This window comes from Periplaneta americana, chromosome 4 (assembly GCF_040183065.1).
Source record: "Periplaneta americana isolate PAMFEO1 chromosome 4, P.americana_PAMFEO1_priV1, whole genome shotgun sequence".
In the NCBI taxonomy this organism is placed as follows: domain Eukaryota; kingdom Metazoa; phylum Arthropoda; class Insecta; order Blattodea; family Blattidae; genus Periplaneta; species Periplaneta americana.
Window position 1 is genome coordinate 179,346,209 of NC_091120.1, and position 72,089 is coordinate 179,418,297.

The window sequence follows — 72,089 nt, forward strand, 5'->3', positions numbered from 1 at the left end:
CAAATATAACTGACACTCGAGAGGAAATTAAAAAGCAGAATAAATATGGGAAATGCCTGTTATTATTCGGTTGAGAAGCTTTTATCATCCAGTCTGCTGACAAAGAATCTGAAAGTTAGAATTTATAAAACAGTTATATTGCCGGTTGTTCTCTATGGTTGTGAAACTTGGCCTCTCACTTTGAGAAAGGAACAGAGGTTAAGAGTGTTTCAGAATACAGTACTTGGGAAAATATCTGGAGCTAAGAGGGATGAAATTATAGGAAATGGAGAAAGTTACACAACGTAGAACTGCACGCATTTTATTCTTCACCTGACATAATTAAGAACATTAAACTCAGACGTTTGAGATGGACAGATCATGTAGCACGTATGGACGAATTAAGAAATCCATAAAAGTGTTAGTTGGGAGACCTGAGGCAAAAAGATCTTTGGGGAGGCCGAGACAAAACTGGATTTGAAGGAGATGAGATATAATGTCAGGGACTGGATTAATCTGGCACAAGATAGGGACCGATAGCGGGCTTATATGAGGGCGGCAATGAACCTCCGGTATTTATAAAAGTTATGGCAAGGTGTCTGTTTTTAACGACACCATTTAATTATTTTTACATTTTTGAAATCTTCAGGTCTCAAAACACACAAAATCATATTGGATAATTTATAAACTATTATTTTATAAAACTGCCTCTACTTCATGATTCAATGTAGGCCTATATGTATTTGCACAACAAAGAGTAATGCTTCAGATTATGAATTTATCGCTATGGAGAATGAAGGAGACCTGAATTTAACAATCTAAACAAAGCAAATAAAAATAAACTGAATAACAATGCTTCTTGAATGGTCCCAAGGTCCACGATTTCAAGCCATTAGATTTCTTCTTGTAATGCTATTTGAAGTGAAGGGTCCATCAGGACCGATCATGAGACCAGGAAAAATTAAAAGAAAATATAAATATTAGGGATGAGCTGCAACAGATCAACCGAATAGTGTTACTAAAAACCTTAATCAATTTTCAAAACAGACATGCAATGTTTGGCAATGAATAGGGACCATTTTCATCACTTTCTGTAAACTATATATGACAAAATTAGAACATTGTTCAATATTGTATTTAATAATTTTATTTATTTCCATTTTGTGCCTTGTATTAATATTGCAGTAAAATTTCAATGGTGCATATCCATTTTGTAAGTCATCAATGTTTGTTTTATTATGAATGAAATGTATTTTTATTATTATTTCGTACGTTTTGATTCCTGAAGAATCCAAAAATTGAAAAATATGTACATGATGTCATTTAAAAGACAGACTCTGTCTTTACAAATAAAAAAACAATGTTTTTAAAACATGTACAAAATATTCCTTTTACCCCTTATACCTTATTATGTAGAGTTTCTTTATGAAATAAAAAACAAGAAGCTACAAGCAATGTTCAAGTTTTATTCATATACAGTATATTCTTATTTGAGAATCTCTATTGAATAATGTGTATTCCATGACTATGTAGTCATCATGTAGAAAATTTCGTTCCGGCACTGTGAATCGAACCCAGAACCTCTCAGGTTGGCGCGCTGATTACTTTTAACCAAATTACCTGTGCAGGAACGAATGTTTCCCCATTAATAGTACATAGAGTTTGTTCTAACACTTCAGGTAACGAGGAGTCTGAATTTAAATTTTATGTTTAAAAGCTATTTCGACTGCCTCCGTGGCCTACTGGTCAGCATGCTGAATTCCAGATATGGAGGTCCCGGGTTCGATTCCCGAGCTCGGCTCTCGGTGAATTTTTCTTGAAGAAGAAAAATTGCTTGGGTGTCTAGAGTCTAGAAATTTGTATGATTGTGAGTGTGATTGTGAGTGTGCCCGGTTAATATTAATTAGCCTATCTTCAAAAATATATAATAGAGTATATCAGGACTGTCGCTGGGCAGTAACCTGAACACACGTTTCAGCGTCACATTGTTGACAAGTAACTCCATCAGTTAGCACAGCCATAAAGCACTAATAGATGCTATAGAGTTAACATTAACGAGGGAAAAAAAGAAAGAAAAAAACCATTTCTTTAGCTTCCAGAAAAACGTGAGAAACTCCAGTCCTTAAGTCGAACCAGATACCATAGAATTACAAGCCAGACACAAGTGAAACCCACACAAAATCCGCAAAAATACCTGCATATTTTCAGTTCAGTCTTTACGCAATCTTGTGACGTAAAAAGACTTATAGCAAAATTGTAATATGGCGGCGTGCCATCCGTACGGTTTACACCTGTCGCAATCTAATTAATTGATCGAACCTCGAGTGTTCGTCTGTTGTGAAGGTGACATACTGTACGTCATGAGGAGACACTACAAGAAGCAGAAGGTTTTACGTGAAGTTTCAGGATAAAGCAACATAAAATCACATAATGCTTTGCTTTGGTCAAGAGAGATTACTCAGTTTTAATGTTTTTGAAAACTTAACAGTTACAGCGTATTCCGAATCTCACCGGTCCGGTGGCATCAATGACGTCACGTTGCAGCGAAATAAGGAACAAAACTGCTGGAAGGATCGATGGCTGTCATGGCGACTGTACAAGTTGTTGTCTGTGCTACGCTAGCAAAATTTAGCGAAATTTTCGTACTGCCATCTCGTTCAAAGAAAAGATAGCATAAACAATTTATTTCTTGAACCGGTAGTAATAACTAGTCCGTTGACATGTTCGCTCATAAGCCATTAACATATAGTTTTTACGTTGTGCTCATTACAAACAATACAGCAGAACTAAAGCAGAACACACCGCCATGACACAACAGTGCACGATGTCATTCGTCTGCTAATTCCCGCCGTATACAAGAACCAATCAGATTCACTGATGGCGGCTGATGGAGACTGCCACCACCTCTGTAAGTTGATGGCACCGGTGCGACACCGGTGGAGCATCAATGACGTCATCGGTGGAATTCGGAACACCGTGATGCCATCGGATTGCTCACCGGTGAGATTCGGAATACGCTCTTATCTTACTTTTTAAGCATGAAAATTTGTGAAGTATTTTGTTTAACCGGACAGCGTTTACCTGATAATCCAAAATGTATTTAAAATATACAATTCACTTGACGATATGTGTCAGAGAAAGAATAATAGCTTGTATACATCTATGTATGCAATAGAGAGGAAAAGGAACTGGCCACCATACTCCATCATCTCCTGGCTTCGTTGCCTAATGAGTGATGCCTTAATGATGACATTAGGTTCAAACCTGTCTTCGGACAGTTAACTAAACAACAACAACAACAATGAAGTTTTGGATGCATGTATTTTTCTCTCATGTGAACAATATACTACTTTTTTAAAATATAATATTTATTTCCTACTAAATGTTTAAAAAAATATTAATATTATTTTTTTAAATAAACCATATTATATTTTACATTGAAGGTATCAGAGTATGTTGTTCATATGTGAAAGCTGTACGTGCAAGTAAAGTTTCTTTATAGTAAGACTTATATTGCGATACTAGGTTGGCAAATGCTCTATAACAGAGGCGAGGGAAAGTTCGAGACTCGAGACTGTTATGTATACTTAACGCCCGTGTATTGCATATTCTTTTTTGCACAATCATAATTTATGCCTTTATTTTATTTATTATGTATTTTAGTTATGTATTAATTCTGAACTGAACGTTTGTAATTGTATTAATGGCAATATATAATTTTCTAGGTGACCGTGTTTTTATATTCTTTTGTTTTATTTGTTGGATACGACTGTCTTTTATGTGTATGCATTGTTCAAATAAATAAAAAGCTATTGCAATATATGAAATTGAATGACAGTTTTATCCCATAACATTTAATAATTGTTCAAATTTCACGTTCAATTTTAATGTTAATAAATAAAGTTACAGCTTGTTCTTTCAGAGTTTTTGTTATTTTTTAATTTACAAGTGACTGTATGTTATGTTTGTGGAGAATTTACTTACAACATAGCTGTGTTTAAGTAATTTACTTACTGCACTGTTATTTCCAACGTTTCTGCAGTAACCATTGAACGTATTGTATCTTCAAGTTATACAGCGTGCAACAATGATGGTAAGTATGCAAAAAGAGCATGATTGTGCAAAAAAAATTTACTTTTTTTTTATTTTATCAGGTGAATCAATCCAGCTGAACAAAATACTCCACAAATTTTCATACTTACTTACTTACTTACTTACAGGCTTTTAAGGAACCCGGAGGTTCAGGGGAAGGAAACATTGATCACCAATTAGGAACAGGATTCTTTGTACATAAAAGAATAAAATCAGCAGTAAAAAAGGTCGAATTTATCAGTGACAGGTTATCGTATTTAGTAATAAAGGGTAGATGGTGCGATATCGTAGTTATAAATGCTCACGCCCCTACAGAAGAGAAAGACCACCATATAAAGGATAGCTTCTATGAGGAATTGGAACACACTTTTGATCAGTTACCTAGATATCACATGAAAGTTTTATTGGGGGATTTCAACGCTAAAGTAGGACAGGAGGATATTTTTAAACCAACAATTGGAAAAGAGAGCCTACACGTATGTAGTAGTGTCAATTGAGTTAGGTTAGTAAACTTCGCCACAAATTTTCATACTTATAAAAAATCTCTTAAGCTTTAAAAAAAACATTAAAATTACTTATATTTAGTGATGTATTAAAATTGAGTACCGGGTCTTTCTCGGGGGTAAAAGGCGGTCAGAGCGTGGTGCCGACCACACCACCTCATTCTAGTGCCGAGGTCATGGAAAGCATGGGGCTCTACCTCCATGCCCCCCAAGTGCCTTCATGGTATGTTACGGGGATACCTTTACCTTTTTTTACCTTATAGATAGTGTATATTACGCATACTATTTTTATTTTCAAACAACCTACAAGTTATGAAAAAAAATATTTAAATACAGTATAATATACTAGCGAAAGGTTAGACCTACTCCCTAAAAAATTTGGATTAGTTTCAAAATCTCTGTATAAATTTATCGAAACTGTAGAACTTTTCATATAGGTCAATTGGATTGAATCAAAATAGACTGAGCTAAGGAATACGTCTTTAAAGTACTAAACATTATGCTTTGATACATTCTGTGTAGTATATAGTGGCATTTGACCCATTTCGAATGCAAACCACCAGACGCCGAGCAAATCGATAACTGGTTACAGCGGTTTAAAAGTCATGCTTCTAATGCAATTAACGGTCCCCATTGTGAACTGAAAGAAACTCGACTCCGAACCCTCCTGTCTGCAATTGTGTTTTAATACGGCCAGAAAATTAAGATACTTTGCAAAGTCTCTCGCGGAATGAAGTGGGGAAGAACAATGGGACGCTAATTCCCGCAACCCGCTTCTTAGAAGAGAAAAAAAAAATACAACCATAGCAACAAATTCACAGAAATTGCGACACAGCGAGCCTTGCAGCTGCAGTCTATATTCTTCCACTCAATTAGAAACATTCGTTCCATTTAACGTTGAAAACATTGTTACAACGAAGATTGTAATTTCTGTAAATTTAACTTCTTAACCGTTTGTTAAGCGTACAAAACAGGCATACGTCATCCAAGAGTGAAATAATTATCTCTGTAGGTCAAAGAAGTTAAAAAATTAGCACGGGAAAGAAGTTCTGGTTTTCCCCGTGCTCATGAAATAAGTCAGACACGTCCAAACTTGTTTGTTACTCCAATTTTAGAGTAGATAAGATCTTATGCGATAGAATTGTAGAGGAGTACAAGCAGCTGCAACTAGATTTTCAATCACAATTATTATAGAGGAGTAGAAGTAATCGCAACTAGCTTTTCAATCATAATTATTATAGAGGAGTAGAAGTAGCCGCAACTAGCTTTTCAATCTTAATTATTGTAGAAAAGTAGAAGTAGCTGCAACTAGCTTTTCAATCATAATTATTGTAGAGGAGTACAAGCAGCTGCAACTAGCTTTTCAATCACAACTGCTGTAGAGAAGTATAAGTAGTCGCAACTAGCTTTGCAATCACAATTATTGTAGAGGAGTAGAAGTAATCGCAACTAGCTTTTCAATCATAATCATTGTAGAGGAGTAGAAGTAGCCGCAACTAGCTTTTCAATCTTAATTATTGTAGAGAAGTAGAAGTAGCTGCAACTAGCTTTTCAATCATAATTATTGTAGAGGAGTACAAGCAGCTGCAACTAGCTTTTCAATCACAACTGCTGTAGAGAAGTATAAGTAGTCGCAACTAGCTTTGCAATCACAATTATTGTAGAGGAGTAGAAGTAGTCGCAACTAGCTTTTCAATCCTAATTATTGTAGAAAAGTAGAAGTAGCTCCAACTAGCTTTTCAATCATAATTATTGTAGAGAAGTAGAAGTTGCAGAGGAGTATAAGTAACTGCAACTAGTTTTTCAATCAAAACTAATGTGGAGGAGTAGAAGTGGCTGCAACTAGCTTTTCAATCATAATTATTGTAGAGGAATAGAAGTAGCTGCAACTAGCTTTTCAATCACAACTGCTGTAGAGAAGTATAAGTAGTCGCAACTAGCTTTGCAATCACAATTATCGTAGAGGAGTAGAAGTAATCGCAACTAGCTTTTCAATAATAATTATTGTAGAGGAGTAGAAGTAGCCGCAACTAGCTTTTCAATCTTAATTATTGTAGAAAAGTAGAAGTAGCTGCAACTAGCTTTTCAATCATAATTGTTGTAGAGTAGTACAAGCAGCTGCAACTAGCTTTTCAATCACAACTGCTGTAGAGAAGTATAAGTAGTCGCAACTAGCTTTGCAATCACAATTATTGTAGAGAAGTATAAGTAGTCGCAACTAGCTTTGCAATCACAATTATTGTAGAGGAGTAGAAGTAGTCGCAACTAGCTTTTCAATCATAATTATTGTAGAAAAGTAGAAGTAGCTCCAACTAGCTTTTCAATCATAATTATTGTAGAGAAGTAGAAGTTGCAGAGGAGTATAGGTAACTGCAACTAGTTTTTCAATCAAAACTAATGTAGAGGAGTAGAAGTGGCTGCAACTAGCTTTTCAATCATAATTATTGTAGAGAAGTAGAAGTAGCTGCAACTAGCTTTTCAATCGCAACTGCTGTAGAGAAGTATAAGTAGTCGCAACTAGCTTTGCAATCACAATTATTGTAGAGGAGTAGAAGTAGTCGCAACTAGCTTTTCAATCATAATTATTGTAGAGGAGTAGAAGTAGCCGCAACTAGCTTTTCAATCATAATTATTGTAGAGGAATAGAAGTAGCTGCAACTAGCTTTTCAATCACAACTGCTGTAGAGAAGTATAAGTAGTCGCAACTAGCTTTGCAATCACAATTATTGTAGAGGAGTAGAAGTAATCGCAACTAGCTTTTCAATCATAATCATTGTAGAGGAGTAGAAGTAGCCGCAACTAGCTTTTCAATCTTAATTATTGTAGAGAAGTAGAAGTAGCTGCAACTAGCTTTTCAATCATAATTATTGTAGAGGAGTACAAGCAGCTGCAACTAGCTTTTCAATCACAACTGCTGTAGAGAAGTATAAGTAGTCGCAACTAGCTTTGCAATCACAATTATTGTAGAGGAGTAGAAGTAGTCGCAACTAGCTTTTCAATCTTAATTATTGTAGAAAAGTAGAAGTAGCTCCAACTAGCTTTTCAATCATAATTATTGTAGAGAAGTAGAAGTTGCAGAGGAGTATAAGTAACTGCAACTAGTTTTTCAATCAAAACTAATGTGGAGGAGTAGAAGTGGCTGCAACTAGCTTTTCAATCATAATTATTGTAGAGGAATAGAAGTAGCTGCAACTAGCTTTTCAATCACAACTGCTGTAGAGAAGTATAAGTAGTCGCAACTAGCTTTGCAATCACAATTATCGTAGAGGAGTAGAAGTAGTCGCAACTAGCTTTTCAATCATAATTACTGTAGAGGAGTAGAAGTAGCCGCAACTAGCTTTTCAATCTTAATTAGTGTAGAAAAGTAGAAGTAGCTGCAACTAGCTTTTCAATCATAATTATTGTAGAGAAGTAGAAGTAGCTGCAACTAGTTTTTCAATCAAAACTATTGCAGAGGAGTATAAGTAACTGCAACTAGTTTTCCAATCATAACTATTGTAGAGGAGTAGAAGCAGCTGCAACTTCCTTTTCAAGCACGACTATTGTAGAGGAGTTGAAGCAACTCCAACTAGCTTTTCAATCATAAGTATTGTAGAGGAGTTGAAGCAGCTCCAACTAACTTTTCAATCATAACTATTGTAGAGGAGTAGAAGCAGCTGCAACTAGCTTTTCAATCACAACTATTGTAGAGGAGTAGAAGCAGCTCCAACTAGCTTTTCAATCACAATTATTGTAGAGGAGTTGAAGTAACTCCAACTAACTCTTCAATCATAACTATTGTACAGGAGTAGAAGTATCTGCAACTAGTTTTTCAATCATAACTATTGTAGAGGACTAGAAGCAGCTCCAACTAACTTTTCAATCATAACTATTGTGGAGGAGTAGAAGCAGCTCGAACTAGCTTTTCAATCATAACTATTGTAGAAGTTTAGAAGTGGCTGCAACTAGCTTTTCGAGCATGAATTTTAAATTAATTGTTGTTCATCCACTAGTGTTTCAGTAGCCAGTGGGAAATGGTAGTATCTGTCCAGATTGGAGCCAGTAAAGCGTATCGGCACACGACAGTTAGAAGAACGAAAGCGCAATTGCAACACGTTACTGTTAAGAAGAGGCTAATTAGTACGCTTCGGTTACTAATTAAATTTTGTGTTGGGATTAGTTGAATATAAATCAGTTGTCATATGGCGGACGTCCTTGAAAGTCTCTCTCTCTCCAAATATACATAATAATGATGAAAATAACATTGTGTATTACGAACTATACGCAGTAAAATCATTAAAAAGTATACAAATATTTTAAGGAAGGAAGATAACAATGCCATAATCCTCTTGCTAAAGCAACAGCTGCGATAATGATGAGATTTCTTAAAGATATATTTCTGAACTCTTGAGTAAGAGATGGTATAAACGGCTGTGATTTCAGTTAACTATTCAATTTATTTACGCTATCTCCAAAACCCTCGGATTCTTACCGGCTGACAGAGTCCAGATTTCCTAGGAACTCAGCAGTTAGCGAACTATCCCTAGGATGTACTGGACAGACGTTCCATTCAATTTCCGGAGTAGGTATGTAAGTCTGTGGAAGGGGACTCAATTCAGATCGAGGGCTGTCCAGGGTTAGACATTGTTACGTTCGTTCATATGCAGACCTACACTTTTGCTCAACAGAGACCGAGCCTATAAAGGATTTATGAGAGAGAAAATTTCGACTTGGTCACCAGGATGATATGTAAGTTTTTATTCAACAGCCTTCCCCAACAAAATATGTTATTCATAAACAATAAGGCTAGGCCTATATGATATAAAAAATGAAACTCAAAACATTGTATTATTTAGGGCCAAATTAAAGAAGTATCTAATTTCTCTCGCCTTTTATTCTGTAGGTGAATTCAAGATATTCAACAGCGCTTCATGCATTATCACTAATTCAGACGCTAAATAACCTAAGGCAGGCATGTCAATTGATTATTAAATAAATATATAATAAATTTCAATCTTAAGACATATCAACTTGCAAATGTTTATTTGCTATGTAATAACAATATGAACGTTTTCGCCGTTTAGGGCATCTTCAGATATAACAAAAAACATATAATCTGAACCTATAACAGTAAATTATGCAAATGACAAAGAATAGAAAACAATATATGTAATACATAAGATTCATGAGCTATATGTAAATATGACATAATGCAGGATGAATATAGAGATAATCTTTGGATTTTAAAATTAGACTAGACGAATATTTTATACATATAGCTCATGTTACAATTAAATATACAATGGTTAAAATTTGTCAATGATGTTAAAATTTAAAATTTATAATGATGATAATAAAATATTTTAGAGTAATCATAGCTGAGAATTGTCGTGAGTTACAAGATAGTTTGCGTAGCTGATGTTCGTGTATTTTGTAATTGTTTCATTTAGAGAGATCGTTGGCTTTTGAAATGGATGTTGTTTGACGATTGGTGACTACTCTAATTTGACATCCTATTACGTGTCAATAAACGTGATGACTCGTAATAGGATGTCAAATTAGAGTAGTCACCAATCGTCAAACAACATCCATTTCAAAAGCCAACGATCTCTCTAAATGAAACAATTACAAAATACATGAACATCAGCTACGCAAACTATCTTGTAACTCACGACAATTCTCAGCTATGATTACTCTAAAATATTTTATTATCATCATTATAAATTTTAAATTTTAACATCATTGACAAATTTTAACCATTGTATATTTAATTGTAACATGAGCTATATGTATAAAATATTCGTCTAGTCTAATTTTAAAATCCAAAGATTATCTCTATATTCATCCTGCATTATGTCATATTTACATATAGCTCATGAATCTTATGCATTACATATATTGTTTTCTATTCTTTGTCATTTGCATAATTTACTGTTATAGGTTCAGATTATATGTTTTTTGTTATATCTGAAGATGCCCTAAACGGCGAAAACGTTCATATTGTTATTACATAGCAAATGAACATTTGCAGGTTGATATGTCTTAAGATTGAAATTTATTATATACTTATTTAATAATTTACCAGGCATATTGATATATAAAATGAACTGTAAAAAAAATGTCAATTGATGCCCACAGGAGCAAGCGCGCGCCTTAGAGCCCAGGAGAGCCTGAGCGCTTTACAGCGGAAAGGAAAGAGACAGACGAAAGAGGTGGCATATGCCGCTTGGACGAGCTATATTCAGGGATGGCCAGCACTGATTCAATAGACAAAGGGAAAATAACTTATTAAAACTGTATCCATGTTAATTTTTAGATTTGCCTGAGAAGTATAAATGCATTATAAGAATGTACTCCCTCTGTCCCATAATAATTGTCCTGTATGCTTTTATTTCTTGTCCCATAATAATTGTCCGATGTCCATAATTTTACACTGGCGTTTACATAGGAGCAAAATGAAACACATGAATGAGTAATACAACTGTATTACTCCAGAATCAGTACAAAATTGTCACTCAATTAGCAAAAGAAAAAAATTAGTAGTCAGGGATCTGTATAAATTGGCCAATCATTGAGCCAAAAAAAGAACATGAATACTACTTGTACAACTTTATGACTCCAGGATCAGTACAAATTGGCTAGTCATTGAGCCGAAAATAAATACTCCTAGGAATGCAACTTTATTAACTCCAGGAGTAATACAGATTGACCAAGAACTGAAACAAAGAAAAACATTCTCCTACGAGTAAAGACGAAAAGAAACTTCCTGTTATACCGGGAAGGTTGTCATTTCAACAGTTTGCCTAGAACCACAGACCTACTGCTGCAGTGCTACTGTAGCCTCGTCGTAAATGTTCCGAGGACACTCCAAGCCAGATGGCAGGATGTTGAGGTGGTCCAGGTGCTGTTGTTCCCGTCATTGACTGAATTGCCCGGAAGTACCCCAGATCTAAAACATTCATATCCAGATTGTTTGGCGGTTGGCACACGAGTTCCAAAGTGTTTCCACTGGCTGCTGCAGCGTCCATCCAGGTGCTGCTGAACTGATACCTGAATTCAACCTGTGCGCGGTCCAGGAGGAATTTTGCATTTACTGCTGGGATTAATTTGGTGATGGGAATGAATCCATTTTCCAAAGCTTGCCGCCCCCGTTGCCAAATGCAGCGTGCTGTTCTTTTACTGACATGAAATTTCTCGGCCGAACCTGTTATGGCACCTTTCTTCACTACGTCAGCCGTAGTGTTTTAAAAAAAAACCTTATACAGCCTGCCGTCCACTGTCTGTAAGGTTCTTGCTACCCCTGTCATTCACTACCGCCAGTTGTGTTCCCAGGATGTCCAAGTCTGTTCAAACTTACGTACTCACTGCAGGAGTATGCTCTACTAACGATTTCCAGTTTGCTTTGCTACACTGGTTTGTACATAGTGCCATACCGGTGAGTTAAAAACCAATACCCACTTTCGGTAATCTTCTGGGCGGTGTGTGTTGCTTGTCTCAATAAGATCACGTTATTGCCCTGCATAACCTTGTGCACTGATCTACTGGGCTTCTCCTCATGCGTGCACTTCTCGTTTGCCCCGTCGTCTGTAATTACTGCAATACCATTTCGGCGTACCGGACAATTATAATGGGATAGAGGGAGTAAGTTTTAATTGTAATGCTCATTTTTCACAAGTTTGATTTTTTTATTCAAAAGAAATATTTTCTCAACTTTTCGTATAGAAAAGTGAAATTTTCAGGTATAGGCCTATTTATTTAGTAGCTTTACAGAATGTTTTCGTAAATCTAATATACCGTATATACTTACGTATTACTGAAGATAGTGTATTGAAAATTTTGAAAATATTCGCATGGAAATTGTTTGTAAGGAAATGAATTAACAAAGCAACTACTGTTACATCATAAGCAAAAGATACGTGCCCATGTGTTGTAAAAATGTCAGCTATATAGCTTCAGCAGATTTCGAGAAAATAATTTAATATTCTGATGATAGGAAGTTGCTCACAAATATCACTTTAAAAGCATAATGCGATAAGAGTTTTGTTATGTAATATTAGTTACACTTAAAACAGATACAGTACCTAGGTCACTTTTCTTTGTACTGTAATATTGTTTTGATTAGTTTATTGATTACTTTTGTAAGGCTAAAGATACCATCAATATAAATTCCAACTTATCATGTCATACTCAGTCTCTTTCTTTGGAATATCACTTTCTTTATGAATGATGTGTTTCATCCACTTAATACAGTATAATATTATACTACTATGGAATTTAAGTGAATATTCCTTCTTAACTCTCTATTATGTTATTAAGATTTAAAACACAACTGCAATATTAAGAAATCAGTGTTAGTACTTTAGTTTTACAGACAATATAGATAATATTAAACAGAAAGAAGCCATATAAAAATAACGACATAAAATTTCACGTTCCGTTTGAAGTTTGTGCACCACTGCTTTCTTAATCCAACAGGTTGCTTACTCATATACACAATCCTTCCTCTTTCCACACTTAGCGCTTGATGCCCGCGCACGACGTCAAGGTCAGAAAAATGCGCTTGCTTTGACATCACTGACCTAAGTTGTTGATACAGCGTCGTAAAATAATCTACTTAAAAAACAATGTCCTCCTTTTTGAAGCTTTGATCCTCTTTTTTTATCGATGTGAATCCGGTCACTCTATGTCTTCTATTCATCTCAAATAAAAACCTTTGTCACAGCGAAAAAACGCTACGAGCTTCTCCATCAACTCAATATAAAATATTCTTTTCGGAATATGTATGATAAGTACGTTCTTGTGTTAAATTTTAACGTACCTTGTTAACATGTTTCGACCTACTTTCGGTCATCTTCGGAACTGGTCGTTTTTGATCTTGGCGCCTCTTGTTTCCTGTGTGGGTGCGTTCGTAGTGTAGAGTCAAAGAGTCAACCACCCCACACAACACAAACAAGCTGTATTCCGAACAATGGTACACAGACTACTCAACATACCAACGAACCAACAGGATTACAACCAAGAACTAAACACAATCAAATACATAGCACAAGAAAACGGATACAACCCCAACATAATAGACAACAATACATAAGACAAAACAAAACCACAAAAAACAGAAGAATACAACACAAACACAAGAACACAAAAAATACATCACACTAACATACGAAAACAAAAACACACATAAAATTGCAACCTCATTCAAGAAATTAAACTTCAACATCGCATACAGAACAAATAACACTCTACAAAAACATCTCAACACACAAACAAACAAATACAACCACACAGGAGTATACAAACTCAAATGTAACACCTGCAACAACTTCTACATAGGACAGACAGGCAGATCATTTCAAACACGTTACAAAGAACACATCACAGCCATAACAAAATTACAAAACACCTCCACATATGCAGAACACTTCACAAATCCCAACCACATCTACAGAGACATCAACACAGACATGGAAATACTGCACATCCAACCAAAAAACCAGAAACTCAACACACTAGAACAATATGAAATATAGAGACACACGAAAACACACCCCAACGATATTCTCAACACAACTCAATTTCAAAACACATACACTCTTTGACTCTACACTACGAACGCACCCACACAGGAAACAAGAGGCGCCAAGACCAACAACGACCAATTCCGAAGATGACCGAAAATAGGTCGAAACATGTTAACAAGGTACGTTAAAATTTAACACAAGAAAGTACTTATCATACATATCATAAAAGCTGTGTAATCAAGATGTATAAAATAGCCTTATTTCATTAAGTTACATTATTTGCATCCTGTTATACACAAGCATAGTGACCTAATCCCCACCACGAAAGGAAATGAGATGCTGCCACAACGTGCTGGAATCTGGAACGCATTGGGTTTGCGACTTACCACGCTTCTCAACTGAGCGCCGGCCGGGGCCGATGTAATCCTCTGTAGAGTCTGGACCGCAAGTCGGACTAACGAGTTGCGACCCGGTAGCCTTTGTTTAGCAGGTATTAACAATTGAGCTACGAACTCTGGACCACCGGCTATCGATCCTCTTTCCTACTCTCCAACTGCAACCGCACACAATCCGTGTCTCGCGTGTGCCTAATCCGGCGAAGACGTGGAATGCTAGCAGCAGCGGTCGTAATACAGTGGATGGACATCGCACTCCACCGCATACGAATCAAAGCTTTCGCAGGTTTCATGATCGAAGACCGTCCGCGGGAGGGTTTTAAAAAGAGAAAAAGATAACACAAAGAAAGGGGTTATACTGGTGACAGACTACAGTCGCTAATCGCGATTAGCTCCGATCGCGATTACCGAAAATGTGGTGACACACTAGGTCCCGTCTGGTCAACAGCTGAATTACCATAGAGCAGACGTCTCCAAAAGCGTACTCACAAGTAAGCCCCTGAACGGAACCGAAGGCAGTACGTAATGAGCCGCTCCGCCTCACCCATCCCCAACTGTACTGTACTCAATGTTTATGCACAAACGAAGAGCAGTGGCGGACTGCCATTATCATTGTGTTGGTCGGAGTGTTCGACCGTTTCACAATGTCTTCTAGTCATGGACGTAGTACATTCAAGGATGAATAGGAAGAGACTTTTTTTTTTTTAGTTAGTGGGGAGAATGTGAAATGCTTAATTTGTTCGAAAATTCTTAAGGGTGTGTTAAAATTCAACATGCGACGACAATACTCGACTCTTCACAAAGAATATCATACAATTACAGGCATGTTGGACATGTGAAAATAATTTATTTTGGGGCTATCTGTATAATTGTTGGTTATACATAATAATCAGTATATTACAAAACGTTTACACTCAGTTCCGCATGACAAACATATAGTTCTTCGTTTAATTTTAGGTGAAGTGCGTAGGCCTACAAATATTTTGATAAATATAAAACAAGAAAATACAAACACAAATTACACACGTGTCCTCAGTCTTAAGCAATAAAAGCTTCTTGCTAGCTATGTTCTAGCTTGGAATATTGAAAAGTCAATGAAGCCCTTTACAGAAGCATCATTTGTAAAATCGTGCATACAGGACGTTACTAAAATACGATGTCCAGAACAAAGTCAAAGTTTGAGAAAATTAAATTGTTTCCAATTACAGTTCAGAGAAGCAAATTCAAGATTGTAAATGTAATTGAATCTGAAGTCGAAACCACAATTAACCAGTTTGTAGCTTACTCACTTGCATTGGACGAAAGCACAGATAGAAATGACAAAGCTCACCTAGCCATTTTCATCCGAGGAGTTAATGAACATTTTACTGTGTCTGAATGTCTTCTAGATGGAATTACAAAATACAACTGGAGAAGATCTTTTCCAGGCACTGAAAGGCACCATAGAACAGAAGAGGTTTAATTTGCAATGGCTTGTGTCAATAGCAACAGACTTCATAGTATGTCAAAATAATACACAAACGTATGATATTTCTTATTCTTTTGATATTATTTGTAAACATAAGCACACCGTTGCCGCGATCCCCCACTGATCGCTCCCATCTGTTGAGGTACGAGTCTCTTTCCCTTACAGCACACTGTGTTCGGCGGGCTGCATCGAGAGCACGAAATACGATACGCTTTTTGGAGATCTCTGCCATAGAGGAAACAATTTTCTCTATGTACATACGTATATGTTTGTTTCCCTCCTGGACAACACCTAAAGCTCATACTTTCTTTTGATGTTTGTTCATTGTTTTTTTTTTTTTCCTTTTTTTGTTGTTTCTTGCAGCTTGATATGGGAATTTATTAGTTAAAATAATTATATGCTTTAGAACGTAAACTGATACAATTTATACGATGAAAGAGTAATGGAACGGAGAAAAATTCTCTCCGGCGCCGGGATTTGAACCCGGGTTTTCAGCTCTACGTGCTGACGCTTTATCCACTAAGCCACACCGGATTCCACCCCGGGATCCGACGGAATAAGACGGCGCTTATTCCGTCGGATCCCGGCCAACTAGTCACTCATTACACATTACATGTGTGGACTTCGGTCCTAGGTTCATAGATATCTATGACGTAGTGCAGAGGGCGGCCACTACAGGGAACCCAAGAGTTGGAACTTAAAACTGAGACGATTCTTCCGACGCCGGGGTGGAATCCGGTGTGGCTTAGTGGATAAAGCGTTAGCACGTAGAGCTGAAAACCCGGGTTCAAATCCCGGCGCCGGAGAGAATTTTTCTCCGTTCCATTACTCTTTCATCGTATGATGACGCAGAATATCTGCATGGAAATATCATATGTACTTCGGTACATTATAATAATATATATGATACAATTTATATAATTACTATTTATATTATTTTGAAAAGAGATTTCATAACCTATAAAATTTATATCATCATGCCAAAAATTTATATTATTTTGTAATAAAACATATTTTTAAAATCAACCCTAAACTCAACGATAGCTTCGTAATGGAGACTGGAATTGAAAATCTGAAAAAGAAACCAGTTCCAGTTTGTAATCCATTATTTACTGAAATGAAACATCTTTCAGCAGACTTCTATTGCTCTCTCTCTCTTTTTGTTCTGGAAACAGGATTTAGCTCCTGATCGCGATCGGGACGGTGACACACTACAAACCCAATCGCGATTAGGTCGATAATCACGATTAGTGACTGTAGTCTGTCACCAGTATTAAGTATTTTCTTATTTGGTTCTTCTTCTTCAGTAGGTGCTACAACTTCGTCGAAGTTTTGGCCTTCTCAATTAATTTACGCCATTCCTTTCTGTTATGAACAAGGTTTGGCCAATTCTTTACATTCAGTGTTTTCAAATCGTTGGTTATGTTTTCCTTCCATCCACTTTTTGGTCTTCCTTTTGCTCTTTTACTGCTGGGGTTCCATTTATATATTTTCTTAACTGTTTTACCTTCGTCCATACGATTGATATGGCCAAACCATGCCATCCCTTGCGCTTTGATATAGTTTACTATGTGTTGGTTTTTATTTGGTTATTTAACCTCTAATTAGGTATGTGGGGTGGCCATAACATCAGTGATTCTGAAAATAATGTTGTCTACACTGCTGGCGGACTTATCACCTTCTTAAAAAGTATCATTGTTGGTGCTGAAACCGTTAGGTCAATTTTATTGCCACTTGTTCACTTTCATTGCGGCATTTGAATGACTGGGATGCTGTTAACAATCACGTAGGCTTACTTACTTACTTACAAATGGCTTTTAAGGAACCCGAAGGTTCATTGCCGCCCTCACATAAGCCCGCCATCGGTCCCTATCCTGTGCAAGATTAATCCAGTCTCTATCATCATATCCCACCTCCCTCAAATCCATTTTAATATTATCCTCCCATCTACGTCTCGGCCTCCCCAAAGGTTTTTTTCCCTCCGGTCTCCCAACTAACACTCTATATGCATTTCTTGATTCGCCCATACGTGCTACATGCCCTGCCCATCTCAAACGTCTGGATTTAATGTTCCTAATTATGTCAGGTGAAGAATACAATGCGTGCAGTTCTGCGTTGTGTAACTTTCTCCATTCTCCTGTAACTTCATCCCGCTTAGCCCCAAATATTTTCCTAAGCACCTTATTCTCAAACACCCTTAACCTATGTTCCTCTCTCAGAGTGAGAGTCCAAATTTCACAACCATACAGAACAACCCGTAATATAACTGTTTTATAAATTGTAACTTTCAGATTTTTGGACAGCAGACTAGATGATAAAAGCTTCTCAACCGAATAATAACACGCATTTCCCATATTTATTCTGCGTTTAATTTCCTCCCGAGTGTCATTTATATTTGTTACTATTGCTCCAAGATATTTGAATTTTTCCACCCCTTCGAAGGATACATCTCCAATTTTTATATTTCCATTTCGTACAATATTCTGATCACGAGACATGATCATATACTTTGTCTTTTCGGGATTTACTTCCAAACCGATCACATCACGTAGGCTACCTTGTTTTATATTTGCTAAAGAGTTATTTTCACAAGCAGATGATCTTTTTCCCAAGATTTGTGATTTTATTCAGAACTTCATAATGTCCAATGAATAGCAAAGATCAGAACACTTCTGAATGAAGTAGGCCTATTAGCAGATGATGACGTAATTACTTGTGAAGAATCAGATCACAATGAAGCAGAGAACTGTGAATTTAGTGATCATATGACTGAAAGTGAACAATCTGACAGTGATGGTAGTGGTATAGGTAATGGTTAGACTACAAATAAAATATTATCAATAATTACAAAAGTTAGTTATTTGTGAGAAATCAGATCATGGTGAAACGGAGAATTGTGAATTTAGTGATCATGTGACTCAAAGTGAATAATCTGACGGTGGTGGTGGTGATGGTGGTGGTGGTGATGGTGGTGGTGGTGGTGGTGATGGTGGTGATTGTGAAATAACACATTGTTCTAGTTTAAAACAAATCTTGGTGAAAATACCTAAAAAGTTTCTAGGTTTTAAAAAGTGATTATTCTTTTTCATTGAATTTTCTTATCGAACCCAAGACCTTCCTCTAACGAAATTAATAGCATTTGCTCCTTAATGCACTAAGTAACGACAATGACTTTGTTCAAGATATTTGAAGCATCTTATGTCCCTAATAACTGTTTTGAAGTTGGGGTGCTCTGAACACCCCACATACCTATCTACATAATCTTTATCTACATACCTAATTAAAGATTAACGACGTTGTATCAACTACTAAGTTATTTAGCGTCTATGGGATTGGTGATAGAGAGATGAAGCCGGGGATTCGCCAAAGATTACCTGACATTCACCTTACGTTTGGGGAAAACTTCGAAAAAAAAAACAACCAAGTAATCAGCCCAAGCGGGGATCGAACCCGCGCCCGAGCGCAAGTCCGGATCTGCACGCAAGGGTCTCCGCCGAATCAGCTACGCCAGTGGCTCGTTAAGTATTAATATGGCAGTAGATGTATATAATGATAAATAATAAAGGGACGTGTAGACAAATAAATGTAAAGACTGAAACCCAGTTGTACGATCGCGAAATAAATTTTGGAATAGCTATTCGTGGAATAGCTTAATTATAGAATAAACGGAGCTCTGTGTTGTATGACGTTCGTTTATTCCAGAGTTATCTATTCCATAGCAGAGTTGGAACAGAGGTTGACAATACTTTAGATGGTGTTTTGTTCATAAAGTGCATTCACAATACCAATATCTATATATATAATTTGAACTGGTAATGGAAATTATACGAAAACGGCTGAACGGATTTTAATAAATGGCCGCTCATTTTGAAGCTTGGAACCCAACGTTTTTCGGAAAAGTAGTAGTTTTCAATGAAATGTCAATTTTCCTACATAATTTTCCTATTTTCCAAAATCCATCTGTTGTCAGTTTTGAGAACTAATTTTATACAATCACGGCCTACTTGATTGAATTTCAGAATAAAACACACACTACAATAAACAATAGGCTATTACACGAAGGCCATGACCTGCAGGATTGCCGACATATTTAGAGCTCAATTCAATTTATTATTAAAAACTGATTCTGCAGTGTATAATTTTCTGAGTACAGCTGTGTATTGGATATTCAAATCTACGAAACTTGAGGTGGTTTGATGACATTATTACCATTAAAAATTAAATATTATTATAGTTAATATTATGATGCGTCTATTTTTCATTAATTGTACATAATACTGATGCTATAGTGATGATATGAAAGTGGAAAGTTTTGAGGTTATGTAAGTAAATGTAGAGAATATCTTAATTTAGATCTTCATTTCTATAATTTACTGAGTGACTGCTATATATTGTTATTAAAAATCAATAATTTTTATACTTATTAACCCAGTGGGGTTGGGTCTTTTTCATATACTTAATGACGGTATAGTGTAGATATTGATATGTGTCATTGTCTTCAGTATTGGCTCGAGAGAGCGCAAGAATTACAGTTCGTAAGGAAAGATCAAAAGGTATTACTTACTGATAAAATAAGAGGCCTAGAAAATTTTGTAGTCTCCAGATCATTTCAGCAAGATCTCTTAGTAGGATAAAATGATTTTACGCTCTACATTTCAAGTTCTACATGCAGCAGCTATACGAAAATGCTATTGTTCGAAAGCTTAGCAAACCAGACATTTTTTTAACTTTTGCCTACAATCCACAATGGCCTGAAATAGCTACTGCTATCGTCCTGACATTGATACTTGCGTTTTCGCGTTGAAACTCAAAAACTGAAGTTGGATAGGTTCAAGAAAAAGTATTTGGCCTAAAAAAAATCCATGCAGAGGGAGTATGTTTCATTATCATGGAAGTAAATAACTATCAAAAAGACAAGTATTCTTCATTGAAAATAAATATGAAAAATTTTTATTTGAACATCTAACGAACTTAGTTTGCAGCAGCATTTGATGCACAAGCCACTAGTTTTTTTTATATTTCTGAACATATTATTACTATTCTGTCTACAGCGTTTATTATAAAGTAATGAATGACTCTGAAGAAATTATAAATCAAAACTATAAGATAGAAGATACATTCTAGTTGAAATAGCAAATGGCTATAACAAGGTGCTAAAAAACTGATGTCATGTCATAACGTCTGTCGAAAGGAAAGAACATGGGAGTCTGTAGCTAGGTTATTTAATGCTCAGAATAATATTTAAAGGCATGCAGAACGTAATACTGATATAATAATATTACAATATTGGCTTATGAATTTGTTTAAAATTTAATTTTAATTATTTACAAATTAGAATTTATTTACAATGATAATGTGAACTACTTTTACCAGTCTGTCATGTGTTGCAAATCATTGTTAATACTAGTACGCATAAAACAGTGTCCATTTTTAGTCAAAATTTTTCGTCATACTAATTTCATACATCAGGTTTATTATGCCTATTTCCGTTTGTTTCCCGCGTTCTCAAAAATGTATCATACAGTAATTCACAGCAATGTTTCAGATATTTTTCAACATAGCCACCATCAGAATTGAGACACTTGTATCGTGGGATCAACTTTTGTATTCCTCTGTCGTAAAACTCTGCCGCCTTTGAATGGAACCAGCGTATGACAGACGTCTTCAGCTCTTCGTCGTTGCCAAAACGCTCACCGGAGGACAGGAATTTCTTGAGGTGCAAGAAAACGTGAAAATCGCTGGGAGCAAGATCAGGACTGTAGGGTGGATGATCAAACAACTCCCAGCCAAATTCCGTCAAAACAGCTGCTGTGCGCCGAGCCGTATGTGGACGAGCATTGTCATGGAGGAGCACAACACCTGCAGTAAGCATTCCACGCCTCTTGTTCTGAATGGCACGTCGCAATTTTCGCAGTGTTTCACAGTAACGGTCAGCGTTCACTGTTTCACCTCTTGGAAGGAAGTCAATGAGCAGACTGCCCTTCCTGTCCCAGAGCACTGTGCACATCACTTTCCGTACCGACAGCGTCTGTTTGAATTTCGTCCCGACCAGAGATCCACTATGCCGCCAATGCATTGACTGCTGCTTGGTTTCCGGGGTGAAGAGCGAAATCCAAGTCTCATCGCCCGTGACGATCCTGTCGAGGAATTCGTCGCCGTCATCGTGATACCGTTGCAGAAATGTCAGTGCTGCTCCTAAACGTTGCATTTTGTGTTCGGGCCTGTCAGGTTTTTTGGCACCCACCTGGCACACACTTTTTTGAACAGCAGGTTGTTAGTGACAATCTCATGCAACAAGGATCGCGATATCTGCGGAAAATGGCTGCTCAGCTCCGTAATCGTGAAGCGACGGTTCTCCATGATGCACTGCCGCACCAGCTCAACACGATCATCACTGATGAGGGACGGTCGTCCACTGCGCTCTTCATCATGGACATTTCGACGACATTCGGAAAACTGCCTACACCAGCGACGCACCATCTGCTTACTCATGATGTTCTGCCCATAGACCTGTCAGAGCTGCCGATGAATTTCAATTGGCGCAATGCTTTGTGCATTAAAGAACCTTATCACCGACCGAACCTCGCAGGCGGCGGGAGAAGGAATAAGAGCTTCCATTTCGGACCACTGCTGCCACGCTACTGGCACCAGACGGGAGCTGTCCGGCTGGCAATGATTGATACGTCATAGATCTGTTACGCATGCGCAATTGACACGGCTAATTACTTTTACTTTCAAGGGGAAAAAATCGGGAAACTTACTTTCTGGATGCGCTTCGTATAATTTATTCTCTAGAAAACAAATTAACAGCGAGTGAAAGTATGGAATAGCTTATTCTAAAGATATCCTCCGGATAATAAACTATTCCGAGTTCGTACAACATATTTCTCGCGTAACCATGGAATTAACTTTAACTGGACTTCATTCCCTGTTCGTACAACTGGGCCTGAGTCAAATAAAGGATAGTTGTCGAATAGGTGAATGAACGAGAGGAAAAAAATCAATGAACACAAGGAGAAAGAAATGGAAAAATAAGTGAGTAAATAAGATAAACGTATGGAGAAGTTTATTAATAGAATGAATAGATGGACAAAAAAGGACTAATGGAAGAGAACGTGGATAGACCTAATACATGAAGCAGAAAATGGACAGAAAATGTATGGTTGGATGTAACGATGGATGGATGCATGGATGGGTGGATGGATGGATGGATGGATGCATGGGTGGATGGATGGATGGATGGATGCATGGATGGATGGATGCATGGATGGATGGATGCATGGATGGATGGATGGATGGATGGATGGATGCATGGATGGATGCATGCATGCATGGATGGATGGATGCATGGATGGATGGATGGATGGATGCATGGATGGATGGATGGATGCATGGATGGATGGATGGATGGATGCATGGATGGATGGATGCATGGATGGATGGATGCATGGATGGATGGATGGATGCATGGATGGATGGATGCATGGATGGATGGATGGATGGATGGATGCATGGATGGATGGATGGATGGATGCATGGATGGATGGATGCATGGATGGATGGATGCATGGATGGATGGATGGATGCATGGATGGATGGATGGATGCATGGATGGATGGATGGATGGATGCATGGATGGATGGATGGATGCATGGATGGATGCAGGGATGGATGGATGGATGCATGGATGGATGGATGGATGGATGGACAGATAGTTACATAAATAAATGGCTAGTTTTGTAAATCAGTGATGATCAACTCGTGCTCGTTGTGCAAGAGCACCCTTTGTGCACACGAGCAGTATGTGAGAGTGCACATGAGTGCACACAGTGCTTAGTAAGAGAGCAGAGTTGGTCACCACTGGTGCAAATCACTACGTGGATAAATATACGGAAAAAGTGAATTAACAGAATGATGCCAGGATATGAGAAATAGTTTATCTACAGTAATCTCACTAGAGATTTTGACGTATTAAGAGAAAATCAAAACTCGAGTGGGATTTAATTGACTATTACACGATTAGAAGAAAGTATAAAAAGACTGGAAGAAATAAACTAACTCTAATACAATAAAATATTAATTGACTTACTAAAATAGTAAACTGTCTTCAAAATGTATCTATTATTGTACCATTTCATCATAACAAGATCGGCTGTTCTCTTGTTACCAGTTGTGACAACTATACAATCTTCATTGAATTCTATGAACGATTACTAGTCAAGAAGGCTTTGTTGATTCAGTTTCTTTTTATTGAAATAGTTGCATTCCACTTCAATTATCAATATTTATTAAACAATCTCTGATGCGTTACTATTCATAACCTCATACAACAGAAGCTATAACAAAATATAAACAAGATAAAAGATAGAAAAGTTTTAATAATTGAGGACAATGAAATAAACATGAATCATTTCAAAAGCTACAATTATTGAAAGTACGATGTTGGCAAACAAACAAACAAATCTTAGGGAGGTGAAAAAATGCTCGGGATATGATAAAAATCGTAGGATAACCAGCCATGATTGGTTAAAACACGTTGTTCCGTACAGTTTTATTGGTCAAAAGTAATATGACGTAGTAAAAGTGTAATAGTTTAATTAAAAATGTAATACGCAAAAGTATAGACTGATACGGATAAACGAAAGCATGAAGTTGTGGATAGATAGGGCGTGAATGAATTAATTAATTAATCTATCAACAAATGCTTAATATACAGAGGTGAGACATGAGTGGATAGATGAAATGATTGGCGACGCACGGAGGGGGCTGGTCTAGGAGGGAGGGAATTGTCTGCTCGAAACCTGTGTATGCAGCGAACCTTAGTGTAGTCAGCCGTTTGGGAATGCGCCTAGCTTGAGGGTTAGTGCAATAGATCGTTACAAGTCACAGTGCTGGGCTATAATCCCTCCCTCCAGGAAATTCCATTCCATTCTAGACAAATTCATGCTGCAGGAGAGCGACCATTTTCCATGTCAAAGAGTAGCCTATACATATCAGCCGGAATCCAATCAGAGGTAAAAGTGAACCTTTCGAAATACCGATTAGCATGTCCATGAAGGTGATGCCAGGAACGTTTGAAACTTACAATACCAATATAGACTAGGTTTGATTTCTAAATCGAGCTCTAGACCACGACCATGGCTTTAAACCGCGTTTGGATTTATGAAACGAGGTCTTTTTCATTTTTCTGAGCCATGGCTCGAAACCATGGTCTGAAGCAGAGACCACGGCTGGGGCAGGTTTAAAACCACGGCTTATGTATACAAGATGGAGGTAGTAGATCAGCTGGATGATTATCAAAGGAAAATTTGTATCTACGGGTATTAAATCCCTGGATTAGAATGATGAGAGACAGGAATAATCCTTTGTAACTATATAATGACGATGATTTCATATAAATATTTCGATTTTAGAAGGAATCAACGCAAAATTTAGCAAGAATGCTAAATAATAATCTGCAACGAAATGCAAGAGGCGGCAGGTTGACAATTTTTTTTACACTTTGTTGCTTTGAGGGAAGTAACATAAAATATTTTATATTAATTTTATACATTTATGTCTATAAGATGATTAAACTTAATTCTTAGTCTTTACGGTAGTTTTTGACATTTCATTTAATACTCGAAAATGATGCGGAGTTACAAGAATATGAAGCAAACTTGATTTTGTCTTCTTATTTTAAGTTTTATGCTATTGGGGCTATGTGAAAATAGAACCATACCAAATTTTAGTTTCAATTGAAATTTTAATCCAGTTAATATTTAGGTTATTAATTCCATATAACAGAGTTTCCAGGCAATTAATGTTGGTAGTAGTTATGAACAATTGATAAACTACAACATAAACGCTCAACTTGTGCTATTTATTTGGTGAATATCATTCTGATACCTAAAACTCCGTTCCCTATTAAATACTAAGCATTGCTAGTATTAAACGCACATAGTCTATATTCTGTAAATTAGTAAATATAGCATAACAATAACTTAGCTGAGAACAAAAGAATGTGACTTAATGCAATTCAATAAAAATATTAATCCCGATATTAATTTTTTTTCTAAAATCGACTGTTTATCGGCAATAAAAATAGATTCTTAGCTGCGTTGCCATATATAAAACGCACGAATCTCGGTTTCTTCTCAATCCGCGTCTCGACTTCGTTTCAGAAATCGCATAAGGATTCAGACCTCGAATCGCGGTTTAAAAGCCGAGGTTTGGAACCAAGATTTCGTCCATGTTTTAGAAATCGACCCTCAAACACTCAAAACCTACTGCACGAAGTATATGACTCGATTTGTGACAAATCCTCAAACCTGGGAATTTCAATAAATACATTACTATCTAATCTACAAATACCGATATTCAATAGTGACGAAATTGTTATTAACTTTATAGCACTGGAGCTCGAAGGGTTACAACTGTGCGGTGGTGCAACATGCAAATAAATTTCGTTGCAGGACTCGCTAATGGAAGAATCTGCTGACCTTGCCCTTGTTAATGGCTGAATTCTTAATTGAATCCTCTCCCTCAGCCATCTTGCAACCGAAATCTGCGCGCCGACTTGAGAATAATGACAGCCTCAAGATCATAAAATGCAAGTGAAACTTTCCACTGCGATCTGATGTCATGTCGCTTAATCGGCGAAGACTTCCGTTTCATCACGAAAACTTTAATTATTTTTCTTAATTTTTTTCTATCGTTTGTTTTCACCGAAAGATGTGGTATAGAATTTGCATCAAGACAACTATTGTTTTATTTTCACTTACGTCCACTGAACTTAAAATGTCCTCAACCTTTCTGTAAAATTAAAAAAAAAAACGTATTTACTCGAATATAAAACGCCATCGATTATAGGACGCTCCTAATTTTTTAAAGTACGCGAATATTAGACCCATAAAAATACCGGCTAATAGAATTCTAGTGCCATATTCTAAGCTAGACAGAAATAGTTTATTGCAGATAAGAGATGGAACAGATTAGCCATGTCACTGTGAGAAAGACAACGGACTGTTTCCGTGATAGACTGAGACATTGTTTGTCTGTGAATGGTTCACATTTTGAGCATCTGTACTAAAGTTTGGTTAGTGATAGTGCTTTGTTTATTTTTATGGCTTTCTCAACATGATTTTACATACTTATTTGTCTCAAGTTTGAAGTCCACGAAACAAGTTTAATAAATGGTTAAAAGACTTGAAATGGATGAATGAGTAAAATTTCTACACATTCATATATAAAATTTAATGGAGAATCGGAATATGTAAATTTTAATATAGGTAGTATGCAATTCAGTACAACGGGGTCTTTTGTTCTGGCGAGAATCCAAGTCCCGCATGCCGGTAAGGCATCATGTCACAAACACTTTCAAGTCTGAGTATTTTTGACAGAGTAAATATTATTCAACGTCTTTAAAACGGTACAAATGTTAAGGATATTGCTGGAGATAGTTAGGTAATATTTATTTTTATTTTTTCTTTATTTATTTAACGCTTTATTTGCTGATTTATTTCTTTATTGATTTATTTTCTTATTTATTCCTTAATTCATTAATTCACTCATTCATTTCTTCCTTCATGACTTCACTCACTCACTCCTTCCTTCATTCATTCATTCATTCATTCATTAGCTTATATATATTTATTCATTCATTCACTCAATTTGTTTATTCGTATATTAATTCATTCATTTATTATTGTATTTTTCTTGAGATATATATATATTCTAGGAAATAAAATTAATTTCTATTAAAGTTGTATCAGATTCGTTTTTTATAACCAAGTAACAACTCTTAAATACCCATTCCCGTATGATCGATTTTTACTGTCCATAACATTCCTTGACTTGCATGCCCTACTTCAGTGGTACTCAATCTTTCTTGCTAGCGTACCTACAAAATATATTTGTACCCCCACACTGCGTTGCAATTATATAAGAATTAACAAAAGACTATGATCGATGCTGTACTAAAAATAAATTATTATTATTATTATTATTATTATTATTATTATTATTATTATTATTATTACTAGCCGTACCCGTGCGCTCCGCTGCATCCGTTAGAAATAAATATAAATTAATTACATAATTAAAATAGGACATTTGATCCAAGGAACATTCGTGTTTGATAGAAGGATAAATCGTTTATTATGTTACTTAATTTAAATTGTATTAAAAAATTAAAAATTTTTATCCAGAGACCACTCATTTGGTTATAAAAATTATTTTAGGAAATACAGGAAACGAATGTACAGAATAGCCTATCAAGTTTTCTGTGCATAAGAAGCTATTTTAATCTTACCTGTCCTCGATTCACTCAGAAGTTACTGTAATAACATTATAGCATTACGTCAATCTAGAAAAACTACACTTTCCAATGGTGAATTAATAATTAATTATACAAATCGGTTAATTTAGCTTCCGATATTACTCGTACTTCATACAAACACAGAAACATTCTCTGTAGGCTATGTTTCATAGCTTTTGATTGTTGTTGTCCAAAACCCCTTATAGACGAAGTCATTTGTTTTTTATTTCATTACACCGCCTTAGATGGCGTCGTTATTGTGATTTTCAAACTCATTTATCTCATTAAATATCAGTCCTATCAAAATTTTGCATAGAATAAAACTTATCGGAAATTATTTTTAAAGAAACTTTTGTTATGTAATATTGTTCATGAAAATTAATAATAAGGGAGATATTTCGATTTATTTAATTCAAGCCCCCTTATAACCCCCCTTTTAAATAAAATATTTTGAATGCCATATAGCCTAAATTCTAAATTACAACGAACTTAATTTATATTCCAGTTTTCATATAACTCGGTCAGCCATTATCGCGTGAAAGGGTAACAAACATCCAGACAGACAGACAGACAGACAAACAAAAATTTCAAAAAAGCGATTTTCGGTTTCAGGGCGGTTAATTATATATGTTAGGACCAATTATTTTTGGAAAATCGAAAATTACCAGAAAAATTTCGGCTACAGATTTATTATTAGTATAGATTATTATTATTATTATCATTATTATTATTATTATTATTATTATTATTATTATTATTATTATTATACAGTAGTTATTGATACAATAATAATGGTAATGATTTCCGTAAAATGTTATTCAAGCAAGGGAAAACAAGAGTTGATATTCCAAAAGAAACTATAATATAATGCAGTAATTATCAACAAGTATAATAAAATAAATATGTCATTATTTTTGCATAAGTAATAAGTGGGATGCGTAACCCTGGAGACAACCGCGTACCCCCCGGCGGTATGCGTACCATAGATTGAATACCACTGCTCTATCTTGAGATGATGCCTACGGATTGCAGGGGAGTTGTTACGCGTGTTATCTGTAAGTAGGTGAACATTGATTTTCTACTAAATCGACGGAGCAGTGTACTAAACATTATCGAAATCGGTACTCCCGAAAACGTGCCCCTTCTTGTTGCTAGTTCATATTAACTACCTTAACCCAATAGAACACACATGGAAAAGAAAAACATACCAATATGCAAAAACATATGGTTCAAAAGACACAGATTCCGCATGCGCAAGGTTTCGATATTCTTCGATTGTCGTCCATTTGCATCATTCTCCACAGCCATTGGGATTGCAACCAGTCACCTCACGAGTTTTGTTCTATGGTTCAGATCAGAACTCGCAAATCATCAAATTTTTCAGTACCTACTACCCAAGCCAAGACAATATTTAGGTATCATAAAACCGAAGACCTATTTTTATACTTGTTTGAAACTTTACTCCCGGCCGTTACGTTCACCCTGGCCATGTAAATCTTACTCCAATAAAGCTAGACCATAAAGCTGGACGTCGTCACAGCTCAATTCAAAGAGCAGATCGCGAGATACGAAAGGAACGATATCTGAGAGGAATCTAGACGCCTGCACTTCAATTCTTCCTTTTCCTACTATCAAACATGTCGTCCAAACTTACTGCATCTGAGTTTTCTTTTTATACATAGGTACTCCAACGACGTAGAGAAACTCCAGAGTCTTGGAGAGCTATAAAAATTTAAATACCGGATGTTCCACAAAACTCGCGTTATGCCCGGATCATAAAATGTACCGGATGTGCCACAAATCTAACCTTGTCATTTCCCTTTGTTACTGGGTCGTGTTTGGATAGAAGAATACTACTAAAATTGGTAATCAAATCAAATAATATCGAACAAGGTAGACTCACAACCTCTGCTTTCTGTTTTACTTCTGTATTGATTTATTTTAAGCATCGTCCTGTTCTTAATGTCTGATCAAAGAGATCTTTCAAATAGCCATTTTATAACAGTATTTATTTATTTATTTATTTATTTATTTATTTATTTATTTATTTATTTATTTATTTATTTGTGCTGGATAACACCCATAGGCCAAGAAAAGTCCAGCATAGTGATACAATTAATGCAATAAAATTAACAACTATGGTACAAATTAAATAATTGAGATAACAACAAAATGAAGAACATAGATTACAATGATTAATTTAACATTCTTACTGCATGGTTATAAATATAATCAGTGTGATAGTTATATACAATAGAAGCGATTTAATACAGTTATATGAACACTTTTTAATGATTGAATAAAATTAATAAAATCGGTTAAAAACCATACATGTTTCGGAGGAATGCTCCTCCATCTTCAGTGGTAGTACCACGATGCTGGTACAGATGTTCGACAGCGTAACGTAGCTTAAGGAAGACTGACTACGCTACGTTACGCGGTCGAACATCTGTACCAGCGTCGTGGTACTACCACTGAAGATGGAGGAGCATTCCTCCGAAACATGTATGGTTTTTAACCGATTTTATTAATTTTATTCAATCATTAAAAAGTGTTCATATAACTGTATTAAATCACTTCTATTGTATATAACTATCACACTCATGAACACTGTTGTATCGGACCTAACTTATGTAATTTAATAATCAGTGTGGTTGTGAAAATATAATTTATTGTCAATTAATACACCGAGGTCTCTAATACAATCTTTCTGTTAATTAATACATTTTTATATTATAGTTAGATTTTAGTGTAGAGGTAAGTTTTGGATTCATTAATCATCATCCCGTTTTCAACTGACCAATTGGTAATTGAATTAATGTCATCCTGAAGAAATTGACAGTCAGCATTACTTTTGATTTTAAGAAAAATTTTAAGATCGTCAGCGAATAATAGATAGTCAGAACTTATTCTTTTGCAAATATCGTCAATGAAGATTAAAAATAGAAGAGGTCCTAAAGTTAAGCCCTGAGGCACCCCACAAATTATATTAAATGAATCAGAGAAAGCAGTCTAAATTCGTACACTTGATTGTCTATCGTGTAAATAATTTTCAAACCAGTTTACGTAGCTTACCGATAGTCCTAGATTATTTAATTTAGACAGTAAAATAGAGTGCGTAACTACATCAAACACCGCACTTAAAACAAAATATATTGCATCTGTTTGGGATTCAACAACTGGTACTACCTGATTCAAATAAGAGATTAGGTTAGGTATAGTAAATTTGGATTTAGTAAATCCGTGTTGTGCAGAATTTAATTCGTTTTTTACAAAAAAAAAAAAAAAGTAATATGCTTGTGAATTATAGTTTCAAAATTTTTTTGAGAAATTATTTAAAATAGAGTTACGTCTTCAGTTACTAACTACATTCCTTTCGCCATTTTTAAAGACAGGAATATCTGCTGCGTGTTTCCAGTATGATGGAAATACCCCAGTTTTCAAGCTTAAGTTAATAATAATGATAATAATAATAATAATAATAATAATAATAATAATAATAAATAATGATGGGATATTATTACAAATAATTGCCACTTAGCTACATTGTATCTCGAAAATTTGAATAAGCACTTAAGTCTTTCATCAAATTACTGCTATTATTTTCTCTTTCCGGATATTGTCTTCACTTCTTTTCTGCTTCATTTGTTTTCTTTGTTTATTTATTTCATGTCAGTTTTCATGTCTTCATTTCTTTCTTGCCAAGATACTCAAAACTGATTTTTCTTTCTCCCTTGATTTCTTTCCTATTCTGAATTTGTTCATTTATTTCTCATCTCAGTCTTCTACTTTCTTCCTGAATAACAATTTTATTTCTTGAATAATTTCGGATACCCGGCTCCGGAACAATTTTTCCCTCGAAATTATTCAAATGAACTTTACAGGGAGTTATACCTGAAATCTTGATTTGCATTTTATTTCTTTGTACCTTCACTCACTACATTCCTCTCTTCGGCTGATAACACAGCACCTTACTCCATATCAAATACCTTTACACTCAACATAACTCTAATAGGAAACGTTTACCCATACAGCGCACTTCGCTTTGGTTTTCTAGGAAGTGTAACAATAAATTAGTAACGTGTGCACTAGCAAACGAGTAATTGATTGCCGGTTCGAGTTGGCCTTGATAATATCACGCTTACCACGCGACAACATGATTCCTCGATTATTCCATCGATTCTTGCACAACAGACGAAGGTTCACCAATTTACTACACTTTGACACGAACGCAACTGTCCAGATGCACAGCATTTTATAATTAGTAATGATAGTCAATGAAAAACGAAATTGCCAGGAACTATAAATTGTAGAGAAAACAAAAGTCATTTCCACTGCCAGGTTTTTTTTTTATTGACAATAAACATAAAATGTAACAAAGATATGCACCAAGAAGTAGCTAATGCAGGTTTATCATAAATGAAGGCATTGATTTGTAACGCTGAACATAGACATACTGAGAAAACAGTGCACTCACTGATTCACTCACTTATTCACTCATTTATTTATTTATTTATTCATTCATTTATTCAAATATATATATATTTATTTATTTATTTATTTATTTACGTGTTTATGTACAGGGACATCATTTTATTTTACTAACAGTTTTAATATTAACCTGGCTATACCTTTCGATTAACGGTTGAGAACCTGAAACACCGTTTGCTACCCCCCCCTTCCACGACTGGTTCGATGATACTGGCCTAAAATACAAATAAATCACTTTACTAGGTATAGGAGGGAAGAAAAGTAGTTCATCCATTTACGTAAACTAGGAAATATCCCAATTATGAGTTTGTTAATTTTCATTAGGTTTTTGTTTAATCAAAATACAGTACTGTATTAACAATAAGTGTTTTTATACAAATCTGGCTTTCAGGTAGTAGCTCCCTGTAAAGCAGGTTTGAATAATTTCAAGGGAAAATTGTTCCGGGGCCGGGTATCGATCCCGGGACCCTTCGCTTAGCGCGCGAACGGTCTACCGACGGAGCTACCCCAAGAAATTATTCAAACCTGCTTTACAGGGAGCTACTACCTGAAAGCCAGATTTGTATAATACATTCGTTACTGGAGGTACATTAACAGAAAGCCACAATTTAAAGTCACACAGTATAGTGTGCACTCACAGTTGAGTTCTGGCGTCTTGTCAGCTCATGTGAGTTGTATGGATATAAAAGGAAAAATTGTGACTGTGCTGTGTATAGTTCCTGGGGTAGCTCAGTCGGTAGAGCGTTCGCGCGCTAAGCGAAGGGTCCCGGGATCGATACCCGGCCCCGGAACAATTTTTCCTTGAAATTATTCAATAAGTGTTTTTACTCACGAACTGAATTATCCATGCGAACGTATTCATTATGCAATGTATATTATACTGTCTACAGCACATTAGCGTGCAATATAGAGAATGAAATTAAATTGAAAAATAATCGTAATATGGATATTTAAACACATTTTTGAAAATGTGTGGCTTCATTTCGATACAGGCTTCAGTTTTAATTTGCATATTATCGCACTATAGGCTATTGCATCTAATTCCAATTACCAGTTTCGTTCTTCATGTAGTAGTAACTCATGTAGAAATAATTCTGTGAAAACATTGTCTTTGAAGACTATCTTAATATTCAGATTTTGGATATTGATGGCTTTTTATTAAAGAACATGAAAAGAAAACAGGCTTCGTTATGAAAACAAAAACAGTTCACCCAATACAAGGAGCCAAAAAGTTTGGAAGAAAGATCTGCAAGTTCTTCATTTATTAAAATCGCAATTTTCTGATTCCTTGTAATCTGTGGGATTGGATTCTCTGGTACCATATTCATAACAAAAGCAGTTTACCTTTAATGTTATTCAATCACGTACCATCAAGTTCCGAAATATCGAACAATAGTCTCTAAAAGCAGACATTTCAATTTTATAATTAAATCTTGCGCAATTATAAAACCACAAAAATAACTTTTCCACGTGATTTGTCTGAATATAATCACGGTTTTTAAATGAACACGTTATAAAGTCAGTTACCATAGTAACAGATTGATTTCAAAGCTGGTATCTGTGAAAGGAATCTGTTGAATACAACGTACAATGTTGCAACTTGTGTACAATAGCACCAGTGGGACGAAGGAATGGCTGTTTTACTTTGTGTAATCAAATCTAACACAAAGATCCATTGAAAACCAAGCGCCTGGCTACAGGTTGTTTATAAAATTGCTGTACACTCTCTACAATAGTAAGAACTCCACAAATTCGATGGACTACCACAACATCCGTGTTTTAAATATGAAGAAAGAAAATAAAGTCGAATTATCCCTTGAAACAGGGACAGATAATAGAGATGAGTCAAGTAATCTTGGTTTACCCACTCCACATTACACTCCTGTTTATACTCGTATAAAAGACGGCAAAAGGACACTGCGAAACGCAGTAGAAAATAATACAGGGACATCATTTTATTTTTACTAACATTTCTAATATTAACTTGGCTATACCTTTGGATTAACGGTTGAGAACCGGAAACACCGTTTGCTACCCCCTTCCACGACTGGAGTTCGATGATACTGGCGTAAAATAAAAACAAATCACTTTACTAGGTATAGGAAGGGAGAAGAAAAGTAGTTCATCCATTTACGTAAAGTAGGAAATATAGCGATTTTGAGTTCGATAATTTTCATTAGATTTTTCTTTAATCAAAATACAGTACTTTATTAACAATAACTGTTTTTATTCACGAACTGTATTCAGTATGCTGTGTATATTATACTGTCTACAGCACATTAGCGTACAATATAGAGAATGAAATTAAATTGAAAAATAATCGTAATATGGATATTTAAACACATTTTTGAAAATGGTGGTCGTTCTTTTCGATACAGGCTTCAGTTCCTTTTTGAATATTATCACACTATAGACTATTGTACCTAATTCCAATTACCAGTTTCTTCCTTCGTACTAGTAACTCATGTTGAAATAATTCTGTACCTACTCTATAAAAGAGTACCTTACGTACTGCAAATTCAGTCTTCACTTCTGCCCGATCCGAAAAAATAAAATTACTCAGACATGCTATCTACTGTCCGTTCAAGTGGTTTTGTCGCAGGGTGGTAGAAAGGAGGGAAATTACATGACAATTAATTAACTAGGCCATTTTATTTAAGTTATTTTAAACAGCTGTATAATATTACGCAGACGTCCAATTCCTAACACAAATTAATGTTTTCAGAAAAGAGCTAAGACAGCCAAGCCTCTAGCCTTTACAGAGGGGATGGGGGAAACCAGGATGCGACATAGACAAACGGACGACAGTACCTGTGCGAGAATATGATTCAATATTGAAAGCTCTTTCGTCACTGGAAAACGCGAACATATTTCTGGAACGTACTATACTCACTAACTCAGTACTATTTGTGTTTACTATGAGCGTAAGGTGACTTTGACTGTATATGCTTGTTTCTGTGTGGAGAACAGTTGGAAGTTTACTAGTAGAGGGGGTGGGAGTGAAGTACAATAAAAATTGAAGTAAAAATAAAATGATGTCCCTGTACAATTTATTTAGATATAGTATTATATTAGTAAACTAATAAATTGTATCAATTGAAATATAATGGTGACCAACTTAACACCATTTACAATAATTCCAGTCATTAAGTTCATTGATTTATTGACCAATGACAAACTACATGATAGTTTTATGCTCAAAACTAACAAGTGATACCTTTTTACCAATAAGTTCAATTTGTTCTATTCCAACATAGTGGTAAGTTTAACCCTCCTACTACCAAGAAGGGAAATAGAATTAGACCACCCCATGTATTTGTCCGTTTTATAGTATATGTACTATTAATTTGAATTAACAATAACATAAATAATTAATTTTATTTAAGGTGTAATTCATATTATTCTTGTGGAGCGATCTTGTTATCCCACTTGATAGTCTGTCATAAAAATTCTGAAATATTAAATGTAATCTGTAGCTAATTTTCTTAATTTCTGAGTTTGTCTGCTTCGAAACTATTTTACTTTGTGTTATTTGTAACAATTTTTATATTATTATATTATCATGACCTTATGTTCCTAATTTTTTATTTCTGTGTGTTGTGGTTTTCTAAGAGTGATTTTCTTAGAAATGATTATTACTGGAGCTTTTTTTCGAGATGCTCGTTGTAGTATACTGTAGGTGGTGTTCGAATATTGAAATTTCGACGAACTAAAATTTATTTTATTAGGTTTATATTTTTATTTATTTTACAACTTTTTTGTCTTATTTTATCATAAACGAATGTTTTTAAGATGCTCATGATTGTATACAGAGTGATTCACGAGGAAAGGTAAAAAATTTAGGATACGATAGCTTAGGCCATTTTGAGTGAAAAGGTTCATATGAACATAGGTCCGTTTTCGAACGATGGCGGAGCTAGATGCATTTTTTTGGTAAAACGTCTCGCCCCAATGTGAATCAGACGTTACTATATGCTGCTGACGTGAGACAAGATCACCGATGAATGACGTAAGATTGGAATCTGCATTGTGAGCGATGTAGATAAGAGAAGAGAAACAAACCGGGTGGTGGGGCATTACAAATGTCACAACAAATACGCTATCACTTATCGGTTCACAGCAGTTCACTCAGCTGCCTAAAGTACAGTAGTTATACAGGTACAGTTATCGGAAGTGTTAAGTTGTTTTTTTCAAGATGCCTTAGAAATTTTCGACTGCAGAATACGTTTGTGTATGTTTATGGTTTGAGCGATGGAAGTACATTGCATGCCGTAGCTGAATATGAACGACGCTTTCCGAACAGAAGGGTACCATATCGAAGAGTATTTACTGTCTATGGGGTTGGATGAAAGACTTGGTATAGCAAAGGAAGGGGGAAACAAGAGAAGCGCTAATCGGCCGTATTTTGGATGCGGCATAAAGACAGCCACGTGTAACTCTCCCGAGCGATGAGCGCGATTCACGCCCGAGCGCAACAGCGCTTTGAAGCAGAAGGAGGTACCTTTGAAAATGTGCGAAAACATCGACCCCGACTTGTACAATATTAGATATGTATGCATACGTGAATATAAACTTTAAATTTGTCCGTTATCAGTCTCTAAATGCGTGTTAGTACAATGTAATCTCAGATGTTTTTGTGAAATTAAAGAGCCATATCTCCGTAACCGTTCGAAAACGGACCTATATTCATATGAACTTTTTCACTCAGAATTCACATCCTAAATTTTTTACCTTTCCTCGTGAATCACCCTGTATATGATATTCGAATATTTCAGTCTCAAAAATTAACTGAAATAATTTCCAATGTATGTTACAATATTGCGATTTTCATTGGCTGTAAATGTTTTATACCATATAAAAACTATAGAATTGAGAAGTTTGTCTTGACATCGAAAGAGGGCAAATTTAAATTTACTGTATATGTTACCTCATAGTGCCATCAGTAACATATCTAAGTCCATTAATTTTGGTAGGCTATACATGTTCAACAAAATGCAACAGGACTTTTGAATCCTTCTGTATTTTAAAAAATAGGATGATTAATTTATATTTTACATTTTTATAATTCTGTAGTCAATAATACAAAAATTGTTTCATTCCAAACGCTTAACAAAGATCAGTATATGATTTTGATAGGGGAAAAAATTGTTGGCGCTCTCGGAACTTTTACAGTCGATGCACAATGATGGGCAATCTATTCTAAGCATCGAAACTCATTTTCGATCAAAGAGGCGCTTAGATACTTTGCCTTGCAGAGGACGATATGTGTTAACAATAAAAGGACAAATATTTTATAGTCAAGACAAAGCAAGTACAGAAGTATAGAAGACTTTCTCCCTTTAAAATCCAGCAAAATATCGCGACCAAAAAATTATTAAAAAGTGTATTTGTAAATCTCCATCCTTTAAATTTGCTCCAAAAAAGAATTATCAAAATTTGTCTATATAAACCTTTTGATTACCCAATAAAATTAATTTTTCAGGAATTTGGTGTATCAAATCTAGAACAAATTTATAAACAAACATTGCTGATTTACTTCCATAAAAATCACAATAAATTTAAATTTGATCCTCATGAATACATAGGAGACAAAACTACAGTTTCTTTCTAAATACTCCCAAATGCCACACAACTGCTGGATTAAAACATAGCATGAATTTTGGACTCAAAATATATAATGCATTAATTAGAGCTTACCCTGAGCTAAGTAACTTAACACACATAGATTTAAGAAACAAATCAGATTAATTATTTAATTGTTTAAGCTAATTGAGTTAAAAATTGATACTCTAATGTTCATGTACTTTTGTACTTTATATTGTATATAGACCCTATTATAACATGCTGTATGTATTTTAACATTTATTAATGTTATTGTGCTCAATAAACTCTCTTAATTTTGTGATATATTGTGTATAACTGATCTGAACTGCTCCCGAGCACGAGCTTCTGCTCTTTCGGGCTGCAATGCCTAATGTAGCTCAAGTCAAAAGTATTCAATAAATAAATAAATAAAATAAAATGAATAAAATTCCGTTTTCCGAAAATCCTTACATTCCTGATTAAGAAGTATTAGGCAAGATAAAACTATCAAAACAAATTCAAAAATAACATCTTTCCGAAACAGAAAGCAATTATGCAAGTAATAATCGGGAAACAGGTAGTTCCATTATGGATAATGGCTTACCAAAAGCACGAGAGCGAATAGATGTCTGACGTCACTTACCTGAAACAAAAGAGAAACGGTATTAGAGTCTGCAGCAGACGTCACTAATAAATCGATGTTTGTGGGGGTAGGAATTAAATCGTTGCTAGGATGTTCTCTAGCTCGTTATGGGAGTTGGGGCAGGTAATTTGCGGGATGCAGTTCATTATGTTATGATAAAGTTGTAATATTAGCCTATCTGTGCCGTGATGAGTTTTAACCCTTTATAGAACGAGGATTACTACTGGGTGTTCAGTTCAAAATGTGTCTTGGCTCGCTGTATGCCGTCATGTGGCTAGCTGATGAGCCTAGAGAATTCAATCTTCCTACACTTCCGCAGCTCAGGTGTATAATCTAAGAGGCAGAGAAGTTGGCTAGCAAGTACGGTGTTCATTCTGAAGAGTACGTGCCGATACGTACGGTAACGCCGGTAGTGGCAGAAATGTGAACTGTTTGGAAATACGTACTGTCGGGATATGGGGAGATGGTTAAGACGATTACTTACGTATTTGTTGGCATTAGCTTCGACGGTCAACATGGACACGGAGCATTTGATTTGTGTTGTGGAATGTTACCGTACGCAACCGATGATAACAAATACCCTGCGTACGACTTGCCGGCGCAAAACACAGTTCGAAAGAGGTTATGGTAGCACACAGACCGTACAGACCGCCATCTGTTGCTACGACGTTCAAGTTATACCGTACACGTTCTCAAGTTCAGATTGAAGAACGCCTTAAATAATAGGCAACTTCTCTAACATATAAACTGAAACTCGCTTCAAATCGGTGACCCAACAACAGTGACGTCATGACACACTTTGAAATGAACACCCAGTATATGTTACCAGTCGACATGGGTGGCTTCTGAAAACAAAGCAATATTATACAACCAGTGACGAATATTCACAGCATGCACTGCGCACTGTCTATAATTCAAATTATTATTGTTATTACTATTTTATTTATATAGGGTGTTTAAAAAATGATTCCATATTTTTAGAGGAGGTAGTATGCACCAAAACAAGAAAAAGGTGTAACAAACATGGGTCCTAAAACGCATACCTTAAGGGACACCAAAGACTGAATTTTTGGCCAAAATGGTAAAAATAAATATTTTTGGTTTTTTTACATAAATAATTGAGGGGTTTGCCGGAAAAAGGGCGTATACGTCAATATGACGAATTGAGATATATGCAATCTAAGATTTAAAACGCACCTGAATAAAATGTTATACAGATAGTGAACAAAATTATACATTAAATTAAAAATCTTAGCGAGGATAAATGTTTTGTAGCATTTAGGCAATTTATATTATTAAATTTCCTTATATTTGTACCATATAAAACTTCGGTCCATACGCCCTTTATCCATATAATGATTTGCTTAGGAGATTTAATGTAGATTTCAGATTTAAATTTCACACGGAATTGAAACAAAGATACATTTTATGACATTTATTATCTACTTCTAAAGTAATTTACATTATTTCAGATATACTGAGTAGACATTAAGTACGCAAAGCAAAATCTCTGAATATAACAGAAAAAGAAAATCTCCATTTTGTGTGAACATAAATAAAATTTATTCTTTGTATAATCCTGATAACAATAATCGCAAAAATCTGAATATTGTAACAAAATCTCTTTATGAAACATAAAATATTTCCGTCTGAATCTCTGAGTTTCATAAGTTTGTTTATTCTTAAAGCAAGGACAATAATGAACATAAAAAGCAGTCAAAGGAAACAACTGGACTGACTAAACTGAATATTTGCTTAGTTTCTACCAAGAGAAAGCACACACAGGACAGTATGCGGTAATGCGCGGCACTAGCTCTGCTTGTAGACTGACAGACTAAATCACGCACGCACGCAGCCCTGTCCTGCAGATATGTACAGTACAATCAAAACAAAATTTCGCTACTATAATTATTCACTACATTTTAAACTGTTTTCCCGAAGAAGGGCGTAGAGGTCTATCCGCCTTTCTTCCCGCAAAGCCCTCAATTACCTGATACCTGTGTTTAACATTCTGTCCCGTATTTAACCCCCGCCTATTATTTTTAAAGAACTGGTCACAATTTTTAAAATGATACGCGCAGCTCGTTTAAACCTACTACAGCCACTAAAAATAAAGTTTTCTCAGAACTACGTTTCTGATCAATCATAGAGTTCCTAGTGGTTTCCATTTGCTCCGATTTAAATGAAACTTTTCACAAATACTCAGCATACTCCAATGTACAAAGCTGTGCATGGAATCAAGGCTTCACTGAAAACTTTTTATGTTACGAAAATGGAAGTATAAGGGTACAGTACATCAGTTATTCATAGATTTCAAAAAGGCATATGATTCGGTTAAGGGAGAAGTTTTATATAACATTTTTATTGAATTTGGTATTCCCAAGAAACTAATTCGATTAATTAAAATGTGTCTCAATGAAACTTACAGAAGGGTCCGTATAGGCCAGCTTCTGTCTGATGTTTCTCCAATTCACTGTGGGCTAAAGCAGGGAGATGCACTATCACCTTTACTTTTTAACTTCGCTCTAGAATATGCCATTAGGAAAGTTCAGGATAACAGACAGGATTTGGAATTGAACGGGTTACATCAGCTTCTTGTCTATGCGGATGACGTGAATATGTTAGGAGAAAATCCACAAACGATTTAGGAAAACACAGAAATTTTACTTGCAGCAAGTAGAGAGATAGGTTTGGAAGTAAACCCCGAAAAGACGAAGTATGTGATTATGTCTCGTGACCAGAATATTGTACGAAATGGAAATATAAAAATTGAAGATTTATCCTTTGAAGAGGTAGAAAAATTCAAATATCTTGGAGCAACCGTAACAAATATAAATGACACTCAGGAGGAAATTAAACGCGGAATCCCTAAATATGGGAAATGCTTGTTATTATTCAGTTAAGAAACTTCTGTCATCTAGTAAGCTGTCAAAAAAAATCTGAAAGTTAGAATGTATAAAACAGTTATATTACCGGTTATTCTGTGTGGTTGTGAAAATTGGACTTTCTCTTTGAGAGAGGAACATAGATTAAGGGTGTTTGAGAATAAGGTTCTTAGGAAAATATTTGGGGCTGATTTATAACCAAGATTCCGCTGATACTCAACGAGCTATTTACTAGTAATTTCATCCTCAATAATAAAGTTAACCTATGGAATTATTTATTATTCTTAACCCTAGAACATATAGGTGGGGTCATATTGACCAGAGCTATTTTAATTTTTGCAACAAATCACGTGATGATATTTTGTTGTTTTTTACTGTCATACAAATTCATGACATTTTGTGTTGCAAAGACGGTAATGTGAAAAATGACAAAATAGCTATTATTTTATCGGATATTAATATCTAGGGGCCAATTTAGCTCCACGTATATGTTATAAGGTGATGGTATTAGATACCATTTTACACAGAACACATAATAATAGTTATTTATTTTATTTTAGTTGGTTATTTAACGACGCTGTATCAACTACTAGGTTATTTAGCGTCGATGAGATTGGTGATAGCGAGATGAGATTTGACGAGATGAGGCCGAGGATTCGCCATAGATTACCTTGTATTCGCATTACGGTTGGGGAAAACCTCGGAAAAACCCAACCAGGTAATCAGCCCAAGCGGGGATCGAACCCGCGCCCGAACGCAGCTTCAGACAGGCAGGCAAGCGCCTTGACCGACTGAGCCACCTCGATGGCTAATCATAGTTATAATTTGAAAAAAATTTACACAATTTTACATCATGGTTTATGTTATGTTGATTAATTTTTGTTATGTTGCCAGTCTGAATACTGTATGAACAGTGGTGCCAGTGACTTAAATTTTTGATGCCGTAATTTAAGTATTTTTGCGACCGGGCTTTAAATCCCCAGAGTCCTCATTTCAGGACATTTCTACTGTAATTAAAACATACACTCTTACTTCTTAATATAAATTAACGATAATTGGATAACTGATAATCTGCCTTGTATTATTAACTCAAGCGAGTATGTTTTCCCGCGCTAATCCCAAGTATATATACAAGAATTTGACTTCAGACTTTCAGGTCCGAGATGAGCTGGTCTCTGCACTAAGGCGACCTCTGTTCCACGGCCAGGAACATGTCTGTGGAGATTAGTAAGACCCGCTGCGGTGCACTATCTCGCCTATGGATTTGGATAGGGAGGGCCCAGATTAAATAAATGGTGTTACGTCATGTCTGGAAGTTGATGGGGCAGGAAGATCCACCGCAATGTGCTACCTGTTTTGCTATTTTGGAAACATTACTGTAAAAGCAGCAGCAGTAGTAGTAGTAGTAGTAGTAGTAGTAGTAGTAGTAATAGTAGTAGTAGCAGCAGCAGCAGCAGCAGCAGTAGTAGTAGTAGTAGTAGTAGTAGTAGTTGTTGTTGTTGTAGTTGTAGTAGTAGTAGTAGTTTGCCTGACAGAGTTAAGACCATGAGGCCTTCTCTTCCACTCAACCAGGTTTCAATATATGAAATACGAAATTAGATTACAAAACAACACAAAAGAAAATACCTTAGAAATTACATAAAATATAGCAGAAAATTACAATAGTCAAGATCAGTTACATAATATAAAATTACAAATAGTCGAGATCGGTTACATAATATATAAAATAAAGTAGAAAATTACACATAATCAAAATCAGTTACATAACATAAGGGGAATATACACAGTCACTCACACACACACACACACACACACACACACACACACAAACACACAATTTATAAGACCTAAAATGCTCGAGATAAATTCGACGATTAATTCACTTGAGATATATTATACAGTTAATATAGGCCTACTAATAGGAGAATACATGTTGGTTACAAGACACAAAATGTTGATTAGCAAAGTCTTACTAAATGGCATACAAATACAAATGATTAAGTAATATATCAAGATAATAAAAAAAAAGAAAAGAAAAAAAAAGAAGAAGAGAGAGAGGAGAAAAAAAGTAACAACTTGGTCATTTAAGACTATTTAGAAACTTCCGCAAGAGTCTAGTTCTGTTCATTAAAAACATTTCTAAGTAGAGTGTGCTTAAAAGATTTTAGACTCCGACTGCTCCTGATTTCCTGTGACAAGGAATTCCAGGAACGAGTTGTGTGTATTGTGAATGAAGCAGAGTAGAGAGATGTTTGATGGAATGGAATTGATAGAACAAGGTTATGCTGTGAACGTGTATCACGGTTGTGGTGGTATGCTAAAAGTGTGAAGCGAGGAACTAGGTAAATAGGATACTATACTACTTTTTTTATATTTTTTTTGATAGACTTCAAAATGAACTGACAAAACATTGAGAAAGAATAATCGTAAATTCTTTAGTACATGGCGAATGGTGGCGTAACTGTGTAATTGCATGTCACAAAGTATCACCATAAAGTTTCGCTTATCTATTCAAGAACAAAAAAAAATAAAATAAATAAATAAAATAAAATATAACGAACTCTATATTTGGGTGGACTTAATTGAAAGGTTTTTTTTAAGAACCAGTCGAAAAAATGCAAATTTGACATATTAAGCATATATAAATGTATTTATTTTTGATAATAATTGTAACATAGGTTCAGTTGCAGAAAGGTTCAATTTAAATAATAATGATGATAAAATATATTTATTTAACATATATTTTGTATTTTCTGTCGTTTTAAAGCATGGGGTCAAGGTGACCACACCTACATGTTCAAGGAAGAAGAAAACATCGATATATTGTAGGGTTACTTCTCATCTCCTATTGCGTTGTATTGTCAGATTTGCGTAGGCAGTGAATTAAGTCCAGTCGATTACCCATCAATCCGAGATGACAGGATTGAAAGTCACGCTGTTCGTATCTGGGATCTACAGCTATAACAACGCCCCTTTAATTTCCAGTCGCGCTGCGAGATGGCATCGCGGCAGTCGTCAATGGCTTGATCGCAGGAAATGGGGGTTTGACGTGTTATCACGTGAGCGGTGTGCGCGCGCACGCGACGGAACCGGAAATTGCCAGCGCCATGGTTAATGTCCATTACGGGTTTCCTGAACCCACAATGCATCTCAATACAGCTTTCAAGTGACAACATAAATAATATGACAACATGATCTGCCGCCAAGAGTGCCGCAGCTGCCCGCTGATTACGTCATGGCCTTCACCGTAGGAATGTGTGTGTAGCGCATAACGCAATGCCGATCTGATTTATATCGTTGGACCACTGCCTATGCTGCAACAGAATGCTAAGAAATAAACTCTAGTTTAGGGGTTATGTGTAGTACAACTTCACGTCACCAGTATCGTGCTTTAGCTTTTACAGACTTATGTAATAATAAATTATTTTATTCCTTGCTACATTTCACAGTTTTCTTCTCCTTCTAATATGTTCCTTGTTTCTTTCTCTCTTGCCTATTTTCCTCCTCACTTTTTTCCAAATTATTTCCTCCCCTTAACTTTCTATAGGGGGGTCGGGGTAATTTAGGTACAGTGAGATAATTTGGGTATATGTTTCATTATCATTATTATCATTAGGGTAGATGAGGGTAAACAAATGCTGTGAGAAATACAAAACTGTCAATATAAAAATTTTAATTCGGGGGAATATTTAAACTAACATGTTGGCTAACTTACAAAGCAGTTTGGCGCCAAATAGGAGTAACTACTTAGTTGTGAACGAATGTTTTGTAAGAGCCTACAAAAAAAGTTGATAAAGAATTCTGCTTCACCTTCATTTTTGGAATTGTAAGTAAACGTACAGTGCTATTTTTTAAGAATATGTTGTTTTTATGAGTAATGTATAGTAGTTAACATTTATTACAATGGTTTTGAGATCTCCCATAACCTCAGTACATTAAATTATAACGTGTTTACATTTGCCCCATAGTTTTAATGTTTGGGGGGTAATTGTAAACATGTTTTACTATGGTTACATTTCGTACTTTTCAGTAATCAAAGAGACCCCCACCCAACTACACCGTGGAGAATTTAGAGAGGGTTGTCAGAGATGTGAAAAATAGTAACTACAGTTATCGTGAAGCTCAGGAGAGGTACTGAGTTCCTATATTGTCATATATCATAGGTTAAAGACACGAAATGTACCAGTGACCAAAATTGGAGTTGGAAGGAGTACAACTCTTTCTTCTGAAACAGAACAAAAAATGTTCAGTGTCTGATAGCCCGTGCGAAAATTGGTGTTTACAATTACCCTCCTCTCAAAGGGTAAATGAAAACAGGTGGGGTAAATGTAAACTAGCAATTAAAAGAAGAAAAAAAGTCAACCTTATTATTTTAAACCCATTTTCAGGGAAAAGAAAGATCTAAAAATAACAGATTGTTTCTTTGTCATGCCTACCGTTACTGAGGGTTGTGTAATGTTGAAATATATATTTTAAATCAGTGAAAAGTGTTTACAATTACCCTGGTCCACGCTATTATTATTATTATTATTATTATTATTATTATTATTATTATTATATGTCGTTTTCAATTTATATACGGTTTTTTTCGATAGTGAAACATTGGAATCATGACATTTCATATTAGACTAAACGTACAATATCAAATTCTTTTCGATTTTTGAACCACAAAATTGTGAACACATATAATATTTTACCACGAGCCGCCACTGCCTCTTAGCCCCAAATATTTTCCTAAAAACCTTATTCTCAAACACCCTTAACCTCTGTTACCCTCTCAAAGTGAGAGTCCAAGTTTCACAACCATACAGAACAAGCGGTAATATAACTATTTTACAAATTCTAACTTTCAACTTTTTTGAGAGCAGACTGGATGACAGAAGCTTCTCAGCCGAATAATAACAGGCATTTCCCATATTTATTCTGAGTTTAATTTCCTCCCGAGTATCGTTTATATTTGTTACTGTTGCTCCAAGGTATTTGAATTTTTCCACCTTTTTCAAAAGATAAATTTCCAATTTTTATATTTCCATTTCGTACAATATTCTGGTCACAAGACATAATCATATATTTTACCTTTTCGAGATTTACTTCCAAACCTATCTCTTGTATATTGATTATTTATTTATATATTGTTAAATTAAGGACATCACTCGTTGTGTTCGTTTTGTATTGAAATGAATAGTGTCATTTATATTAATTTTAAAGGTTCACTACTTAAATGCTACAAATTTATGTTTCGGTAGGTGATGATGGGAGGAAAGTTTTGGAAAATCTAAAGCAGGCTAGGTGCAAAGAAATCTCAAAGAAACTTCCGACAGAAAATCTAGCATAATCATATACCTTGAAACGACATAACGCATTATAAATACAATGAATTTATTACAATCTTCTTTTAAAATTACAGTGCCGCCACTGATAGACTTTCCCACAAGCAAAGAATGTCAACAACTCTACGCAGAAGTCAATCATCCCCAATAGAATTGGAGTGAGGCTGATGTCATATTTCCCCTACTTACGGGTTCTGGAGGCCTGATCTAGACTGTGCAAAATCCCAAAATTCTCGCACCACGAAAACTCCCATGCTGTTCCTGAATCGAATGCTTAACCCAGAAGCAGTTACCTTGGCCCCTGTATCGTACAGAGGTAATAAATAAGAACCAGTATGAACACGAAGCTATAATTCTTGCATATCCGACGCAGGCGCGGACGGCTATAGAAACGGAAAGTAGCAATATTCTGGAAACAGGCCGGCAGCGCGGTTTGGCAGGCAGACTTGGCAGCAGGGGCTCCATTCACAGGCCGTCGCGGCGTCGTCAGGGCAACGCGTGATGCTGGGCGTCTTCCAATTGCAGGGGGGGGGAGGTGTTCATAGCAACATCTGTGATGCACCGAGCCTCAGTCAACCCGTTACGACTTCGCATTGCCAAAGTATTGACTACAACATCGGGTTCCTGCGTGTGGTGAGCGGGATGGCGCGAGAGGAAAATATTATTTTATTACGTACGTAAGCCAAGAGCTGATCCTGTACCATTTTAGTCTTGGATCTTGAAAACTAATACAGGAAGATAATCAAGAATGAAATGTAAGGAGTAATTAAAAGAAGCCGGAAGATAAAGGAAAACGCAGAATGGGAGAGACAGAATGAAAGAAGAAATTAACAAAGAAGACGAGGAATTGGTTAGATCACTGGCTGAGAAAAAACTGCCTACTGAAAGATGCACTGGAAGGAACGGTGAACGGGAGAAGAGTTCGGGACAGAAGAAGATATCAAATGATAGACGACAATAAGATAAATGGATCATACGCTGAGACTAAGATGAAGGCAAAAAACAGAAAGATTGGAGAATGCTGGGTTTGCAGTGAAAAACCTGCCCTTGAGCAGAAAAGAGCGAAAGATTGGCAGAGAGGAAGAAAGTAAATCACGAAGAACGAAGGAAAGAAAGAAGAAAAGAGAAGAAGCACGCAGGACGGAAAGAGCGAAAGAAAACAGGGAGAAAGAAAGAATGCTGGGAAGAAAGAGGCGAGAGAAGGAAAGAAACGCAGAAATGAAAGAGAAAGAAAGCAGGAAGAAAGAAGGAAGGAAATAAATAACGCGAAAAGAAAAGAGCAAATGAAAGCAGAAGGAAAGAAAAAAAGAAGAAAAAGAAGAAAAGAGCGAAAGAAAGAAAGAACATACGAAGGAAAGAGCGAAAGAAAGAAATAAAAAAGGAAAAAAAGAACATACGAAGGAAAGAGCGAAAGAAAGAAAGGAGAACATACGAACGAAAGAAAGAAAGAAAGAACATACGAAGGAAAGAGCGAAAGAAAGAAAGAAGAAAGAAAGAAATAAAGAAGGAAAGAAAGAACATACGAAGAAAAGAACGAAAGGAAGAAAGAAAGAAGGAAGAAAAGAAAGAACATACGAAGAAAAGAAGAAAGAAAGAAAGAAAGAAAGAAAGATGGAAGGAAAGAAAGAACATACGAAGGAAAGAGCGAAAGAAAGTAAGAAGGAAAAAAGAACATACGAAGGAAAGAGCGAAAGGAAGAAAGAAAGAAAGAAAGAAAAAGGAAAGAAAGAACACACGAAGGAAAGAACATACGAAGGGAAGGGCGAAAGAAAGAAAGAAAGAATGAAATAGCGAAAGAAAGAAGGAAAGAAAGAGCGAAAGAAAGCAGGAAGAAATAAACGAGGAAACGAATTCAGAAAGGGAAGAGCGAAAGAAAAGAGAAAGAAAGAAAACAAGCAGGAAGAAAAGAGCTAAAGAAAGCAAAAACAAAGAAAGAAGGAAAGAGAGAACGAAGAAGGAAACAACAAAAGAAAGCAGAAAGGAAGGAAAAAAGCGGGAAGAAAGAAAAGAATAAAGAGAGAAAGAAACAAAAAAGGAAAGAACGAAATAAAGCAGGAAGATATACTGTAATGAACGCAGGAATGAAAGAGAGAAAGCTACCCGGCCGATTGCATGTACGAAGTTACTTTTCTCAAATAAATTGAGTACCGTGCTTAAACAAGCTTCTCAATAAATAGGAAGATACAAAACTCTACAAGACATTGCCTAGTACCCTATTTGAAAATAATATTGTAAATTTATTTCAACTCAACAATGTAACTTTATTATCTCAACAATAACTATTCACTCTCTACAATTTAACTTCACCCCCGTCAACAATGGGATTTGCTCTCCGCACAGCAACACAGCGTTCGTTATTGCACTCCACAAACGACAATGACAATTTAGTTGGACTATTACGAACAACAAGGAACTGTTAATCTTAACTAATATTCACAAAGCACTATTTACAAATCAGAACTGTCAGTTCTCAGTTCACAGTTCTTCTAGCTCAGTCACTCGAGTTCATAGTATCTCGAACCACAGACCTTCAGAGACAGTCCACTGTACTCGAACTCAGGTCCCTCCAACTGCGGTCCACTGCACTCGAACCCAGGCCTTCGGATGCTGACACAGATGCGGATGCACACTCGAGTCGAACTCCGGTACTGGCTTGCTTGCTCTGGCTTACTCACTGAATGGCTGAATAAACTGAAAACTGCTCAAGTTCGCTCGCGTTTCTTCTTTTATAGCAAAATCATAGTTACGAGAAATTTCTACGGGTGTCCTCTCGAATTATCTGGATATCTCCACTTCGGACGGACTTCTCTCGACGATTCGGGAGGGTCCGTCCCCCCTTCACTCCGCAAGTAGCAGCTGCGCGCGCTCTCTCCCCTCGCCGCGTTGACGTAATACACCCCCTCTGCCCTTCAGCATGCAGATGCTCCCCGTACCAGCGTTTCGTCTGCCGCGCGCCCTGTCGGACGCGTGTTCGAACCCCGTTGCAGCTGTCACAATATAATTGGCCAAAACTTGTGGCGTACCCTTCAAACAAACACCAGATGCATATGCTTACGAGCGTAACAGTGGTCACGTTAAGATCTAGTCTGAGCAAAGATAACAAAAATTGCATACTAGACTGTGTCTATCAGAGTGCTGCGGTGGAGTTAAATCGCTCGCTTGAACTCGGTCGAATGTCGCACGCTCGAGTGAGATAAGATCGGTCGTGATACGCTCGTAATAAATAGAAGCACAGTACAAGGTCATCTCACCGACATGTCTCATCTTGTATGGAGGGCGACAGATAAGATACACATGTGTTTTGCTCACACGGTAAAAATAAGGCTTTATTTTCTGAGTTTATGACAAACGTTGGAACGTACCAAAACAGTAACATGAAGTTATAAATAAAATAGCATGAAAAACTTCGATATACAGTTATTATTCCTAATTAATAATTATTCAATATTTGATTTACCACATATATAATATGATATGTCCATACATAGTGTTCCGCCTATATAGGCCTACTGTGACAATGTAGAAAAGTTTTACAAAATATTATTGATATAGCAGTAGATTAATAACAATATTAGTACAGAGATAATGTCACAGAAAATATAATAAAACGAATAATCATGCTGCACAACTATTACAGACGCAAAGATTGATACACCAATTATTAGAGATTATTATTATTATTATTTTTATTATTATTATTACTAGAAAACTTGATACATTTCTTGCATTATCGTGATTGTGTTCTCCGTTTATAATAATTACATTTACATCCAATAACATCTATCGGATGTGGCAAAAACAAAATAACTCCTGTGTGGGAGAAAAAAAAATTTACCTACAACATTTATATTACATTTTAAAGCAAGTTTTGTAGTTGCACTATGGAGAGGTTAGTTTAACACTGCAAAGTTTTGAAATGATAATCATCTATGATGTTACTACACAGTTCATCACTGTAACAAGAATGAATGTCTAACGCTCGGCTTATACCGTTCGAGGATTTATTGCTCGCGACAATTTTACCCATCATGCATGTGCGCTACCTATCGGATTATGCTATGAACTACTTGGCGCTCGAGCGAAAACGTCCGATGCAGACCTCTGGTGTCTATAGAATATCAAAGTACTATAAAAAGTAGTCATTTTCGTTTCGCGATTTTTTTTTTTTTTTTTTTCATTTATATCAAAATGAGTCACTCTTAACAAGTGAAGGCGAATTTCAAATACGATTTTAAATTACCAGGAAATATCTGTCATTTCGGCTTGAGTTCTACCAATGGGAAATACAGTAACTCAGGCACTAATGAATTTAGGTTCTCAAGTAACTATATTTTGGATAGCCAAGTTGCTAAGAAAGCTTAAAAATAATTATTTTAGACAACAGAATCCTCTTTGTGAATGTAGCTGCTATACCCTCCCGCACCTTACAATAAGACACAACCAGGGTCGATGTGTGATAGTCTTTTATTTTGAAACACGCCGGAGGTATTGTCTAAATAAAACATGAGCCCGCACATGCGCAGAAAGAGCTTCTTCCTACTTGCTGTCATATCCCATAAAAGCTCCAGCATGACTTCATAATACACTTTCGACCCGATCTCGTCACGACGCTGTTCCCGCACTGATTATTTGTGACAGCTTTCATTTTCCAGTATTGCCCTTCACACACAAACAATAAAAAACATACTTTTTAGCAAAGTAAAGCTAAATTAAAAGTGCCAAATGCAGGGACGGCTCAATCGATATATGCGGTGGCTTCTGCGTCACGAGGTACGGCAAGCCCATTTACCGAATTAATGCTAGCAGGGTCCACTGTTTACAGCCGTAAAATTAACTCCCTGCTTTTGCAGTGGTCACAACTTCCTCTAGCGTCAAGCTATAAATAAAGAAAACAAACTGACCCGGAGTCCTTCACTGCGGTTCTAGAGACACCATTTTCAGCTATCTAGGATGCTACATGACGCCTACGAACGCCAGAGGACATAGCTACGATCAAATTGAAGAAGGGAAGTGTCATCCTAATAGAGAGCCATCAAGTAAGAGGTCCAGGAATTCATAATATAACAACTGTCAATGTAACGAGCACAGTAAATGATTTTTCGAGTTCGTCTTACAGATAATCGTGAGATAAGTGTATGTATTTATTCACAATGCAAATGGGTAAATACCCGTTGGCAGTGGTAACTAATTACACTCAAGAATCACAACCAGTCTTTACGTCAAGGACGCGACGTAATACATTATCGTGCGGGTTTTTGGTTTTGCGGGCGCTGTTAGTCTCGTTTTCTCGATCGTTGTTCATCTCTAGTATGTAGTCAAGGGATATATTGTAAGCCTACTATTCTTGCAATAGTAATTTCAAAGTCTTTGTTTTATACATCACATTCATCACATTGAGCATTTCCTATGATGCTGATGAACAGATAGTCGTATCTCGGAAGATATTAATTTTAGAAATTATTATTATTATTATTATTATTATTATTATTATTATTATTATTATTATTATTATTCTCCCTTCAAGGATTAGGTGATATCACCTGTTCCGGTCTCTATCGTCCAGCCACCTCTTGCGAGGTCTACCCAGATCCCTTTTCCCGATCGGGCGATAATTCATTATCTTCTTTGGTAGCCTATTCTCTGCCATTCTGTCAACATGATCTTTCCATTTTGTTTTATTTTCTTCTACCATGTCGTGTACTGAGAAAATATTGAGATCTGATCTTATTGTTTCATTTTTTATTTTATCGGCTTTAGTGCATCTTCTTACGTATCTCATAAATTTCATCTCTGCTGATTGTATACGTGATTCTTCTTTTTTTGTTATTGTCCATGATTCAGAGCCATATATAAGAGTAGGTACAGCCATAACTTTATAAAATTTCATTTGAGTTTCTTTTCTCGCTTTTCTTCCTAAAGTTCTTCCAATTGTTCCACATATCATCTGAAATCTATTAACTTTCTTCTCAATATCTTTCTCATAATTAAAACTAATATCACATCCTAGATAATTGAAGTGGGATACTTGTTCTAAAATGTTTCCATTTACTATTATCTTAGATCTAACAGGATTTTTCCCTTTAAAAGCCATTATCTTTATTATTATTATTATTATTATTATTATTATTATTATTATTATTATTAGGCCTACTATCATCGTTATTATAAGAATCATAATTGCAGTTATATCATCATCATATCCGTCACGTATTAGACCCTACAGGATCTGTTACGGTCTCATGCCAGCGCTTTCATGGTCTTCCCAATTTCCTCTTTCCTCTTGGTACATAAGTAAGGATCTGTTTAGGCCATCTAGTGCGATCCATCCTTTCGACATGTTTTTTCCACTGAAGTCGATATTGTTGAACAAAATTAAGTATAGGATCCATTTTTAGTTCCTGCAATATGTCCACATTTTTACGGTGTTCCAGCAAAGAGCATCCCGCTGTTCGTCTCATGAACCTCATTTCCGCTGTCGTCATCCTTTGCTCATCAGCTTTTCTGATTGTCCATGCCTCGCTACCGTAAGTGAGGCCCGGTCGAGCTAGTGTTTTATATACCTTTAGCCTTGTATGTTTCTGAACATGGGAGGATTTGAAGACGGTATTAATTACGCCAGTGATTTTTATAAATTTAGATATTTTGTTCGACATATCTTCATCAGTGATGTAAGAGAGGTTATAACGTAAATAGTTAAAGGAATTAACACGTTCAATTAAAGTATTATTTACCATGATCTTACTTGGAATTGGATTCTCTCCCGAAAAAGCCATGACTTTTGTTTTCTCTTTTGAGATTTCCATATTGAAATCTGAGGCGGTTATTTGCAAATTATAAATGGCTCTTTGCAGTTATATTGTGGAGCTAAATATCTCTTTAACCTTTCCCGAATTCAGAGAGATGCCAAACAAGTATATAAACATATCATGAAATCAAAGTCGTCAAAGAAATAGGCCACGGACCACTTCCCTTCCCCCACTCTTTCTCTTCTACTATCACAAAGAACTTGCTAATTTCTTAGATAACCTGTACTATAATAATTACGGGAAAATAAATATATTGTAAGTTCACAGGGCTAACGGCTTCGAAGCTGGGTACCTGGTTCTAATGAGGTGCACTGGTAGCAATTTAAAACATGGGGGCATGAGATAGTTACTCTGCCTGCCATTACAATTCGCTTCAAAATCAAATCCCCAAAGGTAAAAAAAAAAGTGTGCAACTAAAAGAAGAAAACCATGCTGAAGATAAAATAAAAATAGGCAAAAGTAAGTGGATTAGCACAATATTGTAACAAGTAGTCTTTTCTTTTTTCTCTCCCCCCCCCCCTCTCGCTGAGAAACAAAAGAAACAACAGCTAATGCAACGCGAAATCGGGTGGTTTGCCAAGAAGACGCACAGCAGTCGCTTGGACTACCAGCCTGACGTCTCAGCTGCGTCTGCAATAATTTTAAGTCGCTGCACGTCCATCCGATAGGGTTGCACACCACTTCAAATCAATCCCCTCATTGCCATCGACCTGGGGGGGATGTACTGACCCAGCGCAAGCGGAAAGCTGCATGTGCCCGAAAGGCATCGCAGCGCCCAGTGTCGTTATTTATGCGATACGGCTCTTCGTTTGTTGTGTCTGCCTGCGCGCCGAACGCAATGTAACTGTCGTAAAGTATTACTATTTATGAGGACATCCACCATAACTTTCTTGTACATACAACGAAAAGGATTTCAATACATAAATACAGTAGCGTGCAAATTAACCCGAACACGACAAATTTTTACACTTTCTGTCATTGTTGGCCTCACAGCTGCTCATACCGCTTTAATTGACATCTGTAGTACGTGTAATTCCATTGTTGAAGGTCTGTCGTTATTTTTTTTATAATATGTGACATTTTGCCTGTCGTTTTGTACTTATAAGCATTTCAGTTGTGTTGAAGACTTAATACTGCAATCCTGTGTACATTCTGTCGTCTTCACAAAAATGGATACAACTCCACGAAAACGATCTAAAATTATAACATTAGCAGAGCATTCTTCTATGACACAGAGGCAAATTGCTGCAGAATGTCACATCGGTTTGGCTACTGTTAATTCGATCATAAAACGATACAGGGAGACTGGATCCATCACACCCCAGAAAAAAGGAAACTGTGGCCGGAAAAGGAAGACTTCACCTGCAGATGATAGTTTAATTGTCAGGAAAAGTAAATAAAATCATAGACTAACTGCTGTCGACTTAACCCGCGAGTTAATGGCTACCACTGGGCCGAATATTCACGTCACAAAAGTGCGGCGTAGGCTTTTGGAAGCTGGACGAAGGGCTCGTAAGCCTATTAAGAAGCAACTGCTAACCCCTGTTATGTGCAAAAAAAACGCTTAATGTGGGCAAAATTACATCAACACTGGACAGTGAATGACTGGAAGAATGTACTTTTTTCCGATGAGTCTCATTTCGAGGTCCACGGCCACCGTGTTTCTTATGTACGGAAAGGATCCGAAAAAGTAACAGCAGCTCATCTCCAACAAGCACCCAAATACCCCCCTAAAGTAATGTTTTGGGGTTGTTTTACACATGAAGGGCCTGGAGCATTAATATCTATCAAGGGAATGATGAATTCTGACAAATATATTCACTTATTGGAAACCAGAATCATACCCCAGCTGCAAAAATCATTTCCGGATGGCAGAGGTGTGTTCCAACAAGACCTGGCACCATGCCATATGTCTCGAAAAACTACAGAATTCTTCAACAAGAAGAATATTCAGGTACTCCCCTGGCCAGGCAACTCATCCGACATCAACCCATTGAGAACTTGTGGTCAATTTGCAAAAGAAGAATGCAAAAAATGGATTGTTCTACAAAGGAGAAGATGATTTCTGCCCTCATTGGTTTCACGATGAAGAAATGAAGAATATTTGTGGGAAATTAGTGGAATCCATGCCAAATCGTCTCAGAGCTGTTATTAGGAACAAGGGAGGCCACATAGATTACTGAGGTATGTCTTAGATCCTTTTTTTTTTATCCCGTTTGAGTGTTTTTGCGTAAGTAATTACCAGGGAACGGATTTATATGGACTAAAAATATATGAAATATGTAAATATATATGTAGTTATTTTTACCAAAATATGGAATTAAATATGGATTTTTACCAAAATATGGAATTAAATATGGACTTAAAATTATAAAAAAATGACTATGTACGTTAAATATTGGTACATTTTAATCAAACTAAACAAAAAATATAATGGACGTACCTTATCTTCCAATGTAGTTTCAACAAAACACAATTTTTATTGTCTGTTACCATAACAATAGGTTATAAACATTTCTTTCAAGTGCTGAAAAGTGAATCTTCTTCTATTGTCTCTGAGGATAGATTTATACTGACTAAAAGAGCGTTCGACGTCACAAGAAGTAACTGGTACATAATTCAATTTCACAATGTCTGCTGGGGATAAGTCCAAGTTAATCTTCACTGTTGATTCACCACTCATCACAGCAACAACCTTTTGTAGTTCTTCATATCCAGGGTTTTTTGAAAGTACAGTGTCCACCTTAGCTCTTACTGCATCTGCAACTTTACCTCTACCACGATTCAGTTGTTCCACAGTACTATTTATAATTTCAAAACTTTCAGATAGTGAAAGGTGCCTATTTTGGAGACTTTTGAGCGTTTTTATGATGCATGAAAATGTATGCTGAATGTGAGCTAAGTCATTCTTCACACTTATGTCACAGGTAACTGTTTTCGCAGTATCAATTGAGACTGCATCTTCAGAGTCCAATGCAAGGAGAACATTGTTAATAGAGTCTATATGTTCGGCATAATATTCAACTGCTTCTAGCCATGTACCCCATTTAGTTAAAATTGGCTTTGGTGGCAATGGAATTTCAGGGTACATTTCTTTCAACACGTTAACTCTACTGGGAGCTTTGAGAAATACTTTTTTCACTGATGAAATCAACAAATCTACTTTAGGGAAATTGTCTCTGACCACTTCTGCCACACGATGAAATGCATGCGCCACACAAGTAAAATGAGTCAATTTAGGATATACAACAGATAATGCTTGTCCAGCTTTGACCATATAAGGGGCAGCATCGCTAATAAAGAATAACACGTTATCGTACATAATACCCTTTGGCCACAGGATACCCATAGCTTCGTTGAACAGTTTAACTATAGTTTTGTTATTGCACTTTTCTAGAACATCACAATGTAAAAGAATTCGTTCAGAATATTGTTCACTTAACAAACCGATAACTACATTACCAACAAGTCTACCTTCTTTGTCGGGAGTCTCATCAATGGAAACCCAAATTGAACTATCTTTAATTTCATCTCTTATCTTCTGTATTGTCTCATCGTAGATGGATGGAGCATACGTCTTCCTAAGTGTTGACTCATCCGGGATTGTATGTTGAGTATATTTTTCAAGGAATTCCCTGAAGACCTTATTCTTTAGTTTGTAGAGAGGAATATCAGCAGAGATGAGAGAACGGCACAGGTCGATGTTAAACTCAGATCTTACATTCGATGTTGTTGGTTGTGTTAAAAACAATTGTCTCTGCTTGGAATTTAGTTGTTTGTTGGCCTGATGTTTACTAGTTGTAATGTGTTGTTGCACCAGGAACTTTTGTGTAGATGATACTGCACACTGACACAAATTACAAAATAATATTTTATTGTCAGTTGATAAACCATCTTCTTTAAATTCTGAAATGTAACTTGTTAGTTTTGATTTTAAATTGACTGAATGACGTACTTTTGGCATATTTACCGTCTTTATAGTATGATTTACAAAACTGAACCTATGTGTACTCTGACTGGCATTTAACTGTTGAGCTGCACAACTGAAGTCTGTTAAAAATTTTAAATTAAATTAATACAGTTTTGTAACTTACTTTCCCATTGTTGATAGGACTGCTAATTTTCAAATAACTCTGATGTTAAAGGGATTACTGAACATGTGTTTAAATCTCTATTGTTGAAATGTATTTTTAAAAGTTAATGGAATTTTGTTTTGTTTTATTGTTAAACCTAATATAATATGGACTGTTTTATATGAAATATGGAAAATATATGGAAATTAACGAAAATATGTACTAAACTCTAAAATATGGAAAAATATGGAAAATAAAAGTAGGATTTTTCAACCCTACACATTGTGAAACATAAAGATAATGCAAAATATAAATTATATTAGCTTTATAAGTAAATATGTATTTACATATAAATCCTTTCCCTGCTAATTACGTTGTTCGGATTAATTTGCACGCTACTGTATCTGGAGGTGATTCTTCACACCAGTAAGAGGAAAGTGTAATATTTTGTTTTCCTGCTCACAGTTCGAAATATTGTAAATAATTGGTTTGCCGCGTTTAAATTAATGTCATTAGATAAGCGTAAAAATACACTATTTGTAGTTAATTGTACTTGTTTTGGTTGGTTGGCTGACTGACTTCATTTGATTTCATTTCAATCATTACAGTTTGTTCTCCTTCCCTTTGGTTTGTTATTTCAGTTTTATTTTTTAATTATTTCACATCTAGTTGTTTCGCTTTGGCCTACTGGTTGCTTCGATTTGTTCTAACAGTTGTTTCGATTCAATCTATCAGTTGCTTCGATTCGGTTTATCGGTTGCTTCAATACGGTACAGTGGAAGCTCTTAAGTTCGACAGAAATCAAGTTCGACATCCTATAGTTACGTAGGAGTATTAGACACGCCTCTATACGGGTACTAAGAAATGATTTTGCCATTTTAATGGGAATTGGTTCTGTATCTTGTAGTGATACTTTTGTTAAAGAAAAAGAGAATATTTTATTGATTAGGACATCCATATTGATCACTGATTTTAAATTAATGAACTTTTCTATTTGAGAATTGTGCCGTTTGTGAGACGGAACTGTCGAAACCCACTGTGGTACTATAAGCGCATACACAAGTCTCGGGGCGGGCAGGAAATGCAAGTACAGTACTGTATTCGTTGATGGATACCCAATAAGAATTTGTATTCATTTCACCTGCCACACCCACTACACTTATTGGACTGAACATTCAATTCTGTTTTGTCGAACTTAGGAGAGTCCACTGTATATCATCACTGTTTTACTCATCCTTCACTGTTGCTAGTTCTCGACACTGGAACTCTCTGCCGCCTGAAGTTAAGGACTGGCGAACATTGTCCAACTTAGACAATTATCTTATAACGAGATGCTGAACTAATTTACTGTTATGACAAAAGTATTGTATTACATGTTTCAACATATTCACTACATTTTTTATACTCTAGTGATATTTATTTTATTTTATCTGTTTTTGTTTCATCATATTTCCCGATAATGGTATGTCTATCATGTGATAACTTGAGCTACTTATAATCATCATTTTCCTTGCTGTGTATACCTAATAAATATTGTGTTCATTGTAAACTTTGTATTTTACTATTTTGTTATTATTATTATTATTATTATTATTATTATTATTATTAATTTTATTATTATTATAGGTTGCTTGTATGCTGTCTATACTTCGCTTCGGTTTGGTTTATTCGTTGCTTCGGTTTGGTCCATTTGCTGCTTCGGTTTGGTCCATTGTTGCTTCATTTGTTGCTTCGGTTTGGTCCATTGTTGCTTCGTTTGTTGCTTCAGTTTGGTCCATTCATTGCTTAGGTTTGGTCCATTTGCTTCTTCGGTTTGTTCTATTCTTTGCTTCAGTTTGGTCCATTTGTTGCTTCGGTTTGGTCCATTGTTGCTTCATTTGTTGCTTCGGTTTGGTCCATTCATTGCTTAGGTTTGGTCCATTTGCTTCTTCGGTTTGTTCTATTCTTTGCTTCAGTTTGGTCCATTCGTTGCTTCGGTTTGGTCCATTTGTTGATTCATTTGTTGCTTCGGTTTGGTCCATTCATTGCTTAGGTTTGGTCCATTTGCTTCTTCGGTTTGTTCTATTCTTTGCTTCAGTTTGGTCCATTCGTTGCTTCGGTTTGGTCCATTTGTTGCTGTGTTTGTTGCTTCGGTTTGGTCCAATCATTGCTCTGGTTTTGTCCATTCGTTGCTTCGGTTTGGTCCATTCGTTGCTTCGGTTTGGTCCATTCGTTGCTTCGGTTTGGTCCATTCGTTGCTTTGGTTTCCTCCATTCGTTGTTTCGGTTTGATCAATTTGTTGCTCCGTTTGTTTATTCGGTTTGGTTCACCTTTTGTTTCGGTTTGGTCCATTCGTTGCTAGGCTTGATCCATACTTGCTTTGGTTTGGTCCCTTTGTTTCTTTGGTTTGGTCCATTTGTTGCTTCGGTTTGGTCCATTTGTTGCTTCGGTTTGGTCCATTTGTTGCATCGGTTTGGTCCATTTGTCACTTCGGTTTGGTCCATTTGTCGCTTCGGTTTGGTCCATTTGTCGCTTCGGTTTGGTCCATTTGTCGCTTCGGTTTGGTCCATTCGTTGCTTCAGTTTCGTCCATTCGTTGCTTCGGTTTCGTCCATTCGTTGCTTCGATTTGGTCCATTCGTTGCTTCGGTTTGGTCCATTCGTTGCTTCGGTTTGGTCCATTCGTTGCTTCGGTTTCGTCCATTCGTTGATTCGGTTTGGTCAATTCGTTGATTCGGTTTCGTCCATTCGTTGCTTAGGTTTGGTCCATTCGTTGTTTCGGTTTGGTCAATTTGTTACTTCGGTTTGGTCCATTCGTTGCTTCGGTTTGGTCCATTCGTTGCTTCGGTTTCGTCCATTCGTTGATTCGGTTTGGTCAATTCGTTGATTCGGTTTCGTCCATTCGTTGCTTAGGTTTGGTCCATTCGTTGTTTCGGTTTGGTCAATTTGTTACTTCGGTTTGGTCCATTCGTTGCTTCGGTTTAGTCCATTCGTCACTTCGGTTTGGTCCATTCGTTGCTTCGGTTTCGTCCATTCGTTGCTTCGGTTTCGTCCATTCGTTGCTTCGGTTTCGTCCATTCGTTGCTTTGGTTTCCTCCATTCGTTGCTTCGGTTTGGTCCATTCGTTGCTTCGGTTTCGTGCATTCGTTGCTTCGGTTTGGTCCATTCGTTGCTTCGGTTTGGTCCATTCGTTGCTTCGGTTTGGTCCATTCGTTGCTTCGGTTTCGTCCATTCGTTGCTTCGGTTTCGTCCATTCGTTGCTTCGGTTTCGCCCATTCGTTGCTTCGGTTTCGTCCATTCGTTGCTTTGGTTTGGTCCATTTGTTGCTTCGGTTTGGTCAAAATTTGTTACTTCGGTTTGGTCCATTCGTTGCTTTGGTTTCCTCCATTCGTTGCTTCGGTTTGGTCAAAATTTGTTGCTTCGGTTTGGTCAAAATTTGTTACTTCGGTTTCGTCCATTCGTTGCTTTGGTTTCCTCCATTCGTTGCTTCGGTTTGGTCCATTCGTTGCTTCGGTTTCGTGCATTAGTTGCTTCGGTTTGGTCCATTCGTTGCTTCGGTTTGGTTCATTCGTTGCTTCGGTTTCGCCCATTCGTTGCTTCGGTTTCGTCCATTCGTTGCTTCGGTTTGGTTCATTCGTTGCTTCGGTTTGGTCCATTCGTTGCTTCGGTTTGGTTCATTCGTTGCTTCGGTTTGGTCCATTCGTTGCTTCGGTTTCGTCCATTCGTTGCTTCGGTTTCGCCCATTCGTTGCTTCGGTTTCGTCCATTCGTTGCTTCGGTTTGGTCCATTCGTTGCTTCGGTTTCGTCCATTCGTTGCTTTGGTTTCCTCCATTCGTTGCTTCGGTTTGGTCCATTCGTTGCTTCGGTTTGGTCCATTCGTTGCTTCGGTTTGGTCCATTCGTTGCTTCGGTTTGGTCCATTCGTTGCTTTGGTTTGGTCCATTTGTTGCTTCGGTTTGGTCAAAATTTGTTACTTCGGTTTGGTCCATTCGTTGCTTCGGTTTGATCCATTCTTTATGTGATGCTTCGAATTGGCCTATTCGTTGCTTCGATTTGATACTGAACTTCAAAAATAAAACAACAAATGTCTCAGGACTCAAGAGGGTATATCTGATACTTCGGTTTGGTCTATCTTATATTTCGGTTTGTTCCTTTCGTTGCTTCGGTTTGCTCCATCGCTTGCTTCGGTTTGGTCCATTGCTTGCATCGGTATGATCCATTTCTTGCTTCGGTTTGGTCTATTAGTTGCTTTGCTTTGATTTTATATTACTGGACTAGTTAACTTCCCTTGATTCTGTTGCTTTCTTTCTTGGCTGGTTTGAGTGATTTGGATTATTTATTTAGTTGAATTGCCTGATTTGATTGTGTCGTTTTCGTTGTCTGGATTGAACAACAAGCTTAGACTCGCCAATTCTCAATAAACGATTGCGCAACGTGTTCTACTTGCCAACAGTGACCGTCCCTAATGATTGGGCATCCCTCCATTAATTTTCTTGTATTCCTGAACGAATTACTGAGTGATTCCATGTGGTTTACAGTATCTCAGCGGCTTCATGATGCGAGGAAGCGAGTTAACTGGAGCGTTGTCATGGTAACAATTTGATAAGAGCGCGATGTGGCATTGAAAAGAAGCAATAAGGCAGGCTGCCGCCCATCCATCAGCACGAGAGCCACTTCAGATCGCACGAGGGCCCAATCTATGAAACCAAACGCGGGAAGTGTTTGTTCAGCGATTAGTCACGTCGCAATATTATGAATATCGGACTACTGCTAGAAGTACTCGGGTCGTCTCCTGTATCGTCGCCTGAGTGTTTGAACAGCGCAGATAATGCCACGACTATTTGCGTATTTTATTTGTGAATTTATTTTACGGCTTTTTAATTAGAATCGTTTCACTGCAAATTGGATGACAATGTATTAAAGTAATTAGAGCATAACATTGAAGATGTTAATGAGATTAATAGAAACTTTAAGTATTATTAATCTTATGTATGAAAGTTTTTTTCATTTTCACAATGAAAATATAGTCTTTATTGTATTATCATCATCATCATCATCATCATCAGAGACAGGAATGCCTTTTTAAATGTATCAGATCTATCTTCATTTTGAAAGTAAATCTGTACGAATTATACCTTTGTGATAGAAACGTCACAATTTTATGTTGCCCTTTTCTGCCTTTTTAATATAAATGCCTAATTTACAAAATAAATGCTTTTTTGCCTTCATTTCATTATTTATCTATTATTCATTATTTATTATTATTAGAAGAGACGGCCTCCAGATATGGAGGGTAGCTGCGAAAGGCTAACAACCCATCATCGTAAAAAACAGCTTGTTACGAAACCTAACAATAAGTCTTGTAATGGGACTGATTCTCCGGCACGACCACAACGGGTTACATCAGCTTCTTGTCTAAGCGGATGAAGTGAATATGTTAGGAGAAAATCCACAAACGATTAGGGGAAAACGCGGAAATTTTATTTGAAGCAAGTAAAGCGATAGGGTTGGAAGTAAATCCCGAAAAGACTAAGTATATGATTATGTCTCGTGACCAGAATATTGTACGAAATGGAACTATAAAAATTGGAGATTTATTCTTCGAAAAGGTGGAAAAATTCAAATATCTTGGAGCAACAGTAACAAATATAAATGACACTCGGGAGGAAAAAAACGCAGAATAAATATGGGAAATGCGTGTTATTATTCGGTTGAGAAGCTTTTGTCATCTAGTCTGCTGTCAAAAAATCTGAAAGTTAGAATTTATAAAACAGTTATATTACCGGTTGTTCTGTATGGCTGTGAAACTTGGACTCTCATTTTGAGAGAGGAACAGAGATTAAGGGTATACAAATCTGGCTTTCAGGTAGTAGCTCCCTGTAAAGCAGGTTTGAATAATTTCAAGGAACAATTTTTTCTTGAAATTATTCAGAGATTAAGGGTGTTTGAGAATAAGGTGCTTAGGAAAATATTTGGGGCTAAGAGGGATGAAGTTACAGGAGAATGGAGAAAGTTGCATAACGCAGAGCTGCACGCATTGTATTCTTCACCTGACATAATTAGGAACATTAAATCCAGACGTTTGAGATGGGCAGAGCATGTAGCACGTATGGGCGAATCCAGAAATGCGTATAGTGTGTTAGCTGGGAGGCCGGAGGGAAAAAGACCTTCGGGGAGGCCGAGACGTAGCTGGGAAAATAATATTAAAATGGATTTGAGGGAGGTGGGATATGATGGCAGAGACTGGATTAATCTTGCTCAGGATAGGGACCTTTGGCGGGCTTATGTGAGGGCGGTAATGAACCTCCGGGTTCCTTAAAAGCCAGTAAGTAAGTAAAAATTGCCTACAGGTATATTTTAATTTATTTCTATAACCGCTACAATGAAAGTGACTTCACCGAATGTATATTATTGTCTTTCAGTCAGTTCATATTCCCTTTGCAACAATGAGTGCTGCCGTGCAAAAATGTACAACAGTAAGAGTTTTAATTATCGCTTGTGTTTATTTGACAAGGCAACAATGAGTGCGGGTCTAACGTTATTTTTAACGGTTATTTTTCTTTCAGTTTTCATTGCGACGTTGTTGTAGCCAGCTAAATATTTCATATCGCAACATATCAGTACAACCAAACACAAAAATGCACTTTCCAAGGCTACTGGGAAGAAGATTTCTTTGCTTCCAACAGTAATTACAACATCGAGCCGAAAATCTCAATTTGCATTCGACTTATGTAAAGCTTTTCTTGCTGTCGAAATCCCTTTGTGGAAAGGGCAAGGTTGTGGGTCTAGTGCAAGGCTTTTGTAATTGCCTTTTATTGCGTATTTTAGCTATTTATAATGCCTTTTTGCCTGCCTATTTTAGCTATTTATGCCTTTTTGCCTGCATATTTTAATTATTCATAATGCCTAAACTTCCGGTTCTGACTACCACCACCACCAGAAGTATTACTACCACTACAACTACTACTGTCACTATTGTAATTCTTAATGTTATGATACATATAATATAGGCTATACGTAGTAACAAATTATAGACGTAGAAATTCAGTAGATGCCGATATGAAATATAGCAGAGAGTTCCGATATAGCTTACCTTTCGCAAACCTAGAGAATTAATTTATATTTCTTCTTCGTTTTGTACAGTTAGAATGTTACGAGAATTCTGTATGAAGTTCGAATATTCCTTCTATGACATGTTCTAAGTAATTCGAACATACAAGAATCTTTTGGAAGTTCGAACATTCCTTTAATGAACTTTGTAGAAAGTTATAAGATTTTTTCACGAATGTTCTATAATGTTCCAATATTAATTTCACGAATATCATAGAAAATTCGAGTTTTATTTCTACGAATAGTCTAGCAAGTTCGAATATTTCTTTCACGAATATTCTAGGAAGTTTACACAATCCTTTCACGAATATTGTAGGATGTTCGAATATTTTTTTCACGAATATTCTAGGAAGTTCCTAAATCTCTTTCATGAATATTCTAGAAATCTCAAATATCCCTTTCGAGGATATTTCAGAAAATGTCCACTATTTCATTCACGAACATTCTAGGAAGATAGATATTTTCACGAAAAATTAGGTTCAAATATTCGATTTAAGAATGTTCTAAAGAATTCGAATATTCTTTCACGGATGTTCTATAAATGTTCGAATATTCTTTTCAATTGTATTCTAGAAAGATTGAGTATTCCTTTTACAAATTCTCTAGAAAAAGATATTCGTTTCAACAGATATTCTACAAATCCAGAGCAATATCTTAGAAAGTTCGAATATTCCTTTCACGAATTTTCTAGAAAGATAGAATATTTTCTTCACGAATATTTCTTTCATTAATATTTTACAAAATTAAAATATTCATTTCTAGAGCTTGTTAGAAAGTCTGAATATTTCTATATTTCTTTCACTCATATTCTATAAAATTCGAATATTTCTTTGACGGATTATCTAGAAAGTCCAAATATTCTTTTCACGGATTTGCTAAAAATTTCGAATATTTTCTTCACATATATTTTATAAAGTTCGAGTATTCCTTCCACGAATTTTTAGAAATTCGAAATTTCCTGACACGAATTTTCTAGATAGTTCAGAATTATTCTCTAAAGTTCGAATATTCCTTTAAAAAAGTTAAACATTCATTTCACGTTTACTGGTGCCTAGAACATTTGAACATTTATTTCGCAAATTTTCTATCAACTTCGAAATTACTTTCGTCGATATTCTAGAATGTTCGAATGCTCTTTCGCTGATTTTGTAAGAAGTTAAAATATTTGTTTCGCGATTATATAGAAAGTTTAAACATCCATCTCATACTAGGAAGTTGGAATGTTTATTTTGCTGATTATATCTACAATGTTCAAATAATCTTTCTGTTGATTTTCTACAATGTTCGAATATCCCTTGTACAGTTTGAATAATATTCTTGCAAATTACTTAGAAACTTATCAACAGTAGTATCACAAGTGCTGATAGTGTTCCGATAACTTAAATAAGCTTAAGAAATGCTTCTTATAACTATTTCGAGACCGCAAATCGGAAAATAATTATCTCATTATAAGAAACATGACTTGAAAAGCGAAATAAAATTACCAGTGAAAACTGTTTTACACGTAAGAAATAGGGCTAGATAATTCTTCTTACATCTCACAGTTTGAAAGCATTTAAATATTTTTTCCTGTGAAAGAAGTGATTATAAATACGCACCCACCTCCTACAAGATGAAATTCAAGGGTAACCATTTGAAGTTACGTCTTAGTACTTTATTGTGAAATATATTGTAATTATTTATATTTCAAAATGTTTACTTTTATTGTGAACTCATATTCGGTAAAACATAATTTATAGAACGCTCGTTTCTCCTCTACCTACATGATGTTTAATATTGGTCGAAAATTCCAACTCAAATTGATTATGAATCACCACATACTTTTCTCTTTCTCCTATCTCAAGCGGCTATTGTTTTTCTTCTTCCACCAGCACCCACTCTCGCATTAACTCTGATATCGCGGAATATCCCACATTATTCGACTCCCACAGCAATTCGTTCACTGAAGCTTTTACCCTAATTTATTTATTTTGCTGTTCGTTGGTATTGAATCCTCTATAGCTTCATTTATTCTTTATATATTTTCACATCCAAATTTTGCTATGTTTTTTTACCGCTTCGTACTAATCACTAGTAATTTCGAGAGCAATAATCGAATCGAAAGCAGAGACAAGCAGAATACAGAGCTCCTTGGAATTAAAAAAATGAACGTAGGATAAAGAACTATCCGATATTAGCTTCTAGAACCATGTTTTTGATTATACAGGGTGTAAGGTGTATAAGTGCCATTATTTTAACTGATGATTATTCATGTCACAAGGAAGAAAAAATGTCAACTTTTTTCTAATTGCAGTATTTAACTAATTGTTCAAGTTTACAATATTAGACGTTTTGCAACGTTGCTGGGTGGGGAGGAGGGGGTTTACAAGTAAGAAGCTTCCAGTTTCTAATAATCGTTGAGAAACTGCTAAAAAAAAAAAGTTCGCCGATTAGGTAACCTTCTTTGCGGAAAACGTTGCGGTATCATTCTTGCCGCACTTGAAATACGAAGACTTTCTCCATAAATTAATAACATATCATGATATTCCTGAATTGTGAACGACATTGTAAGTTGTTTATCGAATACCTGTACTGAACTGCTATCCGCTCGGCAGGAGACTTATGGACAGGGAGCTTGAACTCAGCTGATCTGTACGTCTGTGCAGACTGCTGTCATCTGCATGAATCCTGCTGAACATGTTGCCACGTCTCTCTCGCCAGAATATCAAATTTAAGCACGCATTATTATTTAATTTCAAGAAAACGCAATAGAACACACAAATGTTTATTTAAACTAATATTAACTCTTTGCTAAATATACCTACTGATGTTATTTTTTTTTCGTAATTTTATTAACGATATAAGCAGTATAATGCAAATAAAATAAGAAAATAAATTTGTTTTTCTGGGAAAACTATCAAGTTCTGACCCTATGTTGTATGGACATTTTTTGATCCTGTAGACCAGTGATGTCAAAGCAAGCGCATTTTTCTGACCTTGATGTCGTGCGCGGGCATCAAGCGCTAGGCATGGAAAGAGGAAGGATTATATATATGAATAAGCAGTCTGTTGGATTAAGAAAACAGTGGTGTACAAACCTCAAACCGAACATGAAATATGTCATTTTTATATGGCTTCTTTCTGTTTGATATTATCCTCATATATTGTCTGTAAAACAAAGGTAATAACATCAATTTCTTAATATTGCAGTTGTGTTTCAAACGTTAATAACATAATAAAGAGTTAGGAAGGAATATTCATTTAAATTCCATAGTAATATAACTACACTGTACTAAGTGAAATAAACACATTATTCATAAAGAAATTGATATTCCAAAAGAAAATAGATTGAGTATGACATGATAAGTTGGAATTGATGGTATCTTTAACCTTATAAAATTAATCAATAAACTAATCCAAACAATATTATAGTACAAAGCAAAGTTACCTAGGTACTATATAGGCTATGTTTTAACTGTAACTAATACTACATAATAAAAGTCTTATCGCATAATGCTTTTAAGGTGATATTGGTGTGCAACTTCCTATTATAAGTATATTAAATTATTTTCTTTTTAATCTGTTGAAGTTATAGAACTGGCATTTTACAACATATGGGCACATATCTTTTGTTTATGGTGTAATAATAGTTACTTTGTCAATTCATTTCCCTACAAACATTTTCCATGCGAATATTTTCAAAATTTTTAATATACTATCTTCAGTAACACGTATTTACGATATATTAATAATTTACGAAAACATTATTTCAATACCTGTAAGGCTACTAAATAAACATATCTGAAAATTTCATTTTTCTATAAAAAAAAAGTTGAGGAAATATTCCTTTTCAATAAAAATCAAACTTGTGAAAAATGAGCATTAAGGTTAAAAACTTACATTCTTATTATGCACTTATACTTCTCAGACAAATCTAAAAATTAACATGGATATAGTTTTAATAAGTTCTATTCTCTTTATCCTTTAAATCAGTGCTGGCCATCCCTGTAAACAGCTAGACCAAACAGCATATACTACCTCTTTCGTCAGTGTCTTTACTTTCCGCTGTAAAGCGCTCAGGCTCTCATGAGCTCTAAAGCGCGCGCTTGCGCCTGTGGACATCAGTTGACATGACTGCTGTAATATGTATAGCTCAACTGATGAATTGTTTATGATTGTAAATTGAATTAATCTACTTGATATTAATTGCACAAATTTGTATAGCTTAATGAAAGTATGCTACTTTGTATTGTATATATTTGTATAGTTTTGGCCGATGAATTGTATATGCTTTAAATTGAATAGTAATCTATATAGCTCTACTGGTAAATTGTTTGTGTTTGTAATTTGAAGTAGTTTGCATGATATGTATTATCAATTTCTGTATATCACAACTGGTTGAATTGTTTATGCCTTAAATTTAATTAAATTGTTTTGTATTATAATATAGCTCAACTTATGAATGATCGTTTGCGTTTGTAAATTTAATAATCTGATTGGCTATGTATTGTATACTTTTAGTAGAGCCATCGATGTAGCTCAGTCGGCAGACTCGCTGGGCTGCTGATCCGGAGCTGCGTTCGGGCTTGGGTTGGATCCCCCTTTGGACTTTGGTTTCTTCGGAGGTTTTCCCCAGCCGTGGGACTGAAGCTGGATGGTCTATGGCGAGTCCTTGGCATCAACCCCTTTGATTTGATTACCCCCTTTGATTTGATTACCTGGTTGGGTTTTTCCGAGGTTTCCCCCACCGAAAAGGCAAATGCCGGGTAATATTTTGGCGAATCCTCGGACCTCATCTCATCTCACTACATCTCGCCAAAATGTAAAAAAAATTGTACAAAATTGTAAAAATTGTAGAAAATTACTAAATTGTAAAACTATAAAAATTTGTAAAAATTGTAATTGTAATATTGTGAAATGTTGACATGTTCCACATCTTAAAGCTTCATTGCTCATGTAAGATCTATGGAATAAAATGAATGAATGAATGAATGAATGAATGAATGAATGAATGAATGAATGAATGAATGAATGAATGAATGAATGAATGAATGAATGAATGAATGAATGAATGAATGAATGAATGAAAGACCGTCCCCGACGACTGTAAAAAGGACGGCACTTATACCCCTTACACCCTGCATACAGTAAGTCTAGTAGATTCTCATTGGTCAGTTGAGTATCAATAAGCTTGTTCATTGGTTAAGACACGTTCGCGTGTAATTATCTAAAATGTTCGAATACGCGTCCTGCGGATTTTCTGCAATGTTCTAATATCCCTTCTGCAGTTATAATATTCTTTTTGCGAATTATAGAGAAATCTTTTCGCGAATTGTCTAGTAAGTTCGAATATTCTTTCTGCGATTTTCTAGGAAGTTACAATATTCATTCCACGTATTTTTAAGAAGTTCGAATTTCCTACCACGGATTTTCTATTTCGAATATTTCTTTTGCTAAATTCGTAGAAAAGCTCGGATATACGCCTCGCAAATTTCTGAGAAATTCGGGCTTTTTATTTTCGCAGATTTCTTAGGCAGTCTCGCCATGTTCTTCGCGAATTTCTAGAGTATCTGTATATTATCTTTCACTGACTTTCCGACAGCTACGCTGTGATTTTCGTGGACTTCGTATAAAGTTTGGATATTTCTTCTGATATTTACATACTGACTTGTTACTCTTTTCTCAAACTTCATACAAAATAGTTAATACTACTTCGACAGCTTAATCAGCTGTTAGTTTTTCCGCGAAAAATCTAGGAGTTTGCAAACTCCTTTCGTGGATTTTATGTGGAGCTTCCCTAGTTTTTTCGCGAACTTTCTACCTTACATATATCTAACATTTCTTACAAGAGTTTTGTAGGTACACTAGCATTCAAGATACCTAACTTCTAATCTATATTTCGATAATTTGTTGGTGTAAGTGTGGCTTCTTTAGCCATTACTTCTATGAATATATGGCGAAGATACAAGTCAATGTTGCCAATCGTACTTAAATACACTGTACCCGCATTATAGAATTCAAAATTTCATCCCTCTCTGATGATTGTAAAAACAACACTTGGGTTTAACGGAAAATCGCTGATACTATCAATTAAGAGAATAAATGCTTAATGTACATCATCATTTACCTAGACACTTTTTAACCGCCTCAATAATGGTGCCACCTATTGAGAACTAGCGGAACTATTTCAAAGTTTGTAAATTTGTTATATAAGCGAAACCTCTCCTTACGGACGCCTCCAAGATACGGACACTCCTCATATACGGACAGATTTTTATGTCCCAACTGAAATAATATAGACATAACGATAAATTTAACTCTCGTTTACGGACACTCTCAGACACGGACACGGACAGCTGTTTCACAGTCCTAAAGCTTGCTTTACCTCCTGACTGCGGACAGAACTTGGATTTCAAGATCTAATTTGTTACAATAATGGAAAATATAGTTTTGAGAACTGTACAGAAATTCGTTAACGTGAAACATAACATAAGAGTCTCGTAGGCTACCATTAGCCCAGCCGGCTACCCTCTGTTAGCTGGAAGCGGGAGGATAAACAAAGTCATAAAATTTAACCTGTCTGATGGGTCCAAGGTTTCTGCGATCGTGAAATTGTATTCAACACATGATGGGGTTAGTAGGATTATTCTCTTCGCTTCAATCAGTTGTTCTGTTTCGAGAGACATGACACCTGAACGTAAAGGTTAAGTTGAAAACTGTAAATTACAGTACTGCATAACTGTAGACCTAGAATAAAATTGCATGGCACAGTACTGTATTTTCCTTTTTCAGTTTTATCTACTGCAGTTCAAAGTTGCAAAGAATTTACTGTAGTACAGTAGACTGTATTTAGAATTAAGCTGCAGTAATACCTTTCATTTAAAGCGTGAAGGGATATATAATACATATTATAAATTTACTGTTAGATTGGGGAGCCTCCCTCCCAATAAAGGACACCTCCCAGATGCGGACAGA

General features: G+C 36.0%; 1 non-coding gene across 1 annotated transcript; it reads left to right on the forward strand.

Annotated features, from left to right (window-relative positions):
- Nucleotides 1-33,446: 33,446 nt before the first annotated feature.
- TRNAS-GCU (transfer RNA serine (anticodon GCU)) lies at nt 33,447-33,520 on the forward strand. Its single transcript has one exon. It is a non-coding gene; the product is annotated as a tRNA-Ser (tRNA).
- The last annotated feature ends 38,569 nt before the right edge of the window (nt 33,521-72,089 follow it).